Source organism: Electrophorus electricus, chromosome 8, assembly GCF_013358815.1.
Source record: "Electrophorus electricus isolate fEleEle1 chromosome 8, fEleEle1.pri, whole genome shotgun sequence".
Classification (NCBI taxonomy): Eukaryota; Metazoa; Chordata; class Actinopteri; order Gymnotiformes; family Gymnotidae; genus Electrophorus; species Electrophorus electricus.
The window spans coordinates 1,885,214-1,956,780 of NC_049542.1; the positions used below are offsets into that span (position 1 = coordinate 1,885,214).

A 71,567-nucleotide genomic window follows, 5' to 3' on the forward strand; every position below is an offset into this window, starting at 1 on the left:
ACGTATAATGACAATAAAGAATTACTTACAATAAAGACTTACATTTAAGACTTTCTCTTGTTTACTTAAGATGCCCTCTTCTGTTGATTTGCAATAATGCAGTTTCAGTCTACTGTGACATTCTATTTTGCGTAAATAAGCACTGTTTTGAGAATAACTTTTTTATTACATTTTGTTAGCAATGTTAAGGTAATGTTCACTGACACTGAGTCTGAGAGTTTGTATCTGAGGGTCTCTCTTTAAAACCTGACTCGTCATTTAATTTTTGTGTTTGGGGTCGGCCAGAGGAGGACAGGCCCCCTTTGAGTCTTGGTTCCTCTCAGGGTTTCTTCCTCATGGTCTATGGAGTTCTTCCTTGCTTCCTTGGCTTGATCACTGGGGGCTTTGACTCAGACATGTGTAAATCTGTTTTTGACAACAGCTGTTGAAAAAAGATCTGTATAAATACATTTGACTTTGAATTTGGCTTTTTCAAACATGGAAAACAGTTGCTGTTTATTGATTTTCTACTTTTGAGCATTCAGTCATAGTGGGCTAATGTGGCTGACATCAGTCATAATTGATTTTAAAGAAGTCCTCTTCCCATATGTTCAAAATGGCAGGGGTCACGTGTACTCTGGCAATCAAGACAGTTGAGTGAAAATATAATTATTAGTATAGGTTGTGTTTAAGTCCAAAGTGCATTAACAAGTTTAAATCTTCACATAATAGACACCTGTACCTCATTCGACAGCCACCAGCGCTCCTTTTAGATGTGTTTTGCTTTATGTAAAAAATATATTGAGTTTGTTGCTTGGATTATGATTTCAGTTTATCATATCCTGCTTTTTGAAAATTTGTTGATATTTTCAGTGAATTTTTAGATCACTATTCATCAGTGAGTGTTAACAGGCAAAAGTCTTAACATTGCATTAGACATATTAATATAAGACATATTGTCCTTTCAGAATGATTTACATACAGGGCCTCTGTAGAGGTCTCTGCAGGCTTCTGCAAAGGATCCTGGGTAGGCTATGGTGGATCCCAGTATAAGATATATGACCTCTCCAGCAGGGTCAGGATGGTACAGAAAAACAATCTTCTTTAAGTCAAGGTCAAGAGAAGTCTTCCCTTAGCATGTGCTGGTAGCAGGTTACAACTGGGTGTTGAATGTCAGTTTGCATACGTTGACTAACGTATGGTTTGGATGTAATGCAGCCGGATGCATTACACTAGTATGTAAAATGGTTGGGTGAATACATAATCAATTCTGACCAATGTATAAAAATGTGGGTCCTTTCTTTGGTTGTTAGACATTCTCCAGAGAATGCCTCAATAATGCTTGTTAATGTGAACTTACAATAAAAGATGGACCAGCTATTCTCTTTAACTAATTCGGAAGTCTGCATCTTCATTTTATATTTGAATGTTTAACTTCACAACTAGCTGACTGGGGATTTAGGAACGACAAGACCTTGACTCCAGATGTCAGGGAAGTAACCGGCACTCAGAATCATGTTGAAGAGGTTGAGGATTACCAACTGGATTTTTTAACATGTATGTTTAATCATTTCATTTAAATGAAATGCTTTTTTGGTTTAAGAGTAGAAATTTTATTCCTAAATTCCTGTTCAGTAATGAGCAAGTCCCAGTGATTCTGGAAGTCTTTTATTGGTAGTTCTAATATATTTAATTTTTCAGTTATATGCTTTTGTTCAGGTCTTGTATTGTTGGGTAATTGATTGTAGAGTGATTTAAAATGTCTTATCCATGTGCCACTGTTTTGAATGGCCAATTCTTCTGATTTACATTTATTAAGAGTGTTCCAGTGTTTCCAAAAACTATTTGCATTTATGGACTCCTCAATTAGTGCCACTTCTCTGGGCCTGGAAGCCACTGATCTGATCAAGGAGACTGGGACAGATGTCTTCACTATAATAAGGGCATCACTGGGAGGACTGGAGATTGTACAAAGGAATATTTCTTTTGGAGTGTTTATAATTTATTTGTTGACTTTAAGCCAAATGTGTGATTTTTATCATTTCAGAGTAATTATGAATTTAGACAATTCTGATTTCTACCAGATAATGATTCCACCTGAATCTCTCCCTCTTTTAACATCAGGGTGCTTAACAGCGGGGAGGATGATTTCCTTGTAGTTTACAGGACAATGAGTCACCCAATCAGATTTACACTAGGTTTCCTTGATAATTATAATGTATAATTTATCTTTTGTGTTATTTGTGAATTCAGTGTTTATACTTTTATACCCAAACAGGGATGATTTTATGCTGTGAATGTTCCATTGAGAGATAGATAAGGATTTCATTCTTTAAATAAAGTATGAAAAAAAATACAAATACAAATAGATTTAAAGTAAAAGAAACCTGTAAAAGTGAAGGATTATGTTCAAGTTCAAGTTCGGTTTATTTGTCACATACATAGTCATACATGTATGACTATGTTGATATTATATGTACAAACAGGTACAATTAATGTATATAAATATACAAATTAAGATGGTTTAACGACTAACCTATATAGTGATATTTATTCTCTCTCCCTCTCTCTCTCCTTCTCCCTCCCGCTTTCTGTCTCTCTCTTCCTCTGTCTCCCTCTCCCACTCCCCCCCCCCCCCCCTCTCTCCTGTTCAGAATCTGCACACTGTGAGTTTCTCCAGGCCGGGCTATGTGGAGTTGAGTCCTGTGCAGTTTGATGTGGGCTCTGAGATCACCCTGTCCTTCAGCACCAGGACAGACAGCGGGACCATCCTGTTCGGCCGAGGGGGGGGGTCACCACACTGACCTGGATCCCCCCGAACCAGAACACGGCCCAGACCTCTCGTCAGAGATGCAGGCAGACGGGCGAGGTGAGAGGATCCTCAAAACACTCCAGAAACACACACTCAAGAAACATGCACCCCAAAACACACTCCATAAAAGCACTGCAGAAACACACATTCCAGAAACATGCACCCCAAAACACACACTCCAGAAACATGCACCCCAAAACACACTCCAGAAACATGGATTATGCCACACTAAGTATCATAATCTGATTTATTTACACTGGCCAGCATAAACCAAGAACTGAGAAACTGTGGGTGACAGTGAGACATTGGAATTAGATGAGAATGTGAGTGTGACAGTCAGACACGGGAGTCAGACGAGAATGTGAATGTGACAGTCAGACACTGGAATCAGACGAGAATGTGAGAGTGATGAAGTTCATCGGTGAGATGTTTTAAGGCTCTGGGAGAGAAGCAGACAGACACTTTTGCCCTGAGAAACGTGTTGCTTTATTTAGCCGTCTTGTTTAACTACGCTGACCTGTATACGAGATTGAGAAAGAGACACACACACAAACACACACAGGGGCACCCAGACAGAGAGAGAAAGAGAGAGAAAGAGACAAATGGAGAGACATACACGGAGAAACGGGGAAGGTGCTGAGAACAGGTGGACGTTAATGACCCCAGAAGGCGGTTTGAGTGTTTGTCTCGCGGGACATGAAGGAGAGTGATTGTCCACCACAGTGTCGGGACTCACTTCCAGACCCCCAGAAAACTGACACATCTCTCTCCATTTCTCCCTCTGTCTGTGGTGTAGATCACACACACTACAGTAGTGATGGTGTAGATCACACACATGGTGTAGATCAACACTGTAGTGTGTGTGATCTACACCATCACTACTGTAGTGTGTGTGATCTACACCATCACTGATGTAGTATGTGTGATCTACACCATCACTACTGTAGTGTGTGTGATCTACACCATCACTACTGTAGTATGTGTGATCTACACCATCACTACTGTAGTGTGTGTGATCTACACCATCACTACTGTAGTATATGTGATCTACACCATCACTACTGTAGGGTGTGTGATCTACACCATCACTACTGTAGTGTGTGATCTACACCATCACTGATGTAGTGTGTGCAATCTATACCATCACTACTGTAATGTGTGATCTACACCATCACTGATATAGTCTGTGTGAGTGGTCAGACGTGTAACATGTGTGAGAGTGGTCAGACGTGTAACGTTTGTGTGAGAGTGGTCAGACATGTAAGGTTGGGTCTTTGTTATTTAGAGCATAGCTGTAATTTAATTGAAGAATTCTGCTGTTATTTATTGGTTGCTATACGCAGACATTTTGAACTCTGCACAGTCAGGGCCAGTAACGACAGCACATGCTTCCCGAGCTGATGTGATCTTGGCTGGAGAGCATCACACTGACACCTTCAGGACAAGAGGAGGGACATCTCTCCGTGCGTCGAGCTCTCATTAAACCATATTGGAGAGACAGTTCCAGTACAAGCACAAACAGGCAAACCAGTGTGATTATGCTGCGCTGCTCTCAAGTGTGTGCAGTAACAGAACTGTGCGTGCAGGATCTGCAGGAGCTTCTGAAGGAAGGAGCCTCTTCAGGTTCCAGCAAGAACTATTTTAGCTGAGTGTACCACGCATTTGTTCTATTTTTAAGCTCTCTCTCCCTCTCTCTCTCTCTCTTTCTCTCTCTCTCTCCAGCCTTACCTCTCTGTGCAGCTGAATAAGGGCTCCCTGGAGGTGTTGGTGTTTACTGGGAGCAGGAACCCCCGGCGAGCGCTCAGGAAGCCAGACGAGGGCGTCCTTCACGACGGCCGCGAGCATTCCCTACGCGTCCGGAGACACAGTGGAGGGTGAGTCCCCCCTAGCTCCATCTCTCCCTCTGTCCTCTCTTTCTTGCCTCTCTCTAGACTTTTTCATCAATTTCTGTTCCTCTGCCAATCTTTTCTCCCATCTGTACCTTTCTTGGGTCACTGATAGTAATCATTGTGTGTGTGTGTGTGTGTGTGTGTGTGTGTGTGTGTGTGTGTGTGTGTTCAGGTCTTTCTCAGTGCAGGTGGATGAGGAGCCCCGGTTGGAGCAGGCGTTTCCTAGCGACCAGCCCATGAGCATCCACAGGTTGTTTGTGGGTGGAGTTCCAGTGGAGATGGAGGCCAGTCTGCACCGACCGAATGTGGCGTTCCAAGGTTGCATCTGGAACCTCCTTATCAATACTGTGTATGTGTCAGCTAATACACACACAGTACATAATATCCTTAACATAGCTTTACATTTACAAGTGTTTGGCAATATTTACATTTACAACATTTAAGCTGATGCTTTTATCCAAAGCGACTTACAATTATGACTGAGTACAACTTGAGCGATTGAGAGTTAAGGGTCTTGCTCAGGGGCCCAACAGTGGCAAATTAGCAGTAACAGGGCTTGAACCAGCAACCTTGCGATTATAAATCAAGTACCTTAACCACTGAGCTCATAGGTATGTGCAAGTAGTGTGTGTGTGTGTGTGTGTGTGTGTGTCCATGTGTGTCCGTGTGTGTGTGTGTGTGTCCGTGTGTGTGTGTGTGTCTGTGTGTGTGTGTGTCCGTGTGTGTGTGTGTGTGTGTGTGTGTGTGTGTGTGTCCGCGTGTGTCCGTGTGTGTGTGTGTGTGTGTGTGTGTGTGTGTGTCCATGTGTGTCCGTGTGTGTGTCTGTGTGTGTCTGTGTGTGTGTGTGTGTCCGTGTGTGTGTGTGTGTGTGTGTGTGTGTGTCTGTGTGTGTGTGTGTCCGTGTGTGTGTGTGTGTGTGTGTGTCCCTCCCCTCAGCCTGCTGGTTGAGTTCGAGCTGAAGACCCAGGCAGACTCAGGCTTGGTGTTCTACATGGCGCGGGTGAACCACGCCGACTTTGCCACGGTTCAGGTGAGAGAGGGCATGGCCCACCTCAGCTTCGACCTGGGCAGCGGAAACACGTCCGTCAGCATCCCGCGCATCATCAACGATGCCCACTGGCACAAGGTAGAGCCCCGCCCCCTCGCTGACGACCGCTCGCGTGCTGGTTGACATGACATCAACATGATGCGTGCTCTCATACAATTCCAACCGTAAAAGTCCAGTAACTTTATAAATATATAATATATAAAAATGTATATCTTATATCTTCTATAAGATATATATATATATAAGATTGTAATGATTGATAAAAATGAAAAAAGTTTTTCTTATTAATTTTAGAGGTTAAATTCATATTTTCATATGTTTTAAACATCACTGTTCATCTGTTTTATATTTAAACATTTTATTGCGTGATGCACATGGTGTCTCAATGGTGAAGGTACTGAACTGACCCTTAACCCTCAACCTGTGTTTAGTCATTGTAAGTTGCTTTGAATAAAAGTGTCAGATAAATGATGTAAATATACATATCCATCCCTTTGTTTGGCTTGTGTCGACCCTCTGCTCTAATTCCAACCATTTTGCTGTGTGTGGTGTGTGTGTGTGTGTGTGTGTGTGTATGTGTGTGTGTGTATAGATACGAGTATGGCGGGATAAGCAGCAAGGTATCCTGACTGTGGACGGCCGGTACTCCAAACACACTGTCAGTCCTAAGAAAGCCGATATCCTGGATGTAGTTGGGATGCTGTATGTTGGAGGACTTCCACTGAACTACACCACCAAACGCATTGGACCGGTACTAAACACACACACACACCGACACACACACGCACGCACACGCACACACGCGCACACAGAGAGAGGGAGAGAGACTCAAAAATACAGTCAAAATACAGCTGTCTAACCCAAATATAACAAGATATAATTTCAATAAATCTAATATGCATTAAATCAGTTTGGGCTACCTGCTGAACTGTCTTTGGTCACCAGAGGGAGCCAAAGAGCTCTTCATCGATAAATAATACGCCTCTTCTGAGGAAAAGCTCGCCCCCTGCTGAGTGTCACAGGTCTGACACAAGGCTGGCTGGGAATTCAGTAAAGGCTTTTGAATTTATTCACAGTGGGTCTGACAAATACTCCCCGGTATTTTGACTGTCTGTGTGTGTGTGTGTGTGTGTGTGTGTGTGTGTGTGTGTGTGTGTGTGTGTGTGTGTGTGTGTGTGTCTGTGTGTAGGTGGTGTACAGCATCGATGGCTGTATCAGAAACTTCCGGATGCGGAATGGGCCAGTAGACATGGAGAACCCGGTCTCAAGCTACCGGGTGGGGTCGTGTTTCACCAACCCTGAGCCTGGCTCCTACTTCGATGGCACTGGATACGCTAAAGCAGGTGGGCTCTACTCACACTAAAACAGGTGGGCTCTACTCACACTAAAACAGGTGGGCTCTACTCGCACTAAAACAGGTGGGCTCTACTCACACTAAAACAGGTGGGCTCTACTCGCACTAAAACAGGTGGGCTCTACTCGCAATAAAACAGGTGGGCTCTACTCGCACTAAAACAGGTGGGCTCTACTCGCACTAAAGCAGGTGGGCTCTACTCACACTAAAACAGGTGGGCTCTACTCGCACTAAAACAGGTGGGCTCTACACACACTAAAACAGGTGAGCTCTACTCACACTAAAACAGGTGGGCTCTACACACACTAAAACAGGTGGGCTCTACTCACACTAAAGCAGGTGGGCTCTACTCACACTAAAACAGGTGGGCTCTACTCGCACTAAAACAGGTGGGCTCTACATACACTAAAACAGGCGAGCTCTACTCACACTAAAACAGGTGGGCTCTACACACACTAAAACAGGTGGGCTCTACACACACTAAAACAGGTGGGCTCTACTCACACTAAAGCAGGTGGGCTCTACACACACTAAAACAGGTGGGCTCTACTTGCACTAAAACAGGTGGGCTCTACACACACTAAAACAGGTGGGCTCTACTCGCATATAAACAGGTGGGCTCTACACACACTAAAACAGGTGGGCTCTACACACACTAAAGCAGGTGGGTTCTACTCGCACTAAAACAGGTGGGCTCTACACACACTAAAGCAGGTGGGCTCTACTCGCATATAAACAGGTGGGCTCTACACATGCTAAAACAGGTGGTCTCTGTGGTTGCTTGTAATAGATCTCAGGGTTAAAATCCCGAATGCTCAAAATGTACAGACCTACGAATAAATGACAATGTATGTGTGTGTGTGTGTGTGTGTGTGTGTGTGTCCGTCCAGTGGCCACATACAGAGTAGGTAACGACATGTCAGTAGATCTGGAGTTCCGCACAAGCAGTAGCAGCGGAGTTCTACTGGCCATCAGCAGTCAGAAGATGGATGGCGTGGGCATCGAACTGAACAACGGCAGGGTGAGATGGAGGAAGAGAGAGGGTGGGTGGAGGAGGGGGTTGCCTTCTTGAAGGCAACAATTATAAAATGAAAAACCTAAAGTGTGTGTGTGTGTGTTCTCCCTCCAGCTCCTGTTCCATGCTGATAACGGAGTGGGCCGCGTCTCAGCTGCCCACCAACCTGATGAGGAGGCGGGGCTTTGTGACAACAGTGGCATTCTGTCACCGCCCACAAGCTGAAGCACCGCCTGGAACTGATCGTCGATGGCAAGAAGTCAGAGGCAGCGAGCCCAGATGCCCGCTCTGCCTCCGCCGACACCAATGACCCTGTCTATGTGGGAGGATACCTCGGTGCGCCAGTCAAACCGTTGCCATAGTAATACTGTAGTAAAACACGACAGCCGTGGTTACATTTAATTGGGTCCGTCATGTGAAAGATTTGGTGTTACTTTATCCGTGATGCTCCTGCAGACAGCAGCATCCAGGTGTGGTTACCTCCACCAGGTGTGATAAACCTCCACCTTTAGAGATGAGTGAAAATGAAGAGAAACTGGGAGAGTTATGGGAAGAGCTCTATTGCCCCATTACACCTGCTTTCTGTCTATATATGCAGTAGAAAAGGGTAGAAAATAGGTTTGAAATGCTGGGAAAATAGAGAGATTTGTGTATGCGCTCTATAAATGTGCAGCAAAAAAGATCTTTACATTCGGTCGCTTTCTCTCTCTCTCTCTGGTGTGTGTGTGTGTGTGTGTGTTTGTGTGTGTGTGTGTGTGTGTGTGTGTGTGTGTGTGTGTGTTACAGAGGGCTTAAAGTAGTTTGGCCTGACCATCAGCACCTCGTTTAAAGGCTGTATGAGGAACGTGAAACTCACTAAAGCAGGAAAGGTCCTGGAGGTTCAGCTGAACAAAGCACTGGACCTCAAAGGAGTCCAGCCTCTCACCTGTCCCACTGTATAGTTACACACACACACATCACACACATCAGTGCACATACACAGACACACACACACACACACACACACACACACACTCACACACACATTGACATATACACATACATAGGCGCACACACGTATATAAAGTCTCACATATCTTGTTAATTCAATATCATATGTGATGTTCTGGTGACATGACTATGAATCGAAAAAAAGAATCAAATGAAGACCCTTACCAAAGATTCATTTTGAATGTCCTCGCTGATATCCATCACCACAGCAACAAAAGTGGCATGGCCCTCCTCTTCTGTTGGCTCAGTGGGCTAACCAGCAACAGGAAGAAGTGATGTGTGTAAGCGGACTGTTGGAGAGACTCTGTCACCTTTAGGTCCGACTCCAGTCACGGATGGTACCATATACCTCCATCGCTGTTTCAAACATACGTCCATTCCTGGGTTGCAATTAGATTAATTAAATAATTACACACATTTAATGCACCCCTAAAATAAAATGTTTATTTAACCTTGACGTTTTGTGATCATTAGGTGGTTAACAAACTAATTCTGACATTTTTGCTTATCTGAAACACAAAGTCCTGTGGCTTTGACACCATGAACTCAAGCCAATTAAAAATAAATGACTAAATAAATAAGACGGCGTTTACACGTGTTGAAAGCTGCGAATGTCCAAGGTCAAATAGTACATCACACACATTTAAGGAAGAACATTTAAGTTTGCCAACCCTGATACCATTATCATGGCACACCAACCAGTCCCGATGCCATTATCATGGCACACCAACCAGTCTGCCATTCTGGAGCTGGGTAAGTGTTTCCTCTGTTACGTCACACCAGATACGTGTTTATGAACCCAATCCGGGCTCCCATCCAGTGTCTTAACGCTGTGATCACGTCACATGCCTGAAGACGCTCCCATTTCTCACCAAGGTATCGTTAGCAAAACAAAAATGGCAGTTGTGAGGTCTGTTATTGTTTAGCAGTTGGCAAATAATATTTCCTTCTCCAGCTGGTTGCCACTGTTGGGCACCTGAACAAGACCCTTAACCCTCAATTACTCAAGTTGTACTCAGTCATGAATGTAAGTAGCTAAATGCCGTAAAATGGAAATTAACGTGGTTTGTACTAAATGTACTAAAATAACGCCCTGGGAACACCAAACTCCTCCCACAAACTTCCTCTCACTGCTCATAAGTACTCTCTATTGATGAAATGATGAACCTGTGATACAACAGAAAAGTGGTCCTTTTTAATCAAGTTTTTTTCCTCTACCCATTTAAACCTATTATAAGGAAATAGTATAACACAGCTTACTGCACTATTACCGTACTTAGTATTGGTGTTCACAGTGAGTTAAGGGCAGCTTTTTTTAAAGTGCAAAGGTGAAAAGAGAAATTAACAATGATTGTACTGACATGTAAATGAGTGCAGAAATGACGTACACCGTGTTCCCCCTGAAAACATTCACAGGCCCCGGCAGGAGGAAGTGAGCTGTGTAGAGTTTAGAGCAAAGTCCAGCCCTTCACTGAGCCGTTCACTGAGTGTTGAAACAAGCATGGAGTGGTTGAAGTAGGATGAAAACAGGAGACATGTGACCAGACTTAAGCGGGGAAGCCTGTTTCTTCCATAAATATCATGGATGTAACACCATTTAGCCAGAATTAAGATGAACTAGTGTAGCCATTCTGCTGATCCTAGCTCAAAATTATATTAATCATACAGGCTTATTCTAGCAATACAGACATACGTTTCATGCATGTATAATGCATTTACACGTCAGTTATAAAATACTGTAATAAAATGCTCTCAGTGTTGACTGAACTAAAAATAAACGATTAAAAATCATAAGCGCAACATTTAGTTGTATTCCGTAAATCATGGATTTCCACCAGCGCTGAATGAAATGTGAGCTTTGTCTCGTGGCTGCGGTCGCCGTAGATTATAACTAAACTAAACGCGCGCTCCCGAGAAGGGGCTGGGTCTCGCGTCGAATTTGAGCGAGCATGCGCTGTTCGGGGGCCTGCCTTAGCGGGACGTTACCGGACGTCCCACCGGGACTACAGTAGGACATGTGGCGGACGTGGACAGCGGATTAGGGACGTTCTCGAGCGAGAGTTACACGGAGACACGGAGGTCAGATAACGGGGACGGATAACGGGGAAAGATAGTGGGGACACATAACGGGGACGGATAACGGGGAAAGATAGTGGGGACACATAACGGGGACGGATAACGGGGAAAGATAGTGGGAACACATAACGGGGACGGATAACGGGGAAAGATAGTGGGGACACATAACGGGGACGGATAACGGGGAAAGATAGTGGGGACACATAACGGGGACGGATAACGGGGAAAGATAGTGGGGACACATAACGGGGACGGATAACGGGGACTGATAGCTGGGACGTCCTTCGTTTGCTGGGTGGTCGTCATTGGTTACGACCAATATTAGTAAGTTCATACCGAAACTGAAAGTGAACCCCAAGATGAAGAGCCTCATATTCGTCTGCTGTACAGGCCTGATAGCTTTCCCGTACGGCTGCAGTTCAGGTAAGACCGCGATTTACCCAAATATGTTCAATCAACCGTCTCGCCGTTTGTCCGTTTAAATAAATCCCTTCAGTGAACCACCTGCTACCCAAAGTTTGTGTCGAGCTCTGGGAGACTTCGGACTCTTATCAGGGCGACTTGTTTACATTCGGCCGTAAAAACCCGCCTACGCGTGACATTTGAATTTGGCGTTTAACGTGAAATTCAGGTCGCTGTCAGAAATACAGAACCGGAGGGTCTGAATGAACGTGGAGTGGCATTAAAGGGCATTAAAGGGCATTACCGCAGCCTCACGGACAGAACGAAATAACGCAGGAAGCTGCGCTGTAAATGCGCAGGGTAACAAAAGAAAATCGCCAGTTAAGATGGTGTCAGACTACTGTATGAATTTCATGGCATGGAAATAACTCATTTAATTAAATTTTGAACGGTCTAGAATCTCCATGATATAAAGAATGTGTACGCTTTGATTATATCTATTAAAAATTATTCTGACTCATGAAATTTCTAATAGTTAATATTTAGTATGATGTGGTGGAACAGGTGTTTTCGTGTCCCCACGCATAAGGTATACATTTTTACATGAATTCATAAATGATTTTGGGTGACTGTGGTTAAGAAATGTCCCATAGTTTCTGCACACGACTAGTTGTATTTCATTAGTGTAACTTTGTGCAACCTTTAATCACGGGTTTTGGTGCTGTAATTTAATTACTTCATTGCTGTTTTGTTTTTTGTATGTTTCTACTGTCTCTCTATGACAATGATCAATAAGTCACTAAAATCTTAAAGAAAACTTTCAAATCTTAAAAATTCTGTTGAAATGATGGAAAATAAGATCTGAGTCTTCTCCCCATTTTCATTCAGTCTATTAAGAAATCAGCAAAGCAAGTCAGTCCATTCAGTAGCTGTTAAAGTTCAAAGTTGAAGAATGGCCGGTCAGTACCTAACATCCAATATAATTACATTACATAGATACAACACGTTTACACAGATATAGCACCATTGTATCTAATATTACACAAATATAACATCGAGTGTTTAGGTATAACTATATTGTTATATAACATATTAACATATGTTATATCAGTGCCATGTCCATTCAGCGGGTCTGTGGTATGGTTGTGGTGGCATTGCACTTCACACAGAGCCACAGCACTTCTCTTATTCTTGCCCACATTTGCAGAAACACACACACCATCATTATGTAATGGCGTTCTATACATTATCGTGATACACAAAGAGGCCTAGTGCTTTATGAAAGTTTTGGCGTAGCTTCTTATATTTATATAATATATAATATTTATATAATGTATAATATTTGCAATTCAATTAAACTGATACCCCAGTTGTTAACTTCACACAATGTAGAAAATCTTTAATTTGTAGTCAACTTATCAATTCATCCTTATCAGAAAGCAAATCAATAACATGCACATTTTTAGGTTTTTTTTTTAGTACTTGTTAGTTTAGCAATTTATCAGTGGTGTGAAGAAAAAGAGAACGCTTTGCACAGTTTTGGATTTCATCAGTCTTAGTTCCATCTGAGCTTCTGTTTGTCACAAAGCCATGTCACTGACACCCTCTTTCTGATCTTTGCACTTTCATCTTAATGGAAATAAAATGCAAACACACCCCTTTCACTTACACTTTGAATACCAGAAAAACCTTAGTTTCCAGCATTGTGGAAAAAACCCTCTACACACCACCAAGATAACTGCAAAATATCAAATACATGCAATATATTAATTATAAGATTAGGTTAATTAATAATAGTAGTGATTATATGACTTAATAATAGTGCCCCAACGTCTCAGGAGAGATGGACTTCCCAAATCTCAACACCCCCAGAATGAAGTAGAAATTATAATGGATGATAAAGCCCTTAAATACAAGAACTTGACTCCTCTGTTCCATCTGTTACTTAAATCAGAGAAAAAGAAACAAACTAGCCATAGGTGCTCATTGATAATAATCCAGCGTTTGGTAGCAGGGCATGTGCATGGTGTGTGTGTGTGTGTGTGTGTGTGTGTGTGTGTGTGTGTGTGTGTGTGTGTGTGTGTGTGTAAAAATATATAATAGGCCTGTTTTGATTTATGGATAAAATAACAGTATCTAGTTGAATATACCCATCAAGGGTCCCATTTTCATGGGTTCTCCCGGGTCATCTCTCAGCATAATGTAACCACACATAATGTAACCACTAATGCTCAAGCCAGTTTCTCTAACTACACAGATCATAGGTCTATGTAAAGTAGCTGAACGACTAAATGGTAAACCAAACTGTGTTTGGTTTGTGTCTGTTCCTCTTTTCACAGGTCTGCATTCTCTGTATGTATTTTCCACATTCATCGTTGGAAAAACACCGTTCCCAGAGTTCAGTTCAGTGGTGATGCTGGATGATGTTCAGCTGTTCTATTACGACTCAGATGTAAAGAAGTTAATCTACAGAGAGTACAAACCAGACCGTGAAGAAACAGTACAGCGCAGTACATTAATATTTGATCATCAGTACAGAAGCATGAAATACAGGGCCTTGTATTCTGCAAAACAACTCAACGTTACACGTGGTAAGAGCATATAAATACATTTTGAAAGGTAGGGTAATGTGATCAGCAGCAGTGCATGCAGTAATTTGATGCCTGCTTTTAAGTTAATGCTGCCAATATAAACAGAAAATATGAGGGCAGTCAGTGTTCCACTGATTTGTCAGGATCTGATTTCAGCAGATTACCAGACAGAAATGTTTTTTTGATTTACTCCTTGGGTTCGAAATGGCAGTAGGGAACAAAAAAGGTTGCAGCTAATTCAGTTGATACCTCAACATCACCAATAAAACAACCATCACCAATACCTCAACATTGGTGGACAACAGTAAACAACACCGTGGACAAACCCCAACACTGCCTTGGACTGTGAATTTTCGAGTGCTGGTTCTTAAGATTCCAAAGATATTTTGGAATTTGATGAATCTGCAGTGACAGTGGGGGTGACTGTATATCATAACAGAGTAATGTAATGATTTAGATTTGAGCCAGAGATGGAAGAAGCTGACCCAGAGAGCACGAACAACCTGACCCAGTAGTCAGAACTGGTAAAAACTTTTATGTGTGCCATTACATGAAAACTGATTCTAAAAGAAAAAAAGGAGCTAGCTACTAGATATATTTCTCATTTTACTGGCTTGTCATGAATCTAGCTAATTAACCTAACTAGGTTAGTCAGCAGTGCTCCCTATCGCTAATAACCAATGTCTTAACTGGCTAAGTGGGCTTTAGTGCTTTAGTGGTCTAATGTGTGTTTGGTAGGTTAATCGTGTGTTTAGGTTATATGTGTCTAGCTAAGTGGGCTTTAGTGGTGTAATATGTGTTTGGTATGTTAATTACATGTGTCTAGGTTATATGTGTCTAGCTAAGTGGGCTTTAGTGGTGTAATATGTGTTTGGTATGTTCATATGTGTCTAGTTTATGTGTCTATCTTAAAATGTACGCATTATCATTATCTTCTCTTCTGCATGGCTCACTTCAGTGTTAACAACAAGTGTTTGTAAAGATGCTGGATCATAATGGGAAATGTAGCTAGCTAGCTAAATAACAAACATTAGAAACTTCACACTGAGATATTAATGACAGTAGCTAGCTAAACGCAAATGTTCACTTATCCTTATTGTTGTAAAAATGATCTACTTGGAATTCAGAATCATAAGATCATGTATAAATCTCCGTAATACAACTACGTGGAGTAGTTTTAGTCTAGTATGGTTTGAGCCACTGAGCTTAGAACGTCAGTCAGTTAGCTGCTAACCTAGCTAGCTAGCAAGGTTAGCAAATGTTAGCTAATGTCAGCTATAATGGTTGAAGTAACTGCACTTACCCTTTTTACTTCCATACACACAGGCTCTTAAACATCCTCTTTAGTTTCTTTACATGCCCATATTGTGAGAAAAGCAGCAGTCCTTTGTCATCATCTGAGACTGGTTTTCCACATCCCATAGTTGTGGTAATCTTCAAGTGTGAAATGAGCACTAGAGATAACGGCGTGAGCGGATGGTGCTTTTCCAGTGTGCCCTTTAGTTTGACACTTTTCTATTACCTGGTGCTTAGCATTTCAACATCATCAATTAAACAACCATCATCAGTATCTCATCACCATTAAGTCAAATTCAGTAATAACATCACCAATAAATCATCACCAATAACAAAACATTGTACATTAAAACCATTAACTCAAATTCACAATACTTCTACATTTACCAGTAACACGAACAACATCAATCTCCTTTTTGACACTCTGACAGGGGTTCATATTCAGCAGAGACAGTCCGGTTGTGAGATGTCTGATGACTCCCGAGGACCACTGCGGTCATGGGATGCTTTTGAAGGCTTTAATGAAGAAGACCTCTACTTCAACACACAGCTCAGCACTCTGCAGTCTGAAGGAAAATGGCCAAATACATGGGACAGGACTGCTAGAAATGATGTTCAATGGATGTATGCAAATGTTTACACACCTCTCTGCTTTCAACTACTAGAGAATGTTCTGGAGATAAAGAGAAGTCATATCATGAGGCAAGGTAAAGCAAATATTTTCAGCTAACCTGAGAATATGATGATTCACTTCATCAGAGTCAGTTAAAGCTGCGGTTAAAGTTCAAACTTGGCATCACAATCACAGTGCTGAGAGAACTGCGTTTATTTTGGTTCGGGTGATTGGTTTATTGTTAACTGGACCAGACCTTCTGATTAAAGAGATTAGATGTATTTATTTTTTAATTAACTTGGGTGGGGGGGTGGGGGTGGGTGGGGGGAGCTTAGATCTTGGAGCTTGGAGGGGGTGTGTCTAGGACACCAGACCTCACCTCCTTCTGGAGATGTCATGGGCTTAATTCAGCAAAACACAGATCTATGTGATCTATGCTGACCTTTCAGTTATGCCATACTTGTGCTCGTGCCGTGCTCGGAATGTTGGGATTAGTTTTTTCCTTGTTGTTGTATGAGAAGAGGACACCTTAGAAAATGGCAGCAGATAATGTATCATGGATTCATCGTCTGTCTGATTATTTGTGGCATATTTGATATACCCGAAGTGTTCAGACAGAACACCTACCTGATGACCTGTGTGAGAAGCTTCTGATGTTGTGATTTCTAGCATGAAGTGAGTGGGCTGGGCCCTGTGTAAAGCTCTAATGGTTTGGCTCAGGATGCTTGAAATCTTATCATGTGTTTAATTCTAATTTCTTAAAACCAAATTCTACAAGTAAAGATGTGGCAGACCTGGCTACAGAAGCCCTAGTACTCATCTCTGCTAAACGTATATACGCCTGCCATCTACGTTCTCTCACCTCAGCTACCCAGTCTCCACATTTCACCTTGTTCCTTTCGCATGCTCCATCCACTGAATCCTCAAATGGAACTGTAAAATAAACTATCCATATGGGTACTTCACTGGGGGGTAGGGGTACCTAACTAGTAGGTATGGGTACTTCACTAGTGGGTAGGGGTACATCACTAACGGGTATGAGTACTTCACTAGTGGGTAGGGGTACTTCACTAGCAGTGCATTAAGACCCCAATAATCAACAATCCTCCTTTTTTTACAAAGAAGACAGTGACTGAGGCAAGTGAGGTGGAGGGGCAGATGTTACCCTGAGCCAGAGCCTCCATTATGTACTGCTCCATGACCTGCTCCTCCTCCTGGGAGAGTTGTTAAACTCTGCACATAGAAGGGACTGCAGATTGATGGCATAGTCATAGGCAGCTGAGCAGCCTTGGAGGAGCTAAAGTCCTCCACTAGGTCCTGCTATGTTGCAGGGATGGGGATGGTGTTATGGGCCTCTGAGCTCTTCACAGGCTCTACAGACATCTGGTGGAGGCAACATTGATGGCAGGAGGGAGCCCAGTGCATGATATGGTTATGTGACCAGAATATGTGAGGGTCATATGTACAAAATAAGAGCATCTCTTATGCAATCCTTTGACAGGCACATAGAACGTCACAGAGGCAGGTGATGCACTCTTTCAGATACACCCAGCTGCCTCAGGGTGCTGCTACCTCTCAGGAGGATGCAGATGGCCTTAGAGGGACCTCCCTCAAAGTGAGCGGTGGTTCTCTTCCAGGAGGTGGTCGTAGGTGATCACTAGGCGCCACCTCTTGTTTGCAGGCCAGCTGCTTATTATGATTAAAGGTAACAAAAGAATACAGTGGCAAGATGGCTGAAGGCATGAAAGAACATGTTGGCAGCACAGACCTGGAAGTGTAGAGAAGTGTAGAGAAGTGTAGAGAAGCTGAAGAGTGTCATGTTTGGTGCTGTACAGCCAAGCAATGTGGAGCACTGGAGGGGAGTAGATGTGTGCTTAATAGTGGAGAGAAGAACACAAAAGAGCCATACAAGGTACACAGGTGCTCTTGTACAATAATCAGGTGACTGGAAGTGGGGAAGGTACGGTGTGTGTGTGTGTGTGTGTGTGTGTGTGTGTGTGTGTGTCAGTGTGTATGTCCCCATGTTAATAGAAAACCAGACACAGGATTAATCGTGATTGTGATGTAACTGGGTAATGATGACATTGAACTGTTTGTAATTGGTAGTGTTTCTTGTCTTTAACTCCTCCTCTGAAGTAAAGCCCAGTGTCAGGCTCTTCCAGAAGGCTCCTACACACTCTGGAGGGGCCTTGCTGACCTGCCTGGCCACTGGCTTCTACCCGAGTCACATCAACCTGACCATGCTGAGAGACGGCCATCCCGTGTCTGAGCAGCGCGTGATTGGAGGGGAGGTGCTGCCTAACGGAGACGGGACCTTCCAGATGAGGAAGAGGCTGGAGGTCAGTGCAGAGGAGACGCGAGAGAAACACAACTACACCTGCACGGTCATGCACCTCAGCCTGGACAACAAGATCGACATCAGCATGGGTATCAGCCCTCATCAACCAATGTTATTGTACACATACTGTCTAAATATACATCCATCAATAACCCACAGATGATCCTTGGAATAATTAGTAAGAGACTAATTCTCACTTTTCCTCTGTTGGCAGAAATCAGGCCCCCTGTAGACGCGTCCACCATGACTGTGGTGGTTATGGTGTTTGGGCTGGTGGTTGTGTGTGTGATTGTTCCTGTCACTGTTTTCCTCATATACCGCAGGAAACACAACGGTGAGATGGAGTTTTGTCTTTCATTACATTTTGCATGTTGAATCCCAATTCTGTCTTAAATGTGACATGCTAGAGGTGATGGTGGCACCGCAGAGAGAGCGAGATAATAGAGTCTTTATTCTCCATAACAATAGCGTTAGGCACAGAATAAGCAAACTGCAAGTCTGCGGTAAGAAAATAAAGAGAACAGAGTGATAAAAGGGCTTTGCGCAGGATCCAGATACTGCATGTGGTTCTGTGCAGACTGGCAGGCAACGTGCGCCGCCGATGGTAGGAACCTGTGGGCTTATATAAGAGACAACAAAAGGGGGGAATGAGGAACAGGTGTGCTCAGTCTAATATGTAGGTGATTGGGACCGTGGCAGGTGCGTGGTGTGTGTGTGTGAGTGAGAGAATGGGTGGGTGTGTCCCTCCTGCTGGATGACTGGCCTACCGTGACACTAGAGGCATTACTAAATGAAGATGAAAAGATTTAAGAGCTGTATTCTTCATACTTTTCTCCTTTTTTACACCCACTGCTAAAATAACTATTGCTTTAGGAGACCTCATATCTACCCTCAGATGGCCAACAGGCCAAACTCTGTATCCCAAGACCACTAGTCTGTCCCTCACTCACATACTGTACAGGAACGGTGTGTCTCAGCTGTACGCAGACATAGAAAGATGAGAGATGTATTTAGAGGACTGAACAAACCTAAACAAATCCAGCCAGAGTACTGTTCTGATTACACTAAACTCACCACAGAGGATGGAGTTTGTGTGTGTTTTGTTCAAATGATAATCCATTTGTTTTGTTTTATTTATTCTTATCTGTTGTATTTCCTGTTGTTTTCAGCATATTAGGAGCAGAGACATCTCCCCCGGACACTTCCACTGCTGTGTGCAGTAAGTAGTTTAATTCAAGAGCTCAGTTATTATTTCTGTTAGAAATACTGTGTAGTTCCACACATACTGTAGGCTCTCTTATGATATCACTGAATTAGAGCTCAGTATAAAATGCCAATCAATAGTCAACTGGTTACTCTTATGCAAAACATTTAACACTCATATATAGAGACGATGTTGTGAGCACAGGTCTTGTATTTTAACATCTTGTGTATTTTACAGGAAACGTTCAGAGTGAGACATCTTCAGATGCTTCCACTACAAACTAGAGCAATCGATTTGTACTAAGATGGATATGGTATTGTGTTTTTGTTGATATGTGTTTAGTTATATTATGATTTTTTTAATTAGATTATCTAGTGTAATTATTTTTTATTATAAAGTTATAAAGTTTAGTTCTTTTCATAATTGATAGAGTTGCAATTAGTTCTGTTTGGCCAGCAACAATTAGTACCAAATGAGTAAGCAGTCAACGTTGAGGCAGATTGCGGAAGTCAGCAGTGGGGCAGATTACAGAAGTCATTGTTGGGGCAGATTACAGACAGTGTTAGGGCAGAGTTCAGACGTCAGCATTGGGGTAGATTACAGAAATCAGCGTTGGGAAAGATTACAAAAGTCAGCATTGGGCTAGATTACAGACATCAGCGTTGTGGTAGATTACAGAATGATTCATGGCAGAACCTCTGGGTCTCAACAAAAAGTTCAGAGTATGAACCGGGTCACTGTGGTACCGTAGAAAACTTTGGAATTACATGAGGAACCTGAATATCACACAGTGTGGGCTCAGCCGAGGCACAAGTGGACGGTGACCTGAACACAAGACTCAGTCCAACAAACAAGTAAAGTCACGATAAGTTTTCTGTAAAATTAGAGTTGTACCATATTTATCAGTAATTTGACATATTCAAATAGCTGTCAATACATGAGTGTAATGTCAACTACAGATTACTGCTGTTATATAGAAAGATCAGCGTTCTTGTGCACAATTGAAATTAAGTCAGTAAAGATGTTTTCAGACACAACCTGAACCACTTGAATTTTTTTTTTTGTGTGTGTGTGCGTGCGTGCGTGCATGTGTGGCAGCATATTGTGGATCATATTGTGGATCATATTGTGAATCATATGTAGCGTTCTAGTTAAGCTATCAGTAACAAACTTAAGAGCTCACACATATGGGGGTTTAAAATATGGAGAATAGTTCTCTCTGTTTTGATCACTAGCAAATCTATCTGTACATGCTGGATTGAGTCAGACCTCTTGGGGCTAAAAGGTTTTCTTTATTGTACAGAGGAGAGTGTTGGGCATCAGCTACATGACTGATGTAAAATAATTAATTGTCATGAATCGTAAAAACCTGTTTTTATCAAACATGGATTTATCTTATATTCCAAGTGTAAAACTTCCCTGTATAATTCAATGTACATTAAATGAGCAGAAAGAAGTTTCTTACATTGTGGAAATGGCTTTTTCTACATTTGCATCATTTTATCTTTGCTGGCGCTACAGGTCAGAGCACAGCTATCGATACAGTGTATCTTTAAGTACTAATAATCGACCATTATTTACATAAATGAAGCAAAATTGGCGCATACAAATCAGTAAAACACCTGACAATCTGTCTGCTTTCTGTGTTTTATATTCTGTATTTTTTAGCAGTTAAAGGATACGCATATACTCCAACACAGACCAACACAAAGGGAAATATGGCCTTAATGCTCCAGAGAGGAAATTCAGATTATACACCAGTACAACATTTACATGATATGGTAAAATAGTAAAAATATAGTACAAAAATAGTATAGAAAATGTGAAATATAGTATAAAATTAGATATATGTAACCCCTCCCTAAAGGCACCCTAATGAAATGATAATTTAGGGGGAGCACATCTCAGAAATGACGTTAGTTCAGTGCCTCCAAAAATGTGTCTAATGCTGCCATGTTGATAGTAATACTCCTTTTAAACCCAAAGTGGTTAATGACCTCAATGATACACAGGTTTTTTATTTAAAAAAAAAATAAAATGTGTACGTATCAGTATCATATAAAGATATCAGCAGGAAAGGACAGGGTAATGAGTGTGTGTTTGGACACAACACTCAGTCCTGGAGTCTGTGGTGTTCTTCCACTCTCTCTTTCTGGCACAACAACATTGAGACTGAGATCTCAGACCCACCGTCCTCCAGAATAGGAGTGTATGTGGATCACAGTGCAGGAACTCTGTCCTTCTACAGAGTCTGACACAATGACCCTCCTACACACAGTCCACACCACATTCACTCAGCCCCTCTATGCTGGGTTCTGGGTCTATGGAGGATCAACTGTTAGGTTATGTGATCCAAAATAATGCTTTGATATTGTACTTTATTAAGTTGATGTAATTACAATCAGGTTTAGTGAGTATCTGCACACATTAGTCTTTCAGCTGCACCTGTTTCCATCACTGATCACAGGAGTTCAGGGAAGAGGAGAATAAACCCAGACACAATCCCTCTACACACTTTACAAATGACCACATGAGTAGATGTAACATTCATGCACACTGACATGCTGGAGGAAAAGGAAAATTAAGTCATTTGAATAGGGCATGTCAAAAGGAGAGCTGTAAGTAGAAAGAGGTTTTACATATAAAACCTTACTGATTACACCAGTTTACACCACACTCTTAATTTAAACATTACTATATTTTTCTATTTTAATTAAGACATATTTGAATTACCAAACAATCATGAAAACTACTTTTATATGCACAGCTGAGTATATTTATACAAAGAGGTCAGGATACTTCTTGGCCAAGTGCTTAGTCAAGTTGCTGGTGTTGCCTGTTTTGCAGTGGAGAGATTTATAACAACTTTTACATACAGTTTTTGTTGTATCCGTTGTCTGGCCGTCTTCATCAGTGATGTAGGCTAAATATGCCCACACTTGACTCCTTGAGACCGTCTTTCGTTGTTGTCGTAGCCATGCTGGCTAGCTAGCCAGGTTACTGCCTTCATACAGTCTCGAGACAGCTGGATCGCTCGTGTCACCCATCCGAGTCAATTTGGCACTCGCAATTTGACTCACATGTCCAGAATACTGATTCGGTTCCTCAGGTTATATTCAGCATTGAAAGCATCGAATGTTACAGAATCGACTCGTTTGCTACATTGTAGTATTAAAAAAGCACCGAACTTTCGATACCTCCTGCAAATCTAGCGAGGGGAGTGTGGAGGGTGCAGATTGTGAACTCTGTGGTGAGAGGAGTGAAATCAAATATTAAATAGAATATTATTGAATAAAATAACAATCTTAATATTACAAGAGATTAATAACCTTTGAGGGTAATTAAATTAAATATCGTTTTTTGTATATATTGCAGATCATATTATTTAGACATTGTACATTTTTTCTGTCCTACCTTACACCTTGACCTAGTTCTACAGAACACATGAGTATTTATGTCCTTTCGTTTAGTTAGACTTATAATTAAAGTTAATTCATCAGTCCCTCTCAGTCCCTCTGGTCTTGGTTTCAACACGAAATTGTACACAGTAACACAATGGTGATAAAACGTAAAGCATTTTCATTACTAACAGCTGCATTAAAATTAAATTATTAGATTATGATGTTTCTGTAAAATGACCGGAGTAATGGCTGTTATCCAGAATGCCTCGATGTCTCCCTTAAGTGTTTTGTTGCCTTTGAACCCTCGCGCGATCTTTACCTCAGTACCGCTGGGTTCTCTACTGAAGGTAAGTCGAGAAGGAGAGAGCTCCGGTATTTATTTGGTACTTTAGGAATATATACAATATACACTAATACATATTGTGAGTAAGAGTTGCAATATTGTTCACTTACATAATCGTTGTGTTATTAGTGAGTGTTAATATTTTATTTATTTAGCGTTTTATTCTTTGACGGAAGTAAGAGTGCTACTTCCCTCTCACGCGCAAACAGAAAGCTTCTCTAATTTTCGCGCCAGTTATGCCTTGTGGGGAATTGAGTCCGAATACATGAAAACATTTTTCTTTCCTTATTTAAAATTTTTCAAGGAGTTGCAGTAGTAACCTAAAATTGGACTGTTTATGTGTATGAGGGTATGACGTGATTGTCAAGTCTGAAAGGTTGTTCCAATATTGAATTTATTATGTGGGGGGAAAAAAAGGGGTTCTCTGTTTTTACTGTTTAAACTTACAATCACTATACGATCACATTGTCTTTGTTTGCTGGTTTTATTTTGTTAATCCATTTGTCATGTCTTTTCATTATTACATACATTGTGTGAGTTACACATGAGGCTATATGAGTATATATATTAGCCATGTAGCAGTAGTGTTGGGTACTCTACTGAAGAGGTTCTTGAGCAGTTGCAGCAGTAACCTAAAATGGGACTGTTTGTGTATGCAGGCAAGAGCTGATAATAAAGACCATCCAATAAGGGAAAGCAGATAAGAGTGCTGAGTCGTTTGAGTTTGGAGTCTGGACCACAAGTGCACACAGACACATCCGAATGTTACAGAGACTGTTTATACACAACCTCAATACTAGTCTGGTTACCATGGTTTCTGTCATGGAGCTCACCAGTTCCTGATATCACTCATCAATCTCTCTACTGAAACTCTCCAGTCTCATCACTCAGTGTAGAGTTTTACCAACTATTATAGTCAGCATGCAAAGCTGCATTCATTGTCTGTTTATTTCTTCATGGTCTCTCTCACATGCGCGCATACACAGAACGGTCCTAATAATTTTTCGAGCAGTTACAGCAGTAACCTAAAAAGGGACCGTTTATGTGTATGCAAGCAAGAGCTGATGATAAAGACCATCGAATAAGGGAAGTCAGATAAAAGTGCTGAGTCATTCGACCACACAAACGGACACATACGCACTTCATTTCCTCATAAAACATGGATGCTTTACCCTAAAGACTCCAAAATGTGGGGAGTCACACCCTCCTGAAGAGACAAACACGGTAGCACATCTAATGAAATTCTAGTCATATTTGTACGTTATTAAATCTATGAACGTGAGAAGTTGCTGTAAAGTGTTTTACTATCAGGACTATATCAGGTACTCAGTGAACATCTATGTCAATGATGCCACGACGGAGAGGTTAGAGATTATTCATATCTAGAGATCCAAGGAGAAGACTGGAATCAAAAGCAGGAAGATTAATTTTGGAATTATTTTTGAAATGAACCAACAGTGCTACAGAGGGTGTTTATACCCAACTTCAATAAGCACTTTACACAGCAATGTAATTTTGAGCATCTCTCTGAGTCTCATATGTTACAGTTTAACACTTGAGCTACAAGCCTAATGCAGATAAATCATTGAAGCTTTATCCTCCTGTTAGGCAGGTGGGGTCCCTGCTAACATTGGATATGAAGGGAACTTGGTGAAGTAGGGAGGACCTTCACTGAGGATGTTTACTGTCAGTTTAATGATCTGAGTATCCAATTTTATTCAGTGTGTATCTGTTTTCTAATGAAAGAACAGTAAAAGAGTGTCATAGCAGGAGGGTGCTAGAATATGCTGGGTATTAAGGAGTCTCACAGCTGTTTTAAACACACATGTTTGGTGTCTTTTAACTGCCCATCAGTAACCCTTAGAAATCTACATTACACACAAAGTTCTATTGCAAAACTAAAATAGGAACGATATTGCTCTCTGTGCAGGAAAATGGCAGAGGAGAGAGTTTCAGATCAGGACCAGTTCAACTGTCCAGTCTGTCTGGATCTCCTGAAGGATCCAGTGACTACTAACTGTGGACACAGTTTCTGTATGGTGTGTATTAATGACTACTGGGATCGAGATGATCAGAGGGGAATATACAGCTGCCCTCAGTGCAGAGAGACTTTCACTCCAAGACCTGTTCTACGCAGAAACTGCATGCTGGCTGAAGTGGTGGAGAAACTGAAGAAGACAGAACTCCAGGCTGCTTCTCCTGTTCACTGTTATGCTGGACCTGGAGATGTAGAGTGCGATTTCTGCACTGGGAGAAAACACAAAGCCATCAAGTCCTGTTTGGTGTGTCTGGCCTCCTTCTGTGAAGCTCATATCATACCTCATTATGACGTTCCTGGACTAAAAAAGCACAAGATGGTTAAAGCTTCCTCAAGACTACAAGAGAATATTTGCGCTCAACATGAGAAACTGACTGAGATCTTCTGTCGTACTGATCAAAGCTTCATCTGTTATTTGTGTACGATGGATGAACACAAAGGTCATGATACAGTGTCAGCTGCAGAAGAAAGAACTAAAAAACAAGTGAGAACAAGAAATCTTTTGGAACCAGTTCATGATAATTCTGTTTCTTATGTAAAATTACTTGCATTGGTTTGGTAAAGGATTAAAGCTTTTAATTCAGTTTCTGGAAATAAAAGAATGAATTTGAAATGGTGTATTAAAATTTAGAGTAGTGTGGGTAAGGTAGGGATGAATAAATTTAGTCCTTACAGAGCTTTAGTATCAAAAGGCCAGATCAATCAGGGAAAATTATAACAGCCAACAACTATCTTTTATACCTTTTATGCTTTTATACCTTCAGTGTAACACATCACAGTCTCTAATCTCTGTGGAATAAAAATGAACTATCTCCATATCTAACATTAATGTTCAACCTCATATCTCATCATTAACAAACAGCTGAAAATACTATATTCACCCCCAGACTGAGCTACAGGAGGAGCAGAGAAAACAACAGCGGAGAATCCAGGAGAAAGAGAAGAAGGTCCAGGAGCTGAAGCAGGCTGTGGACACTCTTAAGGTGAGTACTGAGGAGAGTGCTGCTGGAGAAGCTATTTCAGAGCTCAGTCAGGCTTCTCCTCCAGTCAGCCAGTGAGGAGACCAGTGTTGGGACACTTTTGGATCCTACACAATGACAATGTGCACTGTAAGTCATCCAGGGTCACAGTGTAAGAGTGAATGATAGTTTAGCTTTAAATGGACCTCCATCTTGTCTGTGTGTCTGCTAACAGTGCTCAGCACAGGCAGCAGTGAAGGACAGTGAGAGGATCTTTACTGAGCTGATCCGCTCCATTGAGAAAAAGCGCTGTAAGGTGAGAGAGCTGATCAGAGCTCAGGAAAAGACTGAGCTGAGTCGAGCTAAAGGACTCCTGGATCAACTGGAGCAGGAAATTGCTGCTCTTAAGAGGAGAGACAGTGAGCTGGAGCATCTTTCCCACACAGAGGATCACATCAATTTCCTCCAGGTAACAAACTGTCTCAGCTACAGAGGAACCTGCTCCTCATCAAATTTCTTCCCAAAAGTTCAATAAACCTTAATAAACATTTACTTTAAGATATGATTTTGTTCCCTGTAGAGTTTCCCATCCATCTGTGTCTCTTCTGGATCTGTGGACTCATACAGCATCTCTGTCCATCAATATCCCTCATTTGATGGAGTGAAGAAATCTCTCTCTGATCTGAAGGAGCGAATAGAGACATTTTGCAAAGAGGAATTGCGCAAAATCTCTACACATGGTAAGAGGAGCATCATTCAACATTTTCAAACAACATAAGAATGGTCTGCTAAGCACACATACACAGAGAAAGTTGGAGAGAGACTGAGAGAGTGGACAGATGGATAGAACAGAAAAATATAAAGAAAGGGAAGATGGATGGAGAGAGAGATTGTGAAAAGATCGACATGGAGAAAGACAGAGAAATAAAGGACAAAATAATAACAGAACATGAAAGATGAGGAGACAGAAAATGCAGCCATGTTCATAGGGGTCTAGACCTGGTTCCTAGAAAACTGGATCCTATATAAACAAAATAAAATTGAAAAGTGAATTGTAAGAGTGAGAGATGGTGTAACAGGATAGCAGGGGGAGATCAAACAGAGGGCGATTCCTGTAGTAATTATGCCAATAAGGGAGATTTATTTTCCTCAAAAGTCCAGTGACAGGAGCATGATGCCATAAACCAACAACAAAAAAAATTCATTCCAAAAACAAAGAAAAATTAATAAATCCAGTCATCCACGCCAACAAAAATTAACCCAAAATAAGGCAACTTAACGTGCTCCCAATTATGGCATTCAATCAACACGTCTCTCTCCTTGCATTCCAACGCCACTCCTTATATTTAATCTTCACCCCTTAGACCAAACCATTCTAGATACCTAATTTATTACATTTATAATAGCCTTTGTTTGGAATTATAAGGAAGAGATATCATTTAAAACATTTTCCCATTATACCAATTAAAATAACTACACACATATTCAAACACAGAGCCATTAATCACAATTTTATCCTCCCCCTTTCTATTTGGAAAATTACCTGCTCCAATAACGTGAACCAAAACTACAAGTCCCTCAATTCTGGGTACAACTCTTAACTTGTCCCCTTACAACCGCTAAACAAAACAAATAGGTACATGCTTTGAACCCAAACTCCCTTTACCTTATTATAATAAATATATCTATATCTATGCATATACATTAACTCTAGCAGTTATATATACAGTCAGTTGGCCACCCTAAACAATGTAAGACAATTACAATAACTTTACAAAACTCCAGCGAGAAACGGCAAGTTTGTTCCCTCTAATAGTGGTGTAATTAAAAGTCTTTCAGCCCTCTATATTGTCCACGTTATCCCTTTAATATCCGGCTCTGCTGTTTGTCCACAGAGAACGGGCCGGAGTCCCGTTACAAATATAGAGAGGAGATGATGGTAATTCATCTCTATAAATCACAGAAAATTTTATGAATACATTAAACACTGAATAATGAGAGGATAAAACAAGACCCATTAGTCACTGGGAGTGATCAGTTCTAGTGATGCCCTTGGGCACATCATCAGTGGTGTTACTTGAGGTCACTGGATATTTTGTGTCTTTCAAAAATCAGACACTGTCTCCCAGGCAACCCAGGTGGGAGTGATGAGTCCCCAGCCTGTCTTAGTAGCATATGCCCATGGATAACTCCCTCTGATTCACAGCCATCTAGAGGAATGTTCTGGTTTACTCCCTCTGATCCAAAGCCATCTAGAGGCCTCTTCTGCTGCCTCTGTGCTACCTCTGTTGGCTTTCCTCTTATGTGCTCCTGTGATGCCCAGGAGACTGTAAGTCTCACACAGAGACTGTAGGCCTTACACAGACACTGTATGGCTTGCCACTACTGACAAATGTCACTACATGCCTTGATCATTGGAGGCCTTTGAATCATCATTGGCACTGCAGATGGTCTCAGCAGTATCCTTCAGCACCTGGTCATGCCGTGAGCAGGCAGGCCTTTAGCTGGTACCTTGTGGCATCAGGATGAGTTCCAGTGTTCTGGACCTGAGGCACCAGGGACATGCTGATGAGTCGACCTGCCTAGCAGCAGATCTTAGATGGACTTGGAAGGAAGTCATAGATGGACTGTACTCTGAACTTTTATGCTGAATGGCTCAGCCTGCCACAACTTGGACCAGGAGATATTCCGATCCAGCACCTGATTCCATCCTGTCCACACTCCCTGCTGGTTCATACACACCATCTGGCTTCCAATCAAATCCTCCACCCTGCCTTTCTCCTCCTCTTAGACCAGGTGGCTCCTGTCCTTGTCTGACAGGTTGGTGGAAGCCACCAACAGACATCTCTGTTGCAGGCGTGTGTGTGTGTGTTTGTTGCAATATCACTGAGTATTTTATTACTTTCATGACTGGCCTTAGGTTGTTTACAACACAGTTATTAAACATTTAGAAGTATAATAGACTATGTGAAAGAACAATTGTGTGATCATTTTGTTTTTTTATTAGTAAAATTTACTGTCCCCAAACCCACATTTGGTTTTACAAAGACACATACACACACAGATAGACAGACAGAGAGGAAGAGAGGGATTGTGAGAAGGAAACCAGAGAAACAGAGACAAAGACAAAAATGAATAGACAGAGGATCTTCCTTAATATTCTGACTGTTTTCTTCATTAAACATATAATCCACATATAATCCCACTGTTTGTTTGATCTGTTTCTGGATGGAGCATTTGGGCCTCATTCATTCATTCATTCATTCATTCATTCTGTTGGACATTTTGATTCTGTTTCTCCACAGCTGCAGTAGTTCAGATTTTACCATCAGAGCCAAAGACCAGAGAAGATTTCCTGAAATGTAATACATACATGTATACACAGAACACACATTTTTCTGATTTCACTATGAACCTGCAAAAGTTTATTTATATTGACGTTAATATATTTTGTGACTGAAATGCTCTTTTTCAGATTTCTGTCAGCTGACTCTGGATCCCAACACAGCACATTGTTTCCTCATTCTGTCTGAGAAGAACAGAGTGGTGACAAACAGTGTGAAAGTCCAGCCATACTCTGATCATCCAGAAAGATTTGACTACTGGGCTCAGGTGTTGTGTAAGGAGAGTGTGTGTGGACGCTGTTACTGGGAGGTGGAGTGGATCAGTGGGGGATGGGTGTACATATCAGTCTCATATAAAGATATCAGCAGGAAAGGATGGGGTAATGAGTGTGGGTTTGGATTAAACACTCAGTCCTGGAGTCTGGTATGTTCTTCCACTCTCTCTTTCTGGCACAACAAAATTGAGACCAAGATCCCAGATCCACCGTCCTCCAGAATAGGAGTGTATGTGGATCACAGTGCAGGAACTCTGTCCTTCTACAGAGTCTCTGACACAATGACCCTGCTACACACAGTCCACACCACATTCACTCAGCCTCTCTATGCTGGCTTCTGGCTGGGTGGTAAGATCTTTGTTAATGATGGATCATGTGTGAGATTATGTGAACCGTAATAATGTGTCTGCTACATTATGGTCAGTAATGGGAAGATGAGAAACCCATGCTCACTTTTACACTGTTCCTACATGATATTGTTCATGTATCCAGCTCAGTCTCTCTGATCTTGCTTAGAATAATCAGTTACACTGTTGGACACAATAGCAGAACACACATAATGAGTCCTATGAGTTTATTATGGTCAATTACTGTCGCTTTTTATTGCCAAAAAATATGTATGTAATGTGATACCTACACCATTTTAAGATAAATTTTGCCTTATGATTCTTAAGATAAACATGTTTCCAGAGAAACGCTTTTCAGACAGAGGTCCTTCATCAGGGTAACGTTACCTAACTGGCAAGCAGCCCTCCAGTTCAGCAGCCCTAACCAATGAAGCCAACACTAGGGCTCTTCAATACATTCCCACAGAATCCCCAGGGCAGATCATTCTCCCTAGAATACTGATGTGATGCACCACTTTCTAGCTTTGTTTAAGTCCCGTGTGTTAGCTGCCTCTTTGAAGTATTGCCTCTGTTCCGTTGAGTGTACTGAGTGGTATTCTTTGTTTTTAGCACTCCCTGTGTATTGGCCAGCTTGTTATTTCTTGACTTTGTCTTTGGATTTCCCCTTTTGTATTTGGTTTGCTTCTGCATTATTTGTGGTGTCAATACTTGACTAAGACAGGATCAAATAGGTGTAGTTGAATACAAATATAATCAGTCCAGTGATGAGGAACGTGAGAGTGTGTGATGACTGGATAATAGTTCTCCTTGGCTGTGCATGGGATTCTGGGAGTTGCAGTGTTGTTTGTCAATAGGGGCTAAGTAACAAAGTGCTTCTGAAGTTCTAAGAGGACATGAAATCAGATTTTTTTTTGTGATTATCATAAATCATTTTGTAGATTAACACTGAAATAAATCAATCCAGCATCACCTCACATCACCCCTACAAAGGGCCCCACTAAACCTGGAACAGGGAAAAGCTGTATTTCTGTAATTCCTTTATGCTGTAACTGGGATAAAATTCTATTGAATCAAACTATATTGTTCATTTGAAATCATTTTATGTGATTATTTTAATATATGATTACATGATTCACTTGCATAATTATTATTTACATATCATTATATGATTACATATGTATTATTATTAGGGGTGGGACTTTAACGCGTTAATTTCGATTAATTAATTACAGGGAAAATAACGAAATAAACAATTTAACGCATTTTAATCACACTTTTGCACCGTGGGACGTTTCTCAGTGCACGACTTCCAGGCATACAGATTATATTGACGCACAATGTGATGAGCATGATGGAGATGACGGAAGAGGCTACGCTGGTGGATGGGAAATTTAAATACAAGAAACTTCCAGATGGAAGTACAAACAAAAATGTTATTTGCACTTTATGCAGGAAGGAGTTTTCTTATCACAGGAGCACTACCACCCTTCGTTACCGCCTCAACGCAAAACATGTTGGGGCTAGCGCACAGGTCAGTAATGTTAACTTAGCTGCTAAATGTGATAGTATTCCTAGTACGAGCAAACAGTGTCGCCAGTCAACACTCGACCACATGTCGGGGTTCACATTCAGAAACAAAATGTCAAAGTCCCACCCCTAATATATATATATATATATATATATATATATATATATATATATAATTTTATGCCTTTAATCTTTTTTCATCCTTTTCATGTAATGATTTGAATCTGTAAACTTTAAAACATAAAAGTCTTGTTGGGTGAGTTACTCTGAAATAAATGTGACAAAGTTAATTCAGTGTTTGACATTTTATTTTTTGACCATTCATTCCAACAGCCAGTACACAGAAGTTTCACACTGTTGTCTTGTGTTCTAAACAATGTACTATTACAATGTATTATTGTCACGCCCTAGTCATCAATCACCAAAGGACCACCAATCAAATTTCACAACCACTCTCCTGTTCACAATCACCTTTATTAGTAATCACCTGCACCTATCCCTCGTTTCACAAACTCCTATTTAAGTACCACAGGTGACCATCTCTAATGCTCTACACGCAAGCTAGTACAGCTGTCTTCTGGGTCTGCTGCTGGTGCCACTACTAACACGGTCTGTCTTGTTTATTCTTTCCTGTTTTGGGGTTATTATTAAAATCTCTGTTATAATCACTTGCATCTTGCTTTGTGCCAGCAACATGTCACAGTTCTGAGTGTAATGAGGTGACTGAGCAGGGGGACAAGTGATGGTGATTGAAACATTTTGGAGGTGGAGCTGTCTAAGTGTGGACAATTATAAAAGGGACAGCTGACAGTTGTTGATGCACTTTATGAAGTGCTGGTGTTCTCTATAAATGTTACTAGGAGGTTTGTATGGAGCTGTTTAAATTGTAATTTACTATGCTTTCTTTTGGAGCTCTTTAATCTCTGAATGAAACAAGGCTGCCACATTGGCTAAATATGAAAGAATTCAGAACACGTAGTGCCAGAGGTGTTGTGCACTGGCGAGCTATCCTGGGGAAATGCCTCATGAACTGTACATCCACTGGAGATGAAGTCTAGAGATAATCTCAGTCAGAAGCCCTGCCACTTCATCCAATGATGTTGCTCCAGACACAAATCTGTAGGAGAGTATCGTTCCTAAATCCCCAGTCAGCTAGTTTTAAAGTAAAACATTCAAACATAAAAGATGTAGACATCAGAATTAGTAGAGGAGAATAGCTGGTCCTGTCCTTTATTGCAGGTTAACATTAACAAGCATTATTGAGGCACCTTCAGGAGAATGTCCAACAATCTAAAAAAGAACCCACATTTTTATACATTTGTCAGAAGCAATTGTGTAGTCACCCCACCTTATTTTACATATTAGTGTTTGCATTTGCCACCATTCTGTGTTTGATTTGGAACCGTTTACACTCTTCCCCACACTGGAACAGTTTGATGCATGTCGGAAGGATTATTTGTTGCGGATATCTTTGTTGTAGTGGTGCCTCGTAGTGCAGCCAAGCGGATAGTCAAGGCCACGCTGTATGATGAGCTTGTGCAACAGCAGATTCTTCCAGAGGCTGATGGGAAGCTGGGTGTTGTTCACCTGCCTGAGTCTTCAGTCCCAGCGGAAGCTGAGGCTGAACTCAAAGGTTCGGTGTGCAGAGATCCCACTACTCCCTATCTGCCTCATGTGGATCCGATGCTGGCTCGTATGAAAGATCTGGAACTGGAACTGAGTAGACAGAAGGTTCGTGTTCTTGAACTCGAAAGACACCGAGGCATTAGAGTGAGGGAACTAGAGCAGCGACAAGCCCATTCTGTTCATACTCCTGCTGACTCTCGCAAAAACCTGGCATTGGTACCCTATTTCCGTGAGAATGAGGTCGACACGTATTTTTTTTGTTTGAACATGTTGCAACCACACTACAGTGGCCAAAGGAAGTTTGGTCGTTAATGTTGCAGTGCAAGCCAGTGTTAAGAGTGCAGGAGGTGTGTTCTGTTCTGATGCTGGAGTAGAGTTTAGATTACGATACGGTGAAGTCTGCGGTGCTGCATGCGTATGAACTGGCGCGGGAGGCATATCGACAAAGGTTCCAAAAACAAAACCGCCAGCCAGACGTTCGCTCGGGAGAAAGCCACGCTCCTTAAAAAGTGGTGCGCCACATGCAAAGCAACCAGTTTGGAACAGTTTAAAGAACTTGTTCTGTCAGAAGAATTTAAAAACTGTCCCGGAAAAGGTTGTCAAGCATCTAAATGGGAGGTTACTTCCCTCATTGATGCTTCCATTTTGGCGGATGAATTTGTGCTTACGGACAAAATGGTGTTTTGCCCTTCGCTTCATGTGTGCCAGAACACCTGTATTGATAGACCAGTCCAGCACACACCTAGGAAAATGGGTGAGTCTCGAGAATGTTTTTACTGTCATGACAGTGGTCATCTTATTGCAGTGTGCCTGAAATTAAGCCCTAAGAACCAGAAAGGTCTCAGTCATCATGTAAAGCCACAAGGGTAGTTCAGGTTCCATCATCTCAGTTGATTCATGATTCCCCATCTGTGTTGGATCCTGTTGATGCTTTGTTTAAACCTTTTGTATTGGATGGGACAGTGTCACTATCGCTGTCAGATGCAAACCAATACGGGATGTAGTCCAAGTCTGTCATTCATGTCATACTTGTCAAGTCTCAGGAAAACTGAATCAGGTTATTCCACCAGTTCCACTGAAACCCATTCCAGTAATGTGTGAGCCCTTTTTGAATGGATTATTATTGACCGTGTAGGTACGTTCCATAAAATGAAAGCAGGTCATATATATTTATTGACTGTTGTGTGCTGCCACTCAATTCCATGAAGCTGCTCCCCTTCACTCCCTTAAGGCCAATGCCATAGTAAATACTTTGATTAAATTTTTTACTACTTTTGGTCTGCCCAAATGCGTTCAGTCCAACCAAGGAACAAATTTTATGTCTACATTTCCAGAGCTATGCACCAGTTCCATGTCAAACATCATGTATCTAGTGCCTACCATCCCGAAACCCAGGGTGCTTTAGAGATGTTTCACCAAACCTTAAAGACTATGCTGAGAACGTTTTGTCTGTCGCATGGGAAGGACTGGGACGTGGGCCCCCTGGTCCTTCTGTTTGCTATTCGTACTACTCCTCAGGAGTCACTTGGATTTAGCGCAGCCAAGTTAGTGTTTGGACATACCACCCGAGGACTGTTAAAGCTGTGGGAGCAGATGTTGCCTCCAGAGCCTTCTCCCTCTTCCCCAACTAACGTCCTTGATTATGATAGCAAGTTCTGTTAGCATTTACACTGTGATTTAACACATAAAACTCTAAACAATTCCCAGTGCAGTATGAAGGCTAGGTATGATTTGCGAGCTGTTCAGAGATCCTTTCAAGAAGGACAGTGTTAGCTTTATTGCCTTTGCCAGGTTCTGCCCTTCATGCTAAATTCGTTGGTCCGTATGTGGTTAATTCACAATTAACTGATACGGATTATGTGATACAGACACCTGATCATAAGAAAAAGTTGCACATCTGTCACATCGCCATGCTCAAATGTTCTCTCTCATGTGACATTTCCACAAATGATGGTATTAGTGGTGCACCTGTTCCTTCCCTAGTTGTAGTGCCAATCTGTCGCTTTATCCAAGCATTCCTCTGATTATGCTTTAACTTGAGAATTTATGTCCTACTGCTCAGTTACCCAATTCCGAATCCCTTAAAGATCTCCCCTCTAAACTAGGACATCTTCCTGAGTCGTCTTAATGTAATATGGTTAATCCACCAACACTTGTTGTTTTTGGATACTCCATCTTGCACTACGGTTCAGCATGATGTGGACGTCGGTGATGGTCACCCATTGAAACAAAATGCTTATTGTGTGAACCCAGCCAAATGTGCACTTATGAAAAAGGAAGTTGTATACCTCCTTAAAAATGGTCTTGCTACTATTAGCACTAGCCATTGGTGTTCGCCTTGTTTGTTGGTACTTAAACCCAACGCCACCGTTCATTTTTGTACCGATTTATAGAAAAGTTAACTCATTGACACTGGCTGATTCCTTCCCCCTTCCTAAGATAGAGGACTGTGTAAAGGAATATTGGCAAGTTCCGTTAACGGAGCCTCTGAAATTTGTGCCTTTGCTATCCCTGACGAGTTCCTACAATATCAGGTCATGCCTTTTGGTTTAAAAAATGCCCAGCAACATTTCATAGTCTTATGAACAGTGTATTAGCTGGCATTGATGGGTGCGATGCCTATTTAGAAGACATTATTCTGTATTCAGATACATGGGAAAATCACATGCACACCCTCCTCAAGATATTCCTCTGGTTCCAAGAATCCACCTTAAACCTATATTTGGCTAAATGAATTTGGCCATGTTACGGTGTCTTATTTAGGCAAAAAAGTGGGTTGTGGTATTGTTTGTCCTCTGGATGCAAAGGTACAGGCCATACTTGCTTTTCCTGCCCCTGCAACCACAAGAGTTTTCTTGGCATGACGGGATGCTACAGGAGTTTCTGTCGTAACTTCTCAGACATGCTACTTCCTCTTACAAACCTTCTGCATAAGTCTAACTCTTTTGTTTGGTAAAACAGTGTAGCATTGTTGCTGGCCCGAGTGCCGGTGGGCGTGGAGCAGGACGCACAGACTCCCTCGAAGTGAAACATTTATTATACATTTAACTAAACGCAGACCACAATCACATCTAACAAATGACCATACATGCACTAACATACATCAGCGAACAAACAATGACCAACGGTGAGGCATGCACATTTATACGTAACCACGTACAGGTGCGTGCCTTCACGGGGGTGTGGCTACCAACATGGGTAAACGCCCCCTGCACGCGGCAGGCCGTACCACATGACTTGTGGGGGGGGGAAGCGTCCCGTGACAAACAGCTGTTGTGTTCATCTGTCCTTTCTGCCCCTAACTTTGCAAAGCCCTTTAAGTTGAAAGTCAATGCAAGTGACATTGCTTGTGGTGCAGTGTTAGTAAAGGAGGATGCCGTTGGCATAGATCATCCCGTATCTTATTTCTCTGCTGAATTTAATTGACATCAACTACATTATAGTACAATAGAAAAAAGCTCTCGCCCTGTTGCTAGCCATTCAGCATTTTGAGGTTTATATCGGTTCTAGTGTTCTACCCATTACTGTGTATACTGAAAATATAACCCTCTCGTGTTTTTACTTCGTATGTCCATCTCAAATTGCAGGCTCATTCACTGGTCTTTAATTTCCCAGAATTTCAATCTTAATCTTAAAGACAATATAGTGACAGATGCTTTGTCATAGTCTAGAAACCCTTAGTTTACTCTTATGGGTAGGGGTGTTATGACCCCTGGTGGGTCTGTTATATGTACATTGTTGCATGTTGTCTTGTCGTCCGCATCGCTGCACCAGGTGCTGATGTTTTTCGGTGATTCCAACATGTCTTGGCCTGATTGGTTATCCTACCTTACACCACCTCACATCCAAGGAGAAGAGGCCAGGATCCTACCTTCGTATACATTGCATTGTCTGTTTTGTAACTTTGTTACCAAACTTTTTTTTTTTTTTTTTGGATTTTCTTCTGTTTTTGTTTAGTTAGGCCATGTTTTTGTTGTTCATTTGAGTTTGTTTTTTGTTTTTGTTTTTTTCCATTAGGCAAGTTATTTAATCTGTTTTCATTCCAGGATTGTTTGTTTATTTCGGCATTCTCATCTCCCGAAATTTGTAGAGGGGTGTATCACTTTTTATTATTGTTAAAAATATATATACACTGAGCTGCCAATTTATGGGTTGCAATTATCTTGAATCTGCATTCACTCAACACTTATTCATGTAGACTTATCCAGTAAGTGTACTATATCAGTATGCAGTTACTGTCTGTTGCTGTGCACAATTTGTCTGTCACCATTTACACGGTTTATCAATAGAAATGTTGACCATGATTGACTAGATATGTCTCAAGCCTCCCCAATTCATTTTTGCACTGCCTACAATCACACAAATGTGTACTATGGGCCTAGCAGTGTAGACTTGATATTTCCAGTAAACACAGACTTACAGAGGGGCACACATGAAATAATCTTTAATCGGACAGTGTTAGCTCAGTGGGTAAGGTACTTGTAATAGTAATCAGAAGATGGCAGTGGTGAGGCTTTAACTGGCCAAGTTACCATTGTTGGACCCCTAATCAAGGACCTTAACCTTTGATTGCTCAAGTTGTGTTCATTGTAAGTTGCTTTGGATAAAAGTGTCAGCCAAATTCCATAAATGTACAAAGCATGCTAGAGGTACTGTGCTTTGCCTATTAGAGTGAATGGCCTATTACACATGAAAAGGCTAATTTCAGGGTCTGTGACACAGCTGTAAATTTGATAGGGCCCTCTATTGGAGCATGCTAGAGGTTCCCTAAAGACCCTGACATCTTCCAACACCAGCAGAACAAACTACAGCACTCTATCTGTACTATGCTGGATATAGTATTGTGTTTTTGTTTGATATGTTATTTCATAATGTTTCTATTAGATTATCCAGTGTATTTAATCCAGTTGTTACAATGAGTTAATGAGCAAGTTATGAAACTGCCATGTAGTGCACAGCTTGTTTAAATTTGGCTGCTGTGTGGTAATGTATTGCGATGGCTGAAACATATGTAGGGTTCTAGTTAAGATGTCAGTAAAAAACGTAAAGAGCTCACACATATGGGGGTTTAAAATATGTTGAATAATTCTGTTTTTGAACATGTGTTCACGTCACTAGCAAATCTCTGTAGATGCCGGACTGAGTCAGACCTACAGAGGAGTGTGTTTGGCATCGGCTACATGAACTGATGTAAAATTGTCATGAAGAATTGTAAAAACCTGTCTGTCAAACATGGATTTGTCTTATATTCCAAGCTTAATACTTGGAGACGTCCCTGTATAATTTAAGGTAGTTTAAATGAGCAGAGTTTTTTTACATTGTGGAAATGGCTCATAATTGATGATTATTGACAAAAATGAAACAAAATTGAGAAATGCAAATAAAGTAAGACTGACAGTCAGTTTCCTTTGTTTTATTTTCTGTATTTTTTAGCAGTCAAAGGATATGCATATTCTCCAAGACAAAGGGAAATAAGATATAGCCTTTACTGCTCCAGAGGGGAAATTCAGATGTTACTCCAGTACAACATTTACATGATGTGGTAAAATAGTAAAAATATAGTACAAAAATAGTATGGAAAATGTGTAATATAGTATAAAATGAGATATAGTAGTACAATATACAGTATAGTACAGAAGTGTGGACTATTACTTGCCAGTTGCTAAAAGGTAAGAAAAAAAATGCTCTACAAGTTGTTTTGATTTCATAAAGTATCTTACGGTGTAACACACAATGCATGACTGATTCCTAAACACTGAGAGAGAACAAGAAAACACTTTAAGCGACTAGCTATCAAATCCTTATAGCATATGACACGTATTATTTGGGGATGAGTGGGGAACCTGAAGACAGAAGGTTTAGCTCTATCTTAATCCCGACAGTCTGACTTGTCATAATCCTCTATCTTGAAGCGTTCACTTAACATGTAGGAATCACTGACAGAAAAACCTTCACTTCTTAAAATTAGCTACCTTTTTTTAAAAATACACTTTTATACTTTTCCTTCATTTTTTTACATATTCCATCATGTCCAAATTATTAGCATTATGCAATTTGATGTTCAATACTTATACCAGGTAGAGTTTGGTTCCATTATATTCAAACAAGGGACGTCTCTTTAAAAAAAATAAAAAGATCTCATATGCCCTCCTAATATTGATAACACTTTCTTGTACCACTTGGTACCCTTTTGCTAAAACAAACCAGAATAATCCACTTTGGTCCTGCTCAGCTCTCTGCGCTGTGTCCTCAGATACCCACAGAAACATGATAAATCTTTATGCTTTCAAACACACTTGTACAACTCTAAACTGATACAGAAACCCTCAAAGGACACTACACTGAGATCACAGGTCACCTTAGGAGAACACCGGATAATATTTTGATCACTACTTTAACTTTCCTTTATCCAAAACATTTTATTACTCACTCAATTACTCACTCACTGTAATATAGTATAAAATGAGATATTTGTAACCTCTCCCTAAAGGCGCCCCAATGAAACGATAATTTAGGGAATGCACATCTCAGAAATGACGTGTTGGTGTATACCTTCCAAAAATGTGTCTAATACTACCATGTTGATAGTAATACTCCTTTTAAACCCTAAGTGGTTAATGACCCCAATGATACACAGGTTAGTAAATACCCCCAAATTACTATTTTTATTTACAATATACCCTGCACAAAAGAATTAAATAAGCAAAATAACAGAATTTTTTTACAAAATAACAGTTCGTGTTTAGTGGCTCTACCAAATTTTGTGGAGTTACTCCTTACCATAACCACAATCAGCAGAAGAAAAAAAACTACTCCAACGCACAAAGAAAATACACCAATATCAGTATTTCTCTTACCCACAGAGACCTCAATTGTAAATGAATCAATTGAATAAAAGCTGAAATTAGCAAATGAAACACTCAATAATAAATGGTCAACACAGTAAATGCAAAAATGAACTAGAGCTGTGTCCATCTTAGCGCTGGGGTGTGCACACGTATTTGTATTATCACTTGTTGGGGCCCAAATGTTGGTGCACATTGGTAGGATGCCGGATGGATTGTACAGGAAACACAGAGCCGGTTTGTCCAACACTCCCGAGTCCATGACGTACGGAAATGAACCGTAGCGTCAGAATCAAGCAACTACTCATGTCTCCTCTCGCTTCTCACACATCAAGTGCGATGATTTGTGCTGAGACTCCGGTCCTCCTAGTCCATGCACATGAGCAGTAGTGTGGAGATTCCAATCCTCTTTGTCGAGGAGTAGCCCGTTCAGTGGTGTAGCATGGAGTTGTAGCTAGCTCTTCAGCTGAATAAGGCTAACTCACTTCACGCTAACAAACAACACATACGGTGGAGAGAAGGCTACTTTCATGATAACAAACCGTTAGACTAGAAAGGAACAGGAAAAAAGTTACAGTTTGGGCCTGTATACTGCGTTTATTAAGTCTAAAAAACTAAGTTCAGGGGAAACTATCTTATTCCTTGTACTGGGAATTTCATTTCTTTATTGCTTTTGTCAACTATTTTATGCTTTCTGTGAATGTGCAGATCACAAATAATTCCCTGACACACAATTTTTGTCATTTTGTTTGTTTCTTGCATAGCCATACTATAGCTGAATCACCCTACATATCACCTCTACAAAGGACTCTTTATCACTCTGCCACATAAACACCAGAGCCAAGCTCTGTAATCCCTCATCTCCTGTATCTGGGATCAGCTCTGTAATCCCTCATCTCCTCTATCTGGGATCAGATCTTATTTATTTACTTAAGATGCCCTCTTGTGTTGATTTGCAATAACACAGTTTCAGTCTACTGTAACATTTATTCCTTTTTGTATGGTTGAGAACTGTTTTGAAAAATGTAACTTTTTTAAATTACATTTTGTTGGCCATTGTAAGATTATGTTCACTAAAACTGAGTCTGCGGGTTGTATCTCAGGGTCTCTTTTAAACCTCACTAGTCATTTGATTTTTGTGTTTGGGGTCAGCCAGAGGAGGATGGGCCCCATCTTTGAGTCTTGGTTCCTCTCAGGGATTCTTCCTCATGCTCTAGGGAGTTTTTCTTTGCTTCCTTGGCTTGCTCACTGGGGGCATGGACTCAGACATGTGTAAAACTGCTTTGTGACAACAGCTGTTGTAAAAAGAGCTGTATAAATACATTTAACTTTACATTTGGCTTTGAAATTGGCTTCAAACATACAAAAACAGTTGCTTTTTATAGATCTACTTTTGAGCATTCTGGCTAATGTGGCAGAAAGCATTCATAATTAATTTTAAAGAAGTCCTCTTCTCATATGTTCAAAGTGGCAGGGTTCATGTGTACTCTGGCAATAAAGACAGATGAGTGAAAATAAAATTGATCATATTGGTTGTGTTTAAGTCAAGTGTTTAAGTATACCAAGTATAATGTGATCTTACATATGAGAGACTTCTGTATCTTACCTGTAAATCTAAGACTTCACTGATAACTCCCAAAACATTATTATGACTATTATATTTCTTCTGTTTTAAACACATTTGTGATATTCCTTACAGTCCTAAAGGCTACTTTGAATATGACAGACACCAGCTGGCCTTTTATATGTGTTTTGCTTTATGTAACTATATATTTTGTGGCTTCCATTTTGATTTTAATTTCTTGTATTTAGCTTTTTTAAAATCAGTTATTTTCAGGGAGGTTTAGATCACTAATCATTCCCTCATATTCAGCAGATCATGATTGTTTCTTACATAACTAAACATCTCACTAAATGTGTAGTGTTTGAGTGAGTGCAGGTAATCCAGGGTCCAGTCCCCTGCTTCCATCTGAGGGTCTTTCACACTTCATTCCCCACCATGTTCCTTATCCTTCATTTTCCTATTGGACCTGTAATATGTCGGGTTTGTTTGACTGGGAGGAGCCTACATTAGCTCTGGCAGTGTTAGCTAGTTCACATACACACTGTGTAGGTTTATGTACAACGACTGTGGGAGCTGGAGGCAGTATGACATATGGTTGATGGGCTGAACACCTTTGAAGGACCTGATGTACCTAGAGGGCTTGTTTTCCATTAAAACGGGGACACACCCAGAGAGAAGGGACGGGACACCATGCTCACAGGAACAAGCACAGAAAAGACACGTCCCCATACAAACCGGTGTAGCCTTTATCTATGGTAACCTGTCACTTTGTATAGGTCAGGATACTTCTTGGTCAAATGCTTTGTTAAGCTGCTGGTTGCTGTTTTGCAGTGGAGAGATTTATAACACCTTTTTCGTAGAGATTTTGTTGTATCCGTTGTCTGGCCGTCTTCATCAGTGATGCAGGCTAAATGTGGCCACACTTGGCTCCTTGAGACCGTCTTTCATTGTTGTTGTAGCCATGCTAGCTAGCTAGCGAGCTTCCCGCCTTCTCGCTGCTCGCGACAGCTGGAGTGTCACCCGTCCGAGTCAAATTAGCACGCGCAATTCGACTCACATGTCCAGAATACTGATTCGGTTCCTCAGGTTATATTCAGCATTGAAAGCATCGAATGTTACAGAGTCGACTCGTTTGCTACATTGTAGTACTGAAAAAGCACCGAACCTTCGATGCCTCCTGCAGCTCTAGTGAGGGGAGTGTGGAGGGGCAAAGTGTGAACTCTGTGGTGAGAGGAGTGAAATAAAATATTGAATAAAATTGAATATTATTGAATAAAGGATAAACTTAATGTGACAAGTGATTAATGCATTTTGAGGGTAATGAAATTTCATATCGTTTCTTTATTGCTGCTCATATTGTTTATACATTGTACATAAAGTTATTTCATCAGTCTCTCTTTGGTCTGGGTCTGTTTGTCTGGTACACGATGTTGTACAATGGTGATAAAACAACATTTTCATTATTAACAGCTGTATTAAAATGTATTTATTAGATTCTGACGTTCATGAGAAAGTACCAACGTAAAGGCTGTTATCGAGAATGCCTCGACGTCTCCCTCTACTGGTCTCTGAGAGACATTGTCATATGAGAACGAAAGTGATAGAAGAGCTCTCGCTTTCAAAACACAGAATACCTGCTTGGATCAAACTTTGCTTAGGTAAGTTTTACATTGTTATGACATAAACATAAATATGGGTAAAAAGCTATAAGATTATACATTGTAGTTGTAAATTAGGCTTTAGTGTTTGTTTTTGTATGAGTATTTTTTCCTGTCATAACTTTAGCTGTCAAAGTTTACTAGTAGCAAATTGATGGCCTTCATTTCCTCATAAAACACGATCTTTTACCTTAAAGACTCCAAAACGCGGGGAGTCCCCCCTCCTGAAGAGACAAACACGGTAGCGTCTAATGAAATTCTAGTCATATTTGTACAGTGTACGTTATTAAATCTATGAACCTGAGAAATCACTGTAAAGTGTTTTACTGTCAGGACTATATCAGGTACTCACTGAACAGCCACATCAATGACGCTACGACGGGGAGGTTAGAGAAACTGGTGAGTCATATCTAGAGAGCCAAAGGGAAGACGAATCAAAATCAGGAAATTTAATTTGGTGCAACAGAGGGTGTTTATACCCAACCTCAATAAGCACTTTACACAGCAGAGAGAAAATTGCAAATTTATAGAACCAAGGTACAGTTACATAGTCTTAGGTTTTAGATATAAAACTAAGGACATGGACATTAGACTGCACTTGTGATAACGGTGAGTAAATGGAACCTTGGTGTATGAAAAGTTAAATGAAAAATGGAATGTAGCATTAATTAAAAATGTAATGTACAATTTATTTGTTTATTGTTCACTATACAAGAAAATGGCAGAGGCCAGTGTTTCAGAAGACCAGTTCAACTGTCCAGTCTGTCTGGATCTCCTGAAGGATCCAGTGACTATTCCCTGTGGACATAGTTTCTGTATGGTGTGTATTAATGACTTTTGGGATGATCAGAGGGGAGTCTACAGCTGCCCTCAGTGCAGAGAGACTTTCACTCCAAGGCCTGTGCTATGCAGAAACTACATGCTGGCTGAAGTGGTGGAGAAACTGAAGAAGACAGGACTCCAAGCTGCTTCTCCTGTTCACTATTATGCTGGACCTGGAGATGTGCAATGTGATTCCTGCACTGAGAGAAAACACAAAGCCATCAAGTCCTGTTTGGTGTGTCTGGCCTCCTTCTGTGAAACTCATATCAGGCCTCACTATCAGTCTCCTGCCTTTAAGAAACACATGCTGGTTAAAGCCTCCTCAAGACTACAAGAGAAGATCTGCTCTCAACATGATAAACTAACTGAGATCTTCTGTCGTACTGATCAAAGCCTTATCTGTTATTTATGTATGATGGATGAACACAAAGGTCATGATACAGTGTCAGCTGCGGCAGAAAGAACTGAAGAACAGGTGAGAACAGGAAATCATGTAGTTCATGATAAATCTGTTTCTTGTGTAGAAATGCTTGCATATGTTCAATAAATGACCCAATGGTTCATTTTGGTTGCTATAGTTGTGGAAAATATTTGGAAATTGCTCATTGAAATTGAGAGTATTGTGGAGAAAGTAGTGGTAAATTCAATTGTCCTTACAAGTACAAGTCAGTCAGTGAACATTAGAGCAGCCAACACCCATCCTGATGCTTTTATACCTTCAGTGTAACACACGACAGTCTCTAATCTCTGTGGAATAAGAGTGAACTTTATCTCCTTACCTGACTTTAATGTTCAACATCACAGCTCATCATTTCCAAACAGCTGAACATACTGTATTCACCCCTAGACTGAGCTACAGGAGGAGCAGAGGAAACACCAGCAGAGGATCCAGGAGAAAGAGAAGAAGGTCCAGGAGCTGAAGCAGGCTGTAGACACTCTTAAGGTGAGTACTGAGCACAGAGCTGCTGGAGCAGCTATTTCAGAGCTCAGTCAGGCCTCTCCTCCAGTCAGCCAGTGAGGAGACCAGTGTTGGATCCTACACATTCACAATGTGCACTGTAAGTCATCCAAGGTCACAGTGAAAGAGTGGATGATAGTTCAGCTTTAAATGGACCTCCATTTTGTCTGTGTGTCTGCTAACAGTGCTCTGCACAGGCAGCAGTGGAGGACAATGAGAGGATCTTTACTGAGCTGATCCGTTCCATTGAGAAAAAGCGCTGTGAGGTAAGAGAGCTGATCAGAGATCAGGAGAAGACTGAACTGAGTCGAGTTCAAGGACTACTGGGTCAACTGGAGCAGGAGATTGCTGATCTTAAGAGGAGAGACACTGAGCTGGAGCAGCTCTCCCACACAGAGGATCACATCCATTTCCTCCAGGTAATAAACTCTGTCTCAGCTACAGAGGAACCTGCTCCTCATCAAGTTTAAATAATGACTCTTCACAAAAGTTTGTTAAAAATGCAATAAAAAATGCTTGAAATTATATAGTGTACTCATTCATTCATTCTTGTCCATGATGATGTTCTCTGCAGAGTTTCCCATCTCTCTGTGTCTCTTCTGGATCTGTGGAATCATACAGCATTTCTATCCATCAACATCCCTCATTTGATGGAGTTAAGAAATCTCTCTCTGATCTGAAGGAGCAAATAGAGACATTCTGCAAAGAGAAATTCAACAAAATCTCTCCACATGGTAGGAGGAACAACACAGCAGAAATAACACAACAGCAAAAACACAACAGCAATAACACAGCGTTTCCAAGCATCAAAATGGTGGAATATGTCTTTGTAATTGTCCCATTATTGCTGAAATAAACTGAAAAGATTTTTGTGATTACAGTTTGATAGCTGAAAAAATTAAAAACATACTTTCAAACATAAATGCCACACACATAGTGAGAAAGTGAGATTGAGAGAGTGAGAGAGTGGACAGATGCACAGAACAGGAAAGATGCAGAAAAGGAAGATGATGGAGAGATTGTAGAGAGAGTGACATGGAGAAAGACAGAAATAAAGGACAAGAGAACGACAGAATCTGAAAGGTGAGGAGACTGAAAGATGCAGAGAGACGAGAAAATCAAGACCAGAGAGCCAGAGAGGGAAACTACTGATATCCAGAGTGAATCAGTCTTGGCCATTTATAAAGAGGAGAAGATGAGTATGGGAGACCTTTGGCTTCTCTGTGTGTGTGTGTGTGTGTGTGTGTGTGTGTGTGTGTGTGTGTGTGTGTGTGTGTGTGTGTGTGTGTGTGTGTGTGTGTGTGTGTGTGTGTGTGTGTGTGTGATACTAAGGTAGTTTACAAACACAGTAAATTATATTGAAAGTACTATTCTGATCATTTTGTTTTAAATTTACTGTCCCCACACCCATGGATGACACACACATTCCTTTTTACAAACACGCACACACACAAACACACACACACACAAATTAACAAAGGTAGAGCACCTGAGTGATGGGGAAGAGAGAGACTGAGAGAAAGAACAGAGAAACAGAGACACAGACAAATAAAGAGAGAGAGAATCTTTAATATAGTGTCTGACCTTTTCCAAAGTCCATTATTAACAGAACATGTAGAGAATGTTTTCTTCATTAAACACATAATCCACATATAATCCCACTGTTAGTCTGATCTGTTTCTGGATGGAGCATTTGGGCCTCATTCATTCATTCATTCTGTTGGAACATTTTGATTCTGTTTCTCCACAGCTGCAGCAGTTCAGATTTTACCATCAGAGCCAAAGACCAGAGAAGATTTCCTGAAATGTAACACACACACACACACACACACACACACACAAACAAAAAAACCTACACATTTTGTTGATGCCATTGCTACTCTGGTAACTAACACTGTGTAATCATTAAATATTCAATATAGAAATGTATGAGAACAATAACAAACACAGACAAATTTATTTTTATTTATGTTAATATGCTTTGTGAATTAAACCTAAAATGCACTTTTTTAGATTTCTGGATCCCAACACAGCACATCGTCACCTCATTCTGACTGAGAAGAACAGAGTGGTGACAAATAGTGGGAAAGCCCAGCCATACTCTGATCATCCAGAGAGATTTGATTTCTTGTATCAGGTGTTGTGTAAGGAGAGTGTGTGTGGACGCTGTTACTGGGAGGTTGAGTGGAGCGGTGTGGGATGGGTGTTCATATCACTCTCATATAAAGGTATCAGCAGGAAAGGACGGGGTAATAAGTGTTTTGGACGCAACACTCAGTCCTGGAGTCTGGTATGTTCTTCCTCTCTCTCTTTCTGGCACAGTAACATTGAGACTGAGATATCAGACGCACTGCCCTCCAGAATAGGAGTGTATGTGGATCACAGTGCAGGAACTCTGTCCTTCTACAGAGTCTCTGACACAATGACCCTTCTACACACAGTCCACACCGCATTCACTCAGCCCCTCTATGCCGGGTTTGGGGTCTTTGGAGGTAGTGTGAGATTATGTGATTCAGTTTGAATTTATTGTGGATATTTTATAAATTATGACAAATGTTAATATCTTTTCTATTTCTTTACTCAACACTTTACTTTTAAATTTAGCACATTCTTTATGCCGCTTTGGCGTAAATATCCTTAAAGATGCAGTCTGAGGCATTGCAGAGATGGATAATGAGTAAGAGCATTTTTAATATTGGAGCTACCCAAATTCACATTAGAATGGGATGTAAATGTATTAAACATATAGCAGGTACTTTTCCTAAACTTATTTCTACAAAACTATACATAAAGAAACAATAAATAATAGAATCAGCTTCTTACTATTATAATTATTGGTGCAAATTGAGAAATACATTTCCTCTTTTTTGGCAAGAAATAGAATGCAATACACATTCATTTTTAGCACATTTCATTATGATTTAGATTTAATTTTAAATGGAGAAAATTGCCATCGATCTACACGCGATAATCCACAACAGAGACAACACATCATTTATATATTTATATTTATAAACTGTGATACAAATGACAGATTTCAGTTTAGATTTTTAATAAATTTGCAAGAAATTCTAAAAAACATTTTGACTTTGTCATTATAGGTTATTGAGTGTAGTGTGATGAGGAATTTTATCCATTTAAAATCATCATCTTCATTTTTAATTTTGTGTTGGCGTTACACTAAGTGCGTGTGGGTGTCACGGTACAGCCCCTCCTCCCAAAAGTCTGCGTGTGTGTGTGTGTGTGTGTGTGTGTGTGTGTGTGTGTGTGTTCATTTGTCTATATGGCCACACCCTCCCTGTGTTTCACACCTGCTCCTTGTTGCATCTCGTGTGTGTGTGTGTGTGTGTGTGTGTGTGTGTGTATATAAATCTCGTGCTTAAGTGTGAATGTTGTTGATGTTTAACACCGATGGACTGCGAGCTACGTTGTCTTGGTTGTGTATTAATAAACGTATGTTTCTATGTGATGCAACTCGTCCCTGCATCCTGCTCTGCCTCCTCAATGTGACAGTGAGCACAGGGGTGGTAAAAAAGAATTAGAGTAAAGATGAATTTCAAAAGTGTAATTCTCATAAAATCTACTGACAAAAACAACGATAATAAGCACAATAAGAAAATAAAACAGTAAAGCCTGGAATGACAATTAAAAAAATTAAAATAGTTAATGAAACAAAAAATAAAAAGGATTAAGATAATTAACTAAAAATTACAATCAGAGATAAAATAAATAAAAAGATTTTGAAACTTCTTCGAGAAAAATAAAGCCTATAACAATATACATAAATTAAACAGAGTTCTGAATGCTTTCTGAAACCACTGTATATATTTGAGTAGTGACACTACATTTGTTGTGCTATTAAATGAAACAATAAGGTTAAAGTGCAGAATGTAAATTTTAATTTGATGGTATGTGCATGTACAACAGATGGACTTATAGCTCATAGTACTTCCATTTTAGATAGCCAAAAGTAATTGGACAACTGTCTGCTTATTTGGGTCACTGCGATGTTGTGGTGATTGTGAGGCATGCATCGTCATCTCCATATTATAACTCCTAAATGTAAAAAATACTACACTTGTTTCTCCAAATACTAAAAACAAGACCAGTTTATACATCTGTTCTTTAGAGATGAATAATAGTGTCGCAGTTTGAGTAAATCATGTCATTGTTGCAATTTTGTGTACCTAAACATGCAAATTTCCTTTTAAGTTGTTCAAATTTTGAACTTTGAAGAACTTCAGAGACTAAAACTCTCTCCAATCTTATCCCCATTCTGGTTAGAGTTGGAAATGATCCTTCATTCCATTAATTTTATCCTTCATTCCTTTAACTTTATCCTGCATTCCATTAATTTTATCCTTCATTCCTTTAACTTTATCCTTCATTCCTTTAACTTTCCTCCTCTCCATGTTGTGCTGCCTCTTGTGGTGATAATGTACTTTAATCATAAACACATTTCAGCATTTATTAGAGTTGTCATTTGGGAAAAATATGGCTTATAGAATGCTTCTGCTGTTGGTGCTGTTTATTTAGTTGCTATTCTGAAGGTTTAGAGTTTAAATTTATTTTATTTCATTTTACACATTTGTCTTTCAGTTTTAAGTCTGTGTTCAGTAAATGTGAGGGTTTCTATCTGAGAGTCTTTCACTCTTCATTCCCCAATCACTTCTCCCTATACTGAAGACTGGAACATCCTTTACACTGATACATCAGTCTGATTACATTCCAGTCTGATTAAAATCTGTCAGTAACAGTAATTTCACTAACAGTAATTTCATAAAATAGTTGTGTATTGTACCTTCCACATCATATTAGTCGCAGGCTAAGATTAATGTGAGTGCAGTGAGTTTGAATGATTCATGCTTTTCTTGCCATATCAGGTCATTATTGACATCTGGGGACTGTGGAAAGTGTTAGAAATAAATAAATGGGTGAGTAAAATGAGCTTCATTAGTGCAGGGTGGGCGGAAGTGTGTGCTCGTTAATATTAATGCTGGGTGGGTGGAAACTGTGCTCATTAATATTAATATAGGGAAGAGGCTGTGACCTCATTAATATTTATGCATGGCAGGAGCAAGCTGTGCGAGCATTAATATTAATGCAGGCAGGCGGGAGGAAGCTGTGTGTCTGCTCTCCACAACCCGAGCTGCTGAATGGGGGTTTAAGATTCTCTCTGTATGTGGTGCAGAGCAACATCTGTAGACTTCTTCTGTCTGTGACTGTCTTCACTAACTCACCATCTTCTACTCATCATGCTCTACACTTACTGGCATGAAGGTTCAGTACTGAACAGGGTAAATGCGTCTGTAGGTGAGACCAAGGACCAGTGAGGAACCCCCTAAACACACAGTTATGGAGGGATTGGTTTTCATTTTGAATTACACTTCAAAAACACTTTACACATTTATATTTCATAGGTGTTCATAGAGTCTGTGATCTTGTAATCATCTTATCTCTCAGACACAGTTATGTGATATCATACTTCCCATCAGATCTCTCCCTACACTCTAACAGCTACATCCTTCTCCTTTAATGTCTAACACTATTCTTGGCATTTGTTAGGACCCTCCTCTTTCTGCTGATGACACTCTCACACACACAGAACCAGGAAGCCCCTCCTACTCTGTTCACAGAAAATGAAACTAAACTCAGAGTGCTGCTCTCTCAGTGTAAGACTGCAGGAAAATGGCAGAGGCCAGAGTTTCAGAAGATCAGGACCAGTTCAGCTGTCCAGTCTGTCTGGATCTACTGAAGGATCTAGTGACTATTCCCTGTGGAAACAGTTTCTGCATGGTGTGTATTAATGACTGCTGGGATCAGGATGTTCAGGATGTATGTTCAGGACCTTTGAACACAAAGGTCATGAGTGTCAGCTGTAGCAGAAAGAACCACAAAACAGGCGAAAATATGAAATATTTTGGAACCAGTTCATACTAATTCCAATCAATAGGTAGAATTACTTGCATTGGTTTGGTACATGATTTAAGTTTTTATTTCTGTTGCTAAATTGATAAATTTGAAATGGCTTATTAAAAGTGAACATTTGTGGGTAAGGTAGGAGTGAATAAAATTGTTCTTACTAGGCTTTAGTAATAAACAGGACAAATCGGTAAGTGAACATTACAGCAGCTAACACCCATCTTGATGCTTTTATACTTTCAGTGTAACATGACAGTTTCTAATCTGAAACTGTGTAATCATCAAATTTTCAATATGAAAATGTATGAAAACAGAAACAAACACATATAAGTTTGTTTTTATTGAAATTAATATATTTTGTGAATTAAACCTAAAATGCTCTTTTTTAGATTTCTGTCAGCTGACTCTGGATCCCAACACAGCACACCGTCGCCTCATTCTGACTGAGAACAACAGAGTGGTGACAAACAGTGTGAGAGTCCAGCCATACTCTGATCATCCAGAGAGATTTGACTACTGGACTCAGGCGTTGTGTAAGGAGAGTGTGTGTAGACGCTGTTACTGGGAGTTTGAGTGGAGCAGTGGGGGATGGGTGTTCATATCAGTCTCATATAAAGATATCAGCAGGAAAGGACGGGGTAATGAGTGTGTGTTTGGACACAACAGTCAGTCCTGGAGTCTGTGGTGTTCTTCTACTCTCTCTTTCTGGCACAACAACCTTGAGACTGAGATCTCAGTCCCACCGTCCTCCAGAATAGGAGTGTATGTGGATCACGGTGCAGGAACTCTGCCCTTCTACAGAGTCTCTGACACAATGACCCTCCTACACACAGTCCACACCACATTCACTCAGCCCCTCTATGCTGGATTTGGCATCACTCTTGGATCTACTGTGAGGTTATGTGATCCAAAATAATGTGTTATTTCACTTCATTAAGTTGATTTAATTAGGAGTCAGATCAGTTTTAGTGAGTATCTGCACACATTAGTCTTTCAGCTGCACCTGTTTCCATCACTGATCACAGGAGTTCAGGGAAGAGGAGAATAAACACAGACACAATCCCTCTACACACTTTACAAATGTTCACATGAGTAGATGGAACATTCATGCACACTGACATGCTGGAGGCAAATAAAAATGAAATCATTAGAATAGGGCGTGTCAAAAGAGGAGCTGTAAGTAGAAAGTGATTTTATATATAAAACTTCACTGATTACACCACTGTTTACACCACACTCTTAATTTAAACATTATTATATTTTAACTAAGAAATTTTTGAATTACCAAACAATCCTAAATACTACTTTTATATGCACAGATGAGGAAGGACCTCTGTCTGAACTGCCCTGCTTCTCTGGAAATCTTGAATGCCTCTCTCTCTCTCTCTCTCTCTCTCTCTCTCTCTCTCTCTCTCTCTCTCTCTCTCTCTCTCTCTCTCTCTCTCTCTCTCTCTCTCTCTCTCTCTCTCTCTTTCTCTTATAGCTGCACTATAACTGAATCACCCTACATATCACTTCTACAAAGGGCACTTTATCACTCTACTACATAAACACCAGAGCCAAGCTCTGTAATCCCTCATCTCCTGTATATGGGATCACCTGTATTAGACTGATACACCTCAGTTACTGTCTACACACTGTCAATATGTAATACAAAAATTTAATTGAAGTATGATAATAAAGACTTACAATAAAGACTTACTCTTATTTACTTACTTAAGATGCCCTCTTTTGTTGATTTGGATTAACAAAGTTTCAGTCTATTATAACATTAATTCTTTTTTTGTGTGAATGGGCTCCGTTTTGAGAATCAAAATCTTATTACATTTTGTTTGCAGTTTTAAGGTTATGTTCACTGAAACTGATTCTGAGGGTTTGTATCTGAGGGTCTCTCTTTTATACCTGACAAGTCATTTAATTTTTGTGTTTGGGGTCGGTCAGAGGAGGATGGGCCCCTCTTTTGAGACTTTTGAGACTTGAGAGTTCCTTTAAAAGTTTCCTCGTCATTCTCTAGGGAGTTTTTCCTTGTTTCTTTGGCTTGCTCACTGGGGGCTTGGCCTTGGAAAATCTGCTTTATGACAACAGCTGTTGTTTAAAAAAAAGAGCTGTAAAAATGTGTAAGACATCCCTGATGACTACAATACATTAGTATGACTACTATAATTTTCTGATTTTAATTAACACATTGTGAAATTCCTTATAATCCTAAATCCTACTTTTAAAATGACAGCCACCTGCTGGCCTTTTGGATGTGTTTTGCTTTATGTAAATATATATTACGTTTGTGACTTGGATGATTTTAGTTTATTATATCCTACTTTTTAAAAATCAATTGATATTTTCAGTGAATTTTTAGATCACTAATCATTCCCTCATATACAGCAGATCATGTTGGTTTCTTACATAACTAAACCTCTCACTAAATGTGTAGTGTTTGAGACAGTGCAGGTAAACCAGGGTCCAGTCCCCTGTTTCCATCTGAGGGTCTTTCACACTTTATTCCCCACTCGCTTTTCCAAATTCTTTAAAAATTACATTCCTCCCTGATTAAAATTGATCAATTGTAATTTCAGAGAAATCAGAAATTTTCTGTACATAAACTTAATTTATTGTTTGTTCCCTTGAGTTGTCCAAATACATTTTGAAGAATTTCGGACACTGAAATCACTCCACCCAGATGCTCCTCCCCAAAGAGGAGGAGCCCCAGATAAAGAGGGAGGGCCAGAGTAACCAAACTCCAGCTCTACCTGGAGACACTGAGAGGAGGAGAGACCACACCCACACACAGGACCAGGACAGTTTAACCAGAGCCATACACCAATAGACACAGTGATCAGAACTACTGTATCTGGGATCAACTGGATTAGAATAATCAACCCAGAGCTGGTTTATGAGGAGTCCTGACACTTCACATGCCTCCTGTTAAATCACAATTTGACTGCAGAACACCAGAGGGCACCAGTGAGTCCAAGATGAATGGAGGTGAATGGAGCTAAAGGGCTAAAAATGAAAAATAAGTGTCTCACCACTTGGCCAAGATCTTCCTTTAAATTTATAAAGCATAAGTATGTATTACACAGAAATAATGAGGAAAATGTACCTGTATATTTCATTTTTTTCTACAGAAGAGGACTTTGGGCAGTAGGACGCTAGTATTTGTGCTACAGAGTGCTGTTGAACTGCTAGAGTAGCTGAATTACTTGGGTCCTACTGAACAAAACACAGACTTGTGTGGTGGTTTGTCTAGTTTCAGTCAGGGTGGAGCCAAGCCTGGAAACGGTATTACTATAGCATAAACTGGGATTTTGTGAATATTTATTTTAGAAAAATATTTTTAAATTGCTTGTTTTCATGAAGAAAAAAACAAATAACTGATGTTCCTCATAACTGTGAGGTACTTTATTATAATGTTCCTTATCTTTTCCTATTGGACCTGTAATATGTGGAGGGACAGGCTCACAGAGGGTACCGTGGCCTGGCTGGTGGGGGCTCGCTGATGGTGCGTCTGCTCCTGGTTCTCGATTCTCTCTTCTCCAACTTAGGTTTAGACCAAGTGAAGAACACAGCAGAACAGGTATTTAAAATATAAAGAATAATCTTTATTACAAACAATCCTTGCAAGGAGCAGTGCAGTCTCTGAACATTTTCATTGTTTGTTTATCTTAAATACCCAAAAGGTTTAACAGAGTGGGAGTCTTATTGCTGTGTCTGATTGGCTTGAACTCTCTCTTGCTCACCATTCCTCCCTATTGGCTGATCTCATTAGTCTTGTCCCCTCTTACTACCCTGTCTAGGCTGTGAGGCCGTAACATAGGGGTTTGAGTGTTACAGCAGTAGAAATGAGTAATGGAATGAATAACTAGTCAAAGTTGATAGCAAAGATCTAATGTATTTACAAGTTTTGGTGTTTAAAGACAAGAAACTGGTTCAATCCTGTCAAGAGTGACCAAGGCCAACACAACAAACAAAACGACACTAAAAGGCGATTAACTAAGGTAACAAAAATAAACATACAATGACTACACTGTTAGAAATGAAGATAAACCCACACCCAAACAAAATGGCAGCCACTCCCCATCACCAGTGTGTAACTATATACGGGACAATAATAGTATATATATATATATATATATATATATATAATAAAAGCAATTATCCAGCAATCAAACAAACAAGGGGCAAAGTCATACACACAAAGCAAAACAAACAAGATCAAACGCAGCAACACTATCAACAACAATCACTTCTCCAACAAATCCTAATCCAAGCATTTTGTCTCTTCCTCTTCCTTCTATATGGTGCTCTGCTCACCAGAAAACCTGGTGTGGATCAGGATGGGGAATTCCAGAGAGGCAGAGGCAAAACCTGGAACACAAGAAAGCGACACCAGGCAGACATAACATACCTCTATATGACCACTAGATGTCACCCTGTACCTGCTTGTATCTACATCGGGTTTACCTGACTCCCTCACCTTGAAGAATCTGTAACTATCTCAGGGGAGCCAGTAGAGAGGTTTCTGTAGGTGCATGTGCCTGTGGTATCTGTGTGTGGTTGTGGTCCCTTGTCCTCTCAGTGTGTGCAGGTACAGCTGGAGTTTGGGGGTGTTAACCTGACCCTGAACAACTTTTCTCAAAGAGGGTAGAAATGAATATGTTTTCTGATTATACTCTAACGCTCAAACACATTTCTTGATCATTCCACAAAATAATATGATATATAAAATAATATATTCTGATTTACCCATAGATTACCCATTCAGTCTGGTCAATTGAACCTGAAGGACAGGCTGAGAGTGGAGGGTCTGGAGTGTGAACTCTGTGGTGAAAGGAGTGTGGAGGGTCTGGAGTGTGAACTCTGTGGTGAAAGGAGTGTGGAGGGTGTGTAGTGTGAACTCTGTGGTGAGAGGAGTGATAAGAGTGTGTGGTGTGAACTCTGGTGAGAGGATGTGTGGAAGGTTTGTGGAGCTCTCCTGATGAACACATATTCAGGTGGACAGTTTAATGATCATTTTCTAGATATTAACAATATATTACTCAGCCTTAATACATTGCATTTACATTTACAGCATTTAGCTGATACATATTTGTTACCCTTATAAATAAAATAAATACAACATATAAAAACATTTTAGTAAAAATAAATAAAAAGAATTGAATCTACATTGTATGTCATTATTTAATAAAATATTGAACAATATAGAATATTGAATAAAATAACAAAAACTGTTATTTTATTAAACTGTTATTTATTTTTAAAATATGTCAAGTGACTAGTAACTTTTGATGGTACTGAAATTTATTGTCATTTCTAAATTGCACATATGTTCAGTCCTACTTTACACCTCGACCTAGTTCTACTGTATACGTGTGCATTTATGTTCTTTCATTTAGACAGATTGTACATGTGTTTTTAATTTATAAAGTTAATTCATTAGTCCCCCTCAGTCCCTCTGTTCTGGCCTTCGAAATGGTGGTGTACTCAGTAACAAAATCGGCATAAACGTAAAACATTTTCATTAGTAACAGCTGTAATGTAATGAAATTCGTAAATTAAGATGTTCATGTAAACGTCCCAGAGTAAAGGCTGTTATCCAGAGTGCCTCGATGTCTCCCTCTACTGGTCACTGAGAGACATTGTCACATGAGAACGAAAGTGATAGACGAGCTCTCGCTCTCTTAGCACACAGAATACCTGCTTGCTCTCGGACTTTGCTTAGGTGTAACGGAGTTACAATAGACAAAAAGAATACATCTGCCTAGGTGAATTCATACAATATTGTTTGTAGAAATGAATGTTGTTTATTGTTTAGTATGTACGTGGGTTAATGTTAGTATGTATTGTTTAGTATGTACGTGGGTTAATGTTATATTTGGAGAAGCATATACGTTAGTGTAACATATTAAACTACAATTCCCTGTTCACACCTGCAGCTGCACCTGAACTTAAGTGTTTTGTTGCCTTTGAACCCTCGCGCGATCTTTACCTCAGTACCGCTGGGTTCTCTACTGAAGGTAAGTCGAGAAGGAGAGAGCTCCGGTATTTATTTGGTACTTATTAGGAATATATACAATATACACTAATACATATTGTGAGTAAGAGTTGCAATATTGTTCACTTACATAATCGTGTTATTAGTGAGTGTTAATATTTTACTTATTTAGCGTTTTATTCTTTGACGCAAATAAGAGTGCTACTTCTCTCTCTATCTCTCTCTCACACACGCACACAAAGTGTCTCTAATTTATCAGTTATGTTGTGTGGGGAAATGAGTCAGAATACATGAAAACATATTTCTTTCCTTATTTAGAGTTTTTCTGAACAGTTGCATAAGTAACCTAAAAAGTGAACTGTTCAGGTAAGAGCTGATAATAAAGACCATTGAATAAGATGGTATTTAGAGTGCTGAGTTTTAAGTCTGGACCACAAGCGTGCGCACACACACACACACACACACACACGCACACGCACGTCATGTGCAGTACAGAGTCTTCCTATTCTGTTCAACAGGAGAACTGCTAGTTAGACATGCGTAGAAATGAAACACATAAAAACTACATAAAAACTTAAACATTTAAAAACTATTCTGAGGTTTCTGGCCATCATGTCCTGTCAAAGGGGCCATCAGGGCATTTGTGTGATAATATAATGAGAGATTGTGTCTGACTTAATCTGTTCAGTCTGCTGCAGGAGTCAATCAGGAATTATGAAAGTAACCGTTTGGGCTTAAAAATGTGTTTGTCTATTTGTTTACTTTTTGTAGGTTGGTGAAGTCCAGCTGGTTCTGTCTGAGGGCTTCGTTCTGAACATCATCCATCCAGACTGAGTCATGGCAGCAAAGGGGATCCAGAGAGCAGCAGATGACAGTGATCACAGCATTGAAGGAGGACGTCCAAACCTCTCCGCTGAGGAGATGTTAGTAGAACTGATGATTCATATCTAGACATCCACTGATCAAGGGGGAGATTAGAATCAAAGCAGGAAAATTCATTTTGAAATTCTGGAAAATGGCTGATGATTTACAGAACATCTTAATATGAAATTAAATATTAAACAGTACTACAGGGGGTGTTTATATCCAACTTCAATAACCACTTTAAACAACCGAAAAAATGCAAATTAATATAACAATATATACAGATTATTTTTAGGTTTTAGATATTTAAAAGAAGGAAAAAGATGTTAGACTGCATTTGTGATGATGCTGAATAAATGGCACCTTGCAGTATGAAAAATTCAATTAAAATGAAATGTACCATTTTTTGTTTATGCATAATTCTGCCAGACAATCCTGGGTTACAAATTGAGCTTCTTCAGATTGACACTTGAGCTACAAGCCCAATGCAGATAAATAATTGATTATTCAGTGTGGATCTGTGTTCTAATGGAAGAACAGTAAAAGAGTGTTATAGCAGGAGGGTGTTAGAACATGCTGGGTATTAAAGCAGGAGTCTCACAGCTGTTTTAAACACACGTGTCTGGTGTCTTTTGACTGTCCATCAGTGTCCTCAGCACAGCCTTCACACACAGCTGCATGCAGTTTGTACAAGTGCAAACTGCTGGTATAAACTTCCCTTAGAAAACTACATTACCCACAAACCTCCAGTGCAAAAGTAAAGAAGGAATGATATTGTTCTCTGTGCAGGAAAATGGCAGAGGTCAGAGTTTCAGAAGATCAGGACCAGTTCAGCTGTCTAGTCTGTCTGGATCTACTGAAGGATCCAGTGGCTATTCCCTGTGGACACAGTTTCTGTATGGTGTGTATTAATGACTTCTGGGATCAGCATGATCAGAGGGGAATCTACAGCTGCCCTCAGTGCAGAGAGACTTTCACTCCAAGACCTGTTCTACGCAGAAACTACATGCTGGCTGAAGTGGTGGAGAAAATGAAGAAGACAGAACTCCAAGCTGCTTCTCCTGTTCATTGTTATGCTGGACCTGGAGATGTGCAGTGTGATTCCTGCACTGGGAGAAAACACAAAGCCATCAAGTCCTGTTTGGTGTGTCTGGCCTCCTTCTGTGAAACTCATATCAGACCTCACTATCAGTCTCCTGCCTTTAAGAAACACACACTGGTTAAAGCTTCCTCAAGACTACAAGAGAAGATCTGCTCTCAACATGATAAAGTGACTGAGATCTTCTGTCATACTGATCAAAGTTTCATTTGTAATTTGTGTTCGATGTATGAACACAAAGGTCATGATACAGTGTCAGCTGCAGCAGAAAGAAATAAAAAACAGGTGAGATCAGGAAATCTTGTAGAACCAGTTCATGATAATTCTGTTTCTTGGGTACAATTTCTTGCATTTGTTCATTAACGGACCTAATTGTTCATTTCAGTTGCTATATTTATTGAACTTACTTGGAAATTACATGTGTGCAAGCTAGTGGTGAATTAAATTGTCCTTACAAGGCTTTAGTAATAAACAATACAGATCAGTCAGTAAACAGTAGCACAGCCAACACCCATCTTGATGCTTTTATACCTTCAGTGTAACACATGACAGTCTCTAATCTTTGTGGAATAAGAGTGAACTTTATTTCCTTAGCTGACATTAATGTTTAACCTCACAGCTCATCATTTAGAAACAGCTGAACATATTTTATTCACCCCCAGACTGAGCTGCAGGAGGAGCAGAGGAAACACCAGCAGAGAATCCAGGAGAAAGAGAAGAAGGTCCAGGAGCTGAAGCAGGCTGTGGATACTCTTAAGGTGAGTACTGAGCAGAGAGCTGCTGGAGCAGCTATTTCAGAGCTCAATCAGGCCTCTCCTCCAGTCAGCGAGTGAGGCGATCTGTGTTGGGACACTTTGGGATCCTACACAAGGACAATGTGCACTGTAAGTCATCCAGGGTCACAGTGAAAGAGTGGATGATAGTTCAGCTTTAAATGGACCTCCATCTTGTCTGTGTGTCTGCTAACAGTGCTCAGCACAGGCAGCAGTGGAGGACAGTGAGAGGATCTTTACTGAGCTGATCCGTTCCATTGAGAAAAAGCGCTGTGAGGTAAGAGAGCTGATCAGAGATCAGGAGAAGACTGAACTGAGTCAAGTTCAAGGACTACTGGATCAACTGGAGCAGGAGATTGCTGATCTTAAGAGGAGAGACACTGAGCTGGAGCAGCTCTCCCACACAGAGGATCCCATCCATTTCCTCCAGGTAGAAAACTCTGTCTCAGCTACAGAGGAACTTGCTCCTCATTAAGTTTCTATAATGACTCTTCACAAATGTTTGTTAAGGCAACAATAAATAAAACATTAGAAAATATATACTGTACTCTAATTCACATTCAATCTTTCCATAATGATGTTCTCTGTAGAGTTTCCCGTCCCTCTGTGTCTCTTCTGGATCTGTGGACTCATACAGCATCTCTGTCCATCAACCTGCCTCATTTGATGGAGTGAAGAAATCTCTCTCTGATCTGAGGAACCGAATAGAGACATTCTGCAGAGAGGAAATGAACAGTGTGTCTCCACATGGTAAGAGCAATAACACAGCAAAAATAACACAACAGCAACATCACAGTGTTTCCAAACATCAAAATGGTGGAATATGCCTTTGTAATTGTCCCATTACTGCTGACCTAAACTGGAAAGATCATCACTGCAGTTAAACTTTTGAGCATACTTTTGTGATTTATAGTTTGAAAGCAGAATAAAAAATTAAAAAACACTTTCCATCACATAAAGGCCACACACATACAGAGAGAGAGAGAGAGAGAGTGAGAGAGTGAGAGAGTGAGAGAGAGTGAGAGAGAGAGTGAGAGAGTGAGAGAGAGAGAGAGAGAGAGAGTGAGAGAGAGAGAGTGAGAGAGAGAGAGAGAGAGTGAGAGAGAGTGAGAGAGTGAGAGAGAGAGAGAGAGAGAGAGAGAGAGAGAGTGAGAGAGTGAGAGAGAGTGAGAGAGTGAGAGAGAGAGAGAGTGAGAGAGAGAGAGAGAGAGAGAGAGAGAGAGAGTGAGAGTGAGAGAGAGAGAGAGAGAGTGAGAGAGAGAGAGAGAGAGAGAGAGAGAGAGAGTGAGAGAGAGAGAGAACAGATACACAGACAGAAAAAGTTGCAGAAAAGGAAGATGATGGAGAGATTGTAGAGAGAGTGACATGGAGAACGACAGAAATAAAGGACAAGAGAACGACAGAATCTGAAAGGTGAGGAGACTGAAAGATGCAGAGAGACGAGAAAATCAAGACCAGAGAGCCAGAGAGGGAAACTACTGATATCCAGAGTGAATCAGTCTTGGCCATTTATAAAGAGGAGAAGATGAGTATTGGTGTCATTTGCGGGGGGGGGGGGGGGGGGGGGGTGCGCACTATTTGTTGCATAATCAATGGGCAGTTTATTATTTTCATGATTGGCCTAAGATTATACAGTTCTGTTCATTTTCTGTTTTAGATTTACTGTCCCCAAACCCATGGATGACATTCCTTTTTACACACACACACACACACACACACACACACACACACTCTAACATGGGTAGAGTAAGTGAGAGACAGCAGAAGAGAGAGACTCAGAGAAAGAACAGAGAAACAGAGACACAGACAAATAGAGAGAGAGAATCTTTAATATAATGTCTGACCTTTTCCAAAGTCCATTATTAACAGAACATGTAGAGAATGTTTTCTTCATTAAACACATAATCCACATATAATCCCACTGTTAGTCTGATCTGTTTCTGGATGGAGCATTTGGGCCTCATTCATTCATTCATTCATTCTGTTGGACATTTTGATTCTGTTTCTCCACAGCTGCAGCAGTTCAGATTTTACCATCAGAGCCGAAGACCAGAGAAGATTTCCTGAAATGTAACACACACACACACAGACAAAAACACATTTTGCTGATTTCAGTATGAACCTGCCATTGCCACCATGGTAACTAACACTGTGCTATCATTAAATATTCAATTTGGAAATGTATAAGAACAGTAACAAACACAAATAAGTTTGTTTTTATTTAATTTAATATATTTTGTGAATTAAACCTAAAATGCACTTTTTTAGATTTCTGTCAGCTGACTCTGGATCCCAACACAGCACATCGTTTCCTCATTCTGTCTGAGAAGAACAGAGTGGTGACAAACAACTGGACAGACCAGCCATACGCTGAACATCCAGAGAGGTTTCATTTCTTGTATCAGGTGTTGTGTAAGGAGAGTGTGTGTAGACGCTGTTACTGGGAGGTTGAGTGGAGCAGTGGGGGATGGGTGTACATATCAGTCTCATATAAAGATATCAGCAGGAAAGGACGGGGTATTGAGTGTGGGTTTGGACTCAACACTCAGTCCTGGAGTCTGGCGTGTTCTTCTACTCTCACTTTCTGGCATAACAACATTAGGACTGAGATCTCAGACCCACCGTCCTCCAGAATAGGAGTGTATGTGGATCACAGTGCAGGAACTCTGTCCTTCTACAAAGTTTCTGACACAATGACCCTCCTACACACAATCCACACCACATTCACTCAGCCCCTCTATGCTGGGTTCTGGGTCGATGGAGGGTCAACTGTGAGGTTATGTGATCCAAAATAATTTGGTATTTTACTTTATTAAGTTGATTTAATTAGCAGTCAGATCAATTTTAGTGAGTATCTGCACACATTAGTCTTTCAGCTGCACCTGTTTTCATCACTGATCACAGGAGTTCAGGGAAGAGGAAAATAAACACAGACACAATCCCTCTACACACTTTACAAATGTTCACATGAGTAGATGTAACATTCATGCACACTGACATGCTGGAGGCAAATAAAAATGAAGTCATTAGAATAGAGCGTGTTAAAAGAGGAGTAGTAAGTAGAAAGTGATTTTATATTTAAAACTTTACTGATTACACTACTGTTTACACCAAACTCCTAATTTAAACATTATCATATTTTTCTATCTTAATTAAGCCATTTTTGAATTACCTTTCTCTCTCTCTCGCTCTCTCTCTCTCTCTCTCTCTCTCTCTCTCTCTCTCTCTCTCTCTCTCTCTATATATATATATATATATATATATATATATATATATATATATATATATATATATATATATATATATATATATAATTTAATTAGGTAATTGCTTTATTGCTTTTGTCAATTATTTTATATTTTCTGTGAATTTGTAGATCACAAATCATTCCCTGACACACAACTTTTGTTATTTTGTTTCATTTCTTGCATAGCTGCACTATAACTGAGTCACCCTATATATCACCTCTACAAAGGGCTCTTTATCACTCTGCCACATAAACACCAGAGCCAAACTGTAATCCCTCATCTCCTGTATCTGGGATCAGATCTGTAATCCCTGGTCTCCTGTATCTGGGATCAGATCTGTAATCCCTCGTCTCCTGTATCTGGAATCAGATCTGTAATTCCTCATCTCCTGTATCTGGGATCACCTGGATTACGCTGTTACAGCTCAGTCACTGACTACACACTGTCATCTTCTACATATCTCTCATGTTTTATGCATACCCTCTTACATCACACAATTAGTGTAATTGAAACTCTTCATTTTATTATCCTTTCTAATTACAATATGCAATGTGGTAAATGCACTTTTAAATTCTGCATAATTTTATTAGACTGTAACATCACTTTACTTGTGCTGCTCATGCTGCACAGCTTCTAATTCTGTGCACTTTAAAATGTATACTGTAATTTATCATTTATACTGTAATTTATCATTTATACTGTAGTTTTACTCTTTACTGTCTATATATAGACAGCTGCCTTGGGGAGCTTGTCGTACAAAATTTCATTGAAGTATAATAACAATAAAGACTTACATTAAAGACTTACATTAAAGACTTACACTTGTTTACTTAAACTGCCCTCTTGTGTTGATTTGCAATAATGCAGTTTCAGTCTACTGTAACATTTATTCTTTTTTGCATGGATAAATGCTGTTATGAGAATTAAACTTTTTTAGTACATTTTGTTGGCCATTGTAAGGTTCACTGAGTCTGAGGGTTCGTATCTGAGGGTCTCTTTTAAACCTGTTTGGGGTCAGTCAGAGGAGGATGCCCCCCACCCCCACCCCTACCGCTTTGATTTCAGGTATTTAGGTAGTTCATGTATTGAAACTAAAAACTGACCAACCTCCAATTACAAGTCAGGTACCTTAACCACTGAGCCACCACTGCCAGTTGTACAGCATCTCTACCACAATGTCCTCCCTACACAGAGTCCACACTCCATTCACTCAGCCCCGCTGTGCTGGCTTCTGGGTTACTGAACAATCAGATGGGCTCTGTGATCCTAAATGTGACCTGCATGTGGTATATACGGAATATTAAAGTGCAGGAACATGTGACACTCTCCAGATTACATCATCATTGCATCATTATTACATCATCATTACATCATCATTGCCTCATCATGCTTCTTCTGCTCACTGCTATGCTGGACCTGGAGATGTTGAGTGTCAACTCATCTTAAACCACACTGTTGACTCTCTAGTCTCAAATACCACAAGCTGGTCAAAATGTGCTCACAACTCCAAGAGAAGGTGAGGGTTGGGGCTCTCACCTTGGCAAACTAACTGAGCTGCACTTGCTATTGATGTGTGCACGTGCTATTGATGTGTGATATCATTCAAAACACAGCTACACTGTCTTTGTGTAATACGTTACCTTAATCTATAATAGGATTTAAACTGTTTTTCCAATGCTTGGATTACTAGAACTAATTCTGACTTATTAAAAACGTATTTAATGTGGTAAAAGTATTTCATGTAGTTTACAGGTTCATAGTGACACATGAGAGTGTCTAAGCCCTACAAAATAAAACATAGAGCTGTCAGGAGTAATAGCTTCTCTAATATTGTTGCTGTCTGTGGTCTCTTATACCTTTAGGGTACTGAACCTTTATGTATGCAACATGCATTTACTATCAAGTGTTTGAGATGGTGATTCAGATAGTGATGCAGTTCTCACTTTAACCTTTAGGTGTCAGTGTTGTGTATAATTTTGATAATTAAATGTACATTTCAGATGTTTCCATATATAATTCTAATTTTATGTAAATAAATATGAAATTCTAATTTGATGGAATATTTAGATTTTTCTATTATTTAACAATGATTGACTTTTGTATTTGTTGAATATTTTAAATGTCTGCATGTTTCCAGTTCAGATTTATTATATTAATGACATTAATATTTAAAAAATATATAGAAAATATATGCAAGTAATCAAGTTAGAAATCAAGCACTCACACAGTTCATACCGTTGGTCTGTCATCCATAATGTAAAAACATTTTTAATATCGGAGCTACCCAGATTCACTTTATAAAGGGATGTAAATGTATTAAACATGTAGCAGGTACCATGGGCAATCTTTTCTAAACTTATTACTAGAAAACTCTACCTAACGTAACAAAGAATAGGAGAATAAGCTTCTTACTATTATAATTATTGGTGCAAAATTACTTTATCAGTTGAGAAATACATTTTACTGTTTTCATCGCACTCCTAGTATCTTAAAAGACATTGCATCCTCCATTTTGGCCAGAAATACAATGTAATACATATAGTGGATTCGGAAAGAATTCACACACGTTCACTTTTAGCACATTTAATTATGATTTCGATTTAATTTTAAATAGGGAAATTTGCCATTGATCAGAGTTATGAATCCTTTCTGAATCCACTGTACATATTTGATCAGTGACACTGAATTTGTTGTGCTTGTTCTATTCTCAAGCACACTAGACACTAAATGAAACAATAAGGTTAAAGTGCAGAATGTAAATTTTAATTTAAAGGTATGTGCATGTACAACAGATGGACTTACAGCTCATAGTCCTTCCATTTTAGATAACCAAAAGTAATTGGACAACTGTCTGCTTATTTGGGTCACCGTGATGTTGAGTTGGTGATTGTGAGTAATGCATCGTCATCTCCATATTTTAACTCCTACATGTAAATACTACATAATACTACATAAAATACTACACTTGTTTCTCCAAACACTAAAAACAAGACCAGTTTATACATCTGTTCTTTAGAGATAAATCATAGTGTCACAGAGTAAAACATGTAAACAAGAAGAACTTCAGAGTCTAAAACTCTCTCCAATCTCATACCCAATCTGGTTGGAGTTGGAAATGATCCTTCATTCCTTTATCTTTATCCTTCATTCCTTTATCTTTATCCTTCATTCCATTATCTTTATCCTTCATTCCATTAACTTTCCTCCTCTCCATGTTGTGATTCCCTCTTGTGGTTATTAAAGTGCATTATCATAAACACATTTCAGCATTTATTGGAGTTGTCATTTGGGAAAAATTTGGTTTATAGAATGCTTCTGCTGTTGGTGCTCTTTGTTTAGTTTGCTGTTTTGACGGTTTAGAGTTTTAATTTATTTTGTTTCATTTGACACATTTTTCTTTAAGTTTTAAGTCTGTGTTCAGTAAATGTGTAGTGTTTCCATCTGAGGGTCTTTCACTCTTCATTCCCCACTCGCTTCTCCAAATACTGAAAACAAGAACATCTTTCACACTGATACATCAGTCTGATTACATTCCAGTCTGATTAAAATCTGTCAACAGTAATTTCAGATAAATGAGAAATTTTCAGTACCTAAACACACAATTTATTATTTGTTCCCTTGAGTTGTCCAAATACATTTTGAAGTGCTTATGACACTGAAATCACTCCACCCAGATGCCCCTCCCCAAAGAGGAGGAGCCCCAGATAAAGATGGAGGGCCAGAGTAACCAAACTCCAGCTCTACCTGGAGACACTGAGAGGAGGAGAGACCACACCCACACACAGGACCAGGACAGTTTAACCAGAGCCATACACCAATAGACACAGTGATCAGAACTACTGTATCTGGGATCAAATGGATTAGAATAATCAACCCAGAGCTGGTTTATGAGGAGTCCTGACACTTGACATTCCTCCCGTTAAATCACAGTATGACTGCAGAACACCAGAGGGCGCCAGTGAGTCCAAGATGGACTGGTGAATGGCGTTAAGTGTAAAGTTGGTCTGGTGGACAGAGAGCGCATGTGCCCGGTACAGCCTCATTTTATGTGTACACGCCAATATTCTTTTCTCATTTTTTAATTAGATAGATTTCTGTATTTTCTGTTCAATGTCTTAATTGAATTGTTCGAGAGGGAGAGGCGAGGCAAGAGCACAGTGAGAAGTTCAGGAGCAGAGAGCTCGCCTGTGAGACGGATAGTTTTTACTTCGAGGCTTTGGAAGTAAATGTCGTCTACACCACTTTCGTGTTGGTTAGTAGCATTCTCACATTTTATTGTCATTCTTGTTATCTGAGCTTCCAGGTGAGAGTTGGTGAGCTAGAAAAGTACACGGTAGCCTGGCCGCTCGTGCACCGAACCTGCTAAAGAGGGAGCACGAGCTCGGAAAGCCATTATTCTCTGAACACGAGACCTTTGTTGCGTGCAAGGAGAGACTTTTATTCTGCATGATTAAGACGGAGAGCCCGACCTAGAGTTTGTGAGGAGGACTGAGACTTCACAAGAACGTCCGAGGGGACCCCGACACGATTGGAACCTCGTGTGGTGTGAGGGTCTGGAAAACCCTTTTGGCTTCTTTTTGCTCTTTACGGAGTGGATCGCGATTGGCTGATCTAATTAGTCTTGCCCTCGTACTACCTCTATATGACCACTAGATGTCACCCTGTACCTGCTTGTATCTACATAGGGTTTACCTGACTCCCTCACCTTGAAGAATCTGTAACTATCTCAGGGGAGCCAGTAGAGAGGTTTCTGTTGGTGCATGTGCCTGTGGTATCTGTGTGTGGTTGTGGTCCCTTGTCCTCTCAGTGTGTGCAGGTACAGCTGGAGTTTGGGGGTGTTAATATGACCCTGAACAATTTTCCTCAAAGAAGGTAGAATGAATATGTTTTCTGATCATACTCTAATACTCAAACACATTTCCTGATCATTCCACAAATATAAAATAATATATTCTGATTTACCCATAGATCACCCAGTCAGTCTGATCATTTGAACCTAGAGGACAAGGTGAGAGTGGAGGGTGTGTAGTGTGAACTGTGTGGTGAGGTGAGTGTGGAGGGTGTCTAGTGTGAACTGTGTGGTGAGAGGAGTGTTAAAGGTGTGTAGTGTGAACTCTGTGGCGAGGGGAGTTTGGAGGGTGTGTAGTGTGAACTCTGGTGAGAGGAGACCAGCCATACTCTGATCATCCAGAGAGATTTGACGTCTGGTGTCAGGTGTTGTGTAAGGAGAGTGTGTGTGGACGCTGTTACTGGGAGGTTGAGTGGAGCAGTGGGGGATGGGTGGACATATCAGTCTCATATAAAGATATCAGCAGGAAAGGACGGGGTAATAAGTGTGTGTTTGGACTCAACACTCAGTCCTGGAGTCTGTGGTGTTCTTCTACTCTCTCTTTCTGGCACAACAACATTGAGACTGAGATCTCAGACCCACCGTTCTCTAGAATAGGAGTGTATGTGGATCATACACACATTACTACACACATTAGTCTTTTAGCTCCCCCTGTTTCCATCACTGATCATAGGATTTGTTCTGTTTTTAATTAACACGTGTGATATTACTTATAGTCCTAAACACTTTTAAAATGACAGCCAACAGCGGTCCTTTTGGATTTGGTTTTCTTTGTATGTGTACAAATATATTTAGTTTGATGCTTGAAATGTGGAGTTTAGTTTATTTTGAGCTGCCTTTTCAAAATAAGTGGATATTTTCTGTGAATTTTAGATCACAATTCATTTTGTTTGTTTCTTACATAACTGTGCCTGTAACTGAATCAGACTACACATCATATATTCAATGTATTGTTAATCCATCTACAACTCAAAAACCAGAGTAAAACCCTCCCAAACCAAAAATGTGCACTTGAAGTTCATTTTATTAAGTAAACTTCTTTTTATTAAGTACAGTTCAAATATACTAATATCAAGGTACTTGGAGTATACTTGCAAGTGTGATATTTCAAATCTTCTTGGGACTAAATTGGTGCACTTTCTAGTTTATTAAAGTATACTTTCTGTTTTTTGAGCAGAGACTGAGTTGAATGCAGATAAAAGGTGTAATAATGAAAACGGCTGATCCGTCAGTGTAGTCAAAACACAAGGAGAGGTGATATCCAGCAAACACAAGGAGCAGGAAAAAGAAAACCCCAAACCAGAATAGCATACAAAGAACACCAATGCTAAGAACTGTGGAGCAGACAGACAAGACTTTGCAATGAAAGACTGGATGAACTGAACTTATATAGTTGAACACATTAAGGATAACTAATACATGATATACAGTTAAGTCCACTTTAGGTCTAAGAGTAGTAGTCTCTGAGTACACTGAGTTTACATCTAGTTTTATTTTGTACTGCAACTATTCCGGGGGACTTCTCATAAAGTGAAATTATAGTTAGTTTACTATTTATATACTTCTATCCCACTTTCTAGTTTATGAAAATAAACATAAATATACTCTCATTAAACTAATGGATTGTTTTGTATACTGCAAATACACCTGTAAGCTTTTCTTTAAATAAACTTAACAATATACATATGGTTTACTACTGACTTATTTTTGCAGTTAAGAGCATACTACAGGGTTGCTACTTAGCTATTATTTCATACTTGACACTTACCTTAAATTGTACTTTAACTAGGCTTGAAGTTAACTGATATGATCACTACAATATCAAAAAATTCTATTTAAAAATTACCAGTACATGTTCTGTAAAATCAAAGGACAATTCCTTCAATCATTAAACAGAATTTTCCATTAAAGAACAGTACAGGTTCCATATCAAAAAACATCCATTAGAAAATAGAAATTGTACGTTTATTACTTGTTTGATAATTTTACCATCTTCTTTCATCAAATAAACAAATAAAGCTTTGCATATAACACAAGGAGGTGATGATGAGGCACAGAAGGAGCAAGAGGCAAAGTTCACAGAGTCTTTATTCTCCCTGACTGGAGCAACAACACAAAACGAGGGCAGCGGTAAGAAACCAGTGTAGTAAAAGGCTTGTGCAGGACTGAGTACCGACGGCAGCTCGGTGTTGACTGAGAGGCAACATGCAGCGCAGATGGTAGGAACCTGCGGGCTTATATTTTATTCTGCAGTTTCATAACGGAAGGAGAAGTTATACCGTCTGCACTGGAGTAACCAGGTAAGTGTTTAGGTAGATAGGTACACTGCAGCACTGGATGATGAAGACCCGGTTGTGGGGCTAAAGACAGAATTGTTGAAGGCTATTGAGAGGTCATACCTACCAAACTGAAACTGGTGTCTCCGGTTTGGACTGCTGCCTTCTATTAGATGGTATTAGAAGGTATTAGGTGGCCATTGACTGTATATAAGGACGTGGCTAGGGATGCTGCATTGTTTCACTAGTATAGCATGGTATGAGAGAGGAGTGTTAGTATTAAAGGGATTCAGTAGTGGAGCATGGTATGAGAGAGGAGTGTTAGTATTAAAGGGATTCAGTAGTGGAGCATGGTATGAGAGAGGAGTGTTAGTATTAAAGGGATTCAGTAGTGGAGCATGGTATGAGAGAGGAGTGTTAGTATTAAAGGGATTCAGTAGTGGAGCATGGTATGAGAGAGGAGTGTTAGTATTAAAGGGATTCAGTAGTGGAGCATGGCATGTGACAGGAGTGTTAGTAATAAAGGGATTCAGTAGTGGAGCATGGTATGTGACAGGAGTGTTAGTAATAAAGGGATTCAGTAGTGGAGCATGGTATGAGAGAGGAGTGTTAGTATTAAAGGGATTCAGTAGTGGAGCATGGTATGAGAGAGGAGTGTTAGTATTAAAGGGATTCAGTAGTGGAGCATGGTATGTGACAGGAGTGTTAGTAATAAAGGGATTCAGTAGTGGAGCATGGTATGAGAGAGGAGTGTTAGTATTAAAGGGATTCAGTAGTGGAGCATGGTATGAGAGAGGAGTGTTAGTAATAAATGGATTCAGTAGTGGAGCATGGTATGAGAGAGGAGTGTTAGTAATAAATGGATTCAGTAGTATAGCATGGTATGAGAGAGGAGTGTTATTATTAAAGGGATTCAGTAGTGTAGCATGGTATGACAGAGGAGTGTTAGTAATAAAGGGATTCAGTAGTGGAGCATGGTATGAGAGAGGAGTGTTAGTAATAAAGAGATTCAGTTTGTTTGAGAGGGGCTATAAATATAGGTAGATGGGGTGAATATTAACACTGAGACCACATTAACACTGAATCCACATTAACGGTGCCACTGGGGCTAAGTACATCTTTAAAATCGTGGATTTTATGGGTTGTGTCTGCTAATAGTATAGAGCTTAAAGAGGTGCGGCTTGTTTAAACATGAGTTTGGACAGGGGTGAAGCTGAGACACCAGACCTC

At 40.1% G+C, this 71,567-nt stretch overlaps 6 protein-coding genes across 6 annotated transcripts; all 6 read left to right on the forward strand.

Annotated features, from left to right (window-relative positions):
• Positions 1-5,611: 5,611 nt before the first annotated feature.
• Positions 5,612-9,544, forward strand: LOC118241839 (laminin subunit alpha-2-like; the record flags this gene model as incomplete). Its single annotated transcript, XM_035529149.1, has 6 exons — positions 5,612-5,806; positions 6,321-6,479; positions 6,918-7,071; positions 7,973-8,103; positions 8,212-8,433; positions 8,884-9,544. Coding segments are annotated over 5 exons (750 nt in total), but the record flags the coding sequence as incomplete, so codon positions are not given.
• A 1,512-nt stretch (positions 9,545-11,056) lies between these two features.
• Positions 11,057-21,067, forward strand: LOC113568962 (T-cell surface glycoprotein CD1c1-like). The gene is made up of 7 exons (XM_035529040.1): positions 11,057-11,586; positions 13,905-14,156; positions 15,884-16,159; positions 18,202-18,492; positions 18,618-18,737; positions 19,573-19,622; positions 19,845-21,067. The coding sequence occupies exons 1-6, from the start codon at positions 11,523-11,525 to the stop codon at positions 19,578-19,580; spliced, it is 1,011 nt and encodes a 336-aa protein (XP_035384933.1). The 5' UTR covers positions 11,057-11,522; the 3' UTR covers positions 19,581-19,622; positions 19,845-21,067.
• A 2,252-nt stretch (positions 21,068-23,319) lies between these two features.
• Positions 23,320-31,432, forward strand: LOC113568412 (tripartite motif-containing protein 16-like protein). The gene is made up of 7 exons (XM_035529008.1): positions 23,320-23,355; positions 25,282-25,873; positions 26,277-26,372; positions 26,584-26,817; positions 26,929-27,088; positions 29,654-29,710; positions 29,824-31,432. The coding sequence occupies exons 2-7, from the start codon at positions 25,286-25,288 to the stop codon at positions 30,363-30,365; spliced, it is 1,677 nt and encodes a 558-aa protein (XP_035384901.1). The 5' UTR covers positions 23,320-23,355; positions 25,282-25,285; the 3' UTR covers positions 30,366-31,432.
• A 12,045-nt stretch (positions 31,433-43,477) lies between these two features.
• LOC113568411 (E3 ubiquitin/ISG15 ligase TRIM25-like) lies at positions 43,478-47,401 on the forward strand. The gene is made up of 7 exons (XM_035529027.1): positions 43,478-43,534; positions 44,250-44,831; positions 45,204-45,299; positions 45,500-45,733; positions 45,889-46,048; positions 47,065-47,121; positions 47,328-47,401. Exons 2-7 carry the CDS (start codon positions 44,253-44,255, stop codon positions 47,366-47,368), a joined length of 1,167 nt encoding a protein of 388 aa, XP_035384920.1. The 5' UTR covers positions 43,478-43,534; positions 44,250-44,252; the 3' UTR covers positions 47,369-47,401.
• LOC118241817 (tripartite motif-containing protein 16-like) lies at positions 47,214-48,554 on the forward strand. Its single transcript, XM_035529051.1, has one exon. It carries the CDS (start codon positions 47,314-47,316, stop codon positions 47,833-47,835), a length of 522 nt encoding a protein of 173 aa, XP_035384944.1. The 5' UTR covers positions 47,214-47,313; the 3' UTR covers positions 47,836-48,554.
• A 9,167-nt stretch (positions 48,555-57,721) lies between these two features.
• On the forward strand, positions 57,722-63,192 carry LOC113568493 (tripartite motif-containing protein 16-like). Its single transcript, XM_035529062.1, has 8 exons — positions 57,722-57,764; positions 58,000-58,151; positions 58,882-59,476; positions 59,854-59,949; positions 60,161-60,394; positions 60,555-60,714; positions 61,978-62,034; positions 62,233-63,192. The coding sequence occupies exons 2-8, from the start codon at positions 58,066-58,068 to the stop codon at positions 62,757-62,759; spliced, it is 1,755 nt and encodes a 584-aa protein (XP_035384955.1). The 5' UTR covers positions 57,722-57,764; positions 58,000-58,065; the 3' UTR covers positions 62,760-63,192.
• The last annotated feature ends 8,375 nt before the right edge of the window (positions 63,193-71,567 follow it).

What these genes read in the sequence shown, in the direction of transcription:
- LOC113568411 (XM_035529027.1), top strand. Translation starts at nt 44,253, where the DNA reads ATGGCAGAGGCCAGTGTTTCAGAAGACCAGTTCAACTGTCCAGTCTGT. An exon ending in AGGCTGTAGACACTCTTAAG is followed by an intron (nt 45,300 to 45,499) that starts GTGAGTACTGAG and finishes GTCTGCTAACAG; the next exon opens with TGCTCTGCACAGGCAGCAGT. An exon ending in ATCACATCCATTTCCTCCAG is followed by an intron (nt 45,734 to 45,888) that starts GTAATAAACTCT and finishes TGTTCTCTGCAG; the next exon opens with AGTTTCCCATCTCTCTGTGT.
- LOC113568962 (XM_035529040.1), top strand. Translation starts at nt 11,523, where the DNA reads ATGAAGAGCCTCATATTCGTCTGCTGTACAGGCCTGATAGCTTTCCCG. An exon ending in CCCGTACGGCTGCAGTTCAG is followed by an intron (nt 11,587 to 13,904) that starts GTAAGACCGCGA and finishes CTCTTTTCACAG; the next exon opens with GTCTGCATTCTCTGTATGTA. An exon ending in AAGTCATATCATGAGGCAAG is followed by an intron (nt 16,160 to 18,201) that starts GTAAAGCAAATA and finishes CCTCCTCTGAAG; the next exon opens with TAAAGCCCAGTGTCAGGCTC.
- LOC118241817 (XM_035529051.1), top strand. Translation starts at nt 47,314, where the DNA reads ATGCACTTTTTTAGATTTCTGGATCCCAACACAGCACATCGTCACCTC.
- LOC113568493 (XM_035529062.1), top strand. Translation starts at nt 58,066, where the DNA reads ATGGCAGCAAAGGGGATCCAGAGAGCAGCAGATGACAGTGATCACAGC. An exon ending in GAACAGTGTGTCTCCACATG is followed by an intron (nt 60,715 to 61,977) that starts GTAAGAGCAATA and finishes GTTTCTCCACAG; the next exon opens with CTGCAGCAGTTCAGATTTTA. An exon ending in CAGAGAAGATTTCCTGAAAT is followed by an intron (nt 62,035 to 62,232) that starts GTAACACACACA and finishes GCACTTTTTTAG; the next exon opens with ATTTCTGTCAGCTGACTCTG.
- LOC113568412 (XM_035529008.1), top strand. Translation starts at nt 25,286, where the DNA reads ATGGCAGAGGAGAGAGTTTCAGATCAGGACCAGTTCAACTGTCCAGTC. An exon ending in AAGAAAGAACTAAAAAACAA is followed by an intron (nt 25,874 to 26,276) that starts GTGAGAACAAGA and finishes ATTCACCCCCAG; the next exon opens with ACTGAGCTACAGGAGGAGCA. An exon ending in GCGCAAAATCTCTACACATG is followed by an intron (nt 27,089 to 29,653) that starts GTAAGAGGAGCA and finishes GTTTCTCCACAG; the next exon opens with CTGCAGTAGTTCAGATTTTA.